Genomic DNA, 72,089 nt, shown 5'->3' with positions numbered 1-72,089 from the left:
TGGCTGAATTAACTGTTTCGCTGCCAGACAAGGCTCAGTTGAAAACCAGGTGTAGCAGTGGAAAGGTGTTGGGACTCTGCTGTTGGGACAGCTTTATGTAGGCCCTAACCATTTGTGGGCACCGTTTGTCACCGTTATAGTGCAATTAATGTATTGTTTAGTGTTGTGTTGTGGCTTTGCTGGCATGCATTCCACATTTTATTTGATTTTTGCCCCACCAAGATTTGCATGCTAAAATCGCCACTGATTATAAGGGATGCTTAATAGCCAATATGAAGATCATGCGTGGTTATTATTATTAATTTTTTTCTCAACTCAGGGTGATGAGGTCTCTCAAAAACCCCAGATCACTTTCCATGACAAGCAATACAGACAAGTTGTCACACCCTGACCTTAGTATTCTTTGTTTTCTTTGTTATTTTGGTTAGGTCAGGGTGTGACATGGGTGATGTATGTGTTTTTGGCTTGTCTAGGGGTTTTGTATGTTTATGGGGGTGTTTTTCTATCTAGGTGTTTTTGTACGTCTATGGTTGCCTAGATTGGTTCTCAATTAGAGGCAGCTGTCTATCGTTGTCTCTGATTGGGAACCATATTTAGGCAACCATATTCTGTGGGTATTTGGTGTTCCAGTTACGGGACTGTTTCGTCTTCGTTTGTCGGTTTGTTGTTTGTGTTCGGTGTTTAAGTATTCCCATTAATTATCATCACGCTGCATCTTGGTCCTCCTCTCTTTCACCCGAAGACAATCGTTACACAAGTCGATCATTTCAATGTAAGAAATATGTGTAGCCTACACTCTTAGAAAAAAAATGGTTGTTTCTATCCAGAACTGTATTTTATATATATATATATATATATATATATATATGTGTATGTGAGGTTATAACGAATATGCAATTTTCTATACTTTTCTGATTTTCATAAGGCATACACTAATACAAATCACTCTTCTTCTAGGCTGACGACCAGATTGTCTTCATTTCGCAAACTCTGAACGCTATAGAGAAATTGTACAGAAGTGGTAAATATGATTCCACCGCTCGCTGGCAAGTTTATGAATGACCTCTATCGCCAGACCTCGGAGCTGGACCAATGCGTAAGTCTATGTGATTTGTGATTTTTCTCTTAACATTATTGCAAAAAGGAAAAAATTATACTATCATTTTAGATTGTCATATAATGTGATTTAAACAAATCATAATATAAATGTATGACTTATATTTTGTTCCGACAGTCTAGGTTTATAGCCTTTACCTATCAAAGTATGTCAAAGGAGTTAAAAACTTCTAGCTCCTACTTGAGACGCAGACGTCTCAAGTAGGCACCTGGAAATGCAAATGCGCTACGCTAAATGCTAAATGTACTCGTTAAAACTCAAACGTTCATTAAAATACACATGCAGGGTATTGAATTAAAGCTACACTCGTTGTGAATCTAGCCAACAAGTCAGATTTTTAAAATGCTTTTCGGCGAAAGCATGAGAAGCTATTATCTGATAGCATGCAACACCCCAAAATGCCTGAAGGCGACGTAAACAAAAGAATTAGCGTAGCCGGCGCTACACAAAAACGCAGAAATAAAATATAAAACATTCATTACCTTTGATATTCTTTGTTGGCACTCCTATATGTCCCATAAACATCACAAATTGGTCTTTTTCCCGATTAAATCCGTCCATGAATGCCCAAAATATCCATTTGTATAGCCTGTCTGCATCACGAAAAAAGCTCTCTTCCAACACGCAATGTCATGTTTAAAAATTATATAAGTTGCCTATATTCTTTGACAAAACACTTCAACCTACTTTTATAACCCAACTTTAGGTATTTGTAAACGTTAATAAGCGATCAAATTGATCACTGGGCGATCTGTATTCAATAGCAGCTACACAAGAAAACAGTGTCCATTTTTCAATCTTCCAAAATCGATTGAGGTAGGCTGGATGGAATCACGGATCTATTGGTAATGTCTCAAAGGATTTTTGTCAATGAAAATGACGTTTTTGGCGACATCGTGTGGAAGCTGAATGAATCGCATCCGTCTCCATATTAAATTTGGTTTCCTTTAAATAATCCATGAAAGGGGCGCATGGATACTTTTTTCAGATTTCAGTGACCAGTTTTTCTTGCGCTTTTCGATGAAACACACGCTCTGTTATAGTCACAGCCGTGATTTAACCAGTTTTAGAAACTTCAGAGTGTTTTCTATCCACACATACTAATCATATGCATATACTATATTCCTGGCATGAGTAGCAGGACGCTGAAATGTTGCGCGATTTTTAACAGAATGTTCGAAAAAGGAGGGGGTAGGATAAATTAATAGAAATACGAGCCTTCACTTCAAATTCTTAAAGAATTACTTGAAACGCGAGGTAGGTTGGTCAATTTGTCTTACCAAGAGAATACATGAACCAAATCGGGATATATTCACTTGTGATGATACAACGTGTGTATATTCAAAAATTTCAACATGTGCATTTCATTCATGCAGGAATATAGCGCAAGCGGCTGGGAAGCCATAAGAACATTGGTGCTGGCACACATGCGAAGACTGGCCACAACAAGAATAACTATCCAATGAGCCGTGTGTGTAGAGATTATTTATTTATTTACACTTAATTTATTTGTTTTTGAACGTATTTATTTATTGTGTAGTAGGCTAATGTATTCACAACCCTGCAAAGTAAAACCCTTTTTACTGAATAATTACTCTGAGATTTTTTTTTTAGGCTATACACAATGAAACAACGTTTTCGTGCATTTCTTTTTGTATTGAAGGCCATTGCATACTGTATTTGTTTTTGCGACCTGAAATTAATTAATTAAAATAGCCAGTTAAGAACAAATTCTTATTTACAATGACGGCCTACACCGGCCAAACCCAGGCGACCCTGGGCCAATTGTGCGCCGCCCTATGCTTATAGGGACTATCATTTGTTTTTTTAACAGGACAATAACCCATAACACACCTCCAGGCTGTGTGCTATTTGACCAAGGAGAGTGATGGAGTGCTGCATCAGATGATCTGGCCACCTCAATCACCTGACCTCAACCCAATTGAGATGCTTTGGGATGAGTTGGACCGCAGAGTGAAGGAAAAGCAGCCAACAAGTGCTCAGCATAAAATATATTTGGATTTGTTGAACACTTTTTTTTGGTTACTACATGTTTCCATGTGGTATTTCATAGTTTTGATATCTTCATTATTTATTCTACAATGTAGAAAAAATAAAGAAAAACCTTGAATGAGTAGGTGTGTCCAAACTTTTCACTGGTACTGTACAAAAATACATCCGCAAAACCCACTTGATATTTATCAAATCTTTCAAATAATGTTCTACTTGTTCAAGCTATAGGGGCATTAAACTAAAGAGTGGAAACTTATATTCCACTCATGCTTCCACTAGTGCTCTGAAAAACCCCCAGTTATGTTGGCAGGGGCAGACTGAGACATCAAATCAGCCCTGGTGTTTCTAACACACCGGCCCCAATTAGCCAGATAATGATCACTATACTAAAAAATACCGTTTTAAAACAGGCCCATTAGGCAAAAAATGGCATTTCATTTAGCAGATTTTTTTAGCAGTCAACCCCTGGATATTGGTAACACCTACTTTTAAAAACCCGCTTTACCTTAAACTTACCAGGCCTATTGCAACCATCGGTGGTAACCAGATTATTGACGTCTGATCTTTCGTTCAACCTTCAATGATGATAGAAGGCATGTGCATGCTTGAACAAATAAAGTGTTCCGAGTCCAACAAAATGGAATATAAATATTCCGTCAAAAGTTTGGAATGACACAATTTAATTTATACAACATCTAAAGACCTGCGTTACTATACTGAGAGCTTGGCCATGTGTTATCCATGCCCCCATACTGCAGAATGAGCCTGAAGAGGTTTATCGCTGGTGGGGTAAGTTTCTCAAAACCAAGTTAAATCTTTCTATAACATCCCATTTACATAAAAATAGAGATTTGGTTAAAAAAAAATGAACTTGTCCATTAACATGCAGGTGACTATAATTTCCTGTTAGTAGCCTTTTAAGAAATCCATTGTTAACGCCCAGCTACATGGTAGCCCTTTCTTGAAGTCAAATACCAAAAGCACCCTATTTGGGCTCATGGGTAGAATGCTATTAATGTAAAGTGTCTGTGTGTAGCTGGTGAGATGAGCCATCCGACCGATGCCAGGATGATCAGAGGGTGACGTGTGGGCCCAATAGATCAGACGGTCGCAGACAGCAGACGGAACAAAAAGATGCCCAGCTGGACACTGGGGGGAGGGGGCTCTGTGCGTAACGCCCGCTCGATGTCCGCGTCCAGCTCCCACACCACCGGTGCCACCAGGCAAGAGGCCGGAAGTATGGGAGTGTGATCCATGGACCGCTCCTCTGTGTCATACATCCGGGACAGTGCGTCTGCCTTAGCGTTCTGGGAACCTGGTCTGTAGGACAGAGTAAAAACAAAACGGGTAAAGAACATGGCCCACCTTGCCTGGCGAGGGTTCAGTCTCCTCGCCGCCCAGATGCATTGGCCCACTCCAGGGCTTTGCCTGAGAGGCAGGAGACGAGGGCAGACACGCTCTCATGTCCCGAAGGAGCCGGGTGGACGGTCGCCAGGTAGAGTTCGAGCTGGAGTAGGAACCCCTGGCATCCGGCAGCCGTCCCATCATTCTCCCTCGGGAGCGCGAGCCGAATCCCGCTGGGACCGGGTGAAGGAGGGGTGGACAGAGGGGCCTGCTGTAGTGGGGCTGGTGGAGGCGTGGGACGACCTCCTCCTCTCTCCCAACGATCCATTGTCTGCCGCACACGATCATGGCGGTGCCCAGACGTTGCAACATGGTTGCGTGCTGCTGTATGCGCTCCTCTACCGCCAGAGGGAGGGCATCTGCTTCTGCTGACTCCATTCGCAGGTGAGTAATTCTGTAAAGTGTCTGTGTGTAGCTGGTGAGATGAGTCAGGCGCAGGACAGCAGATATGAGTAATGAAAGCAATTTTACTCAAATATATCACAATACATGTCTTATAAATACAAGGCCACAAATTCGGACCGCAATACAATAAACAATTACTCACAAACAAACATGGGGAACAGAGGGTTAAATAAGGAACACGTAATTGGGGGATTGAAACCAGATGTGAAAGACAAAGACAAAACAAATGGAAAATGAAAAGTGGATCGGCGATGGCTAGAAGGCCGGTGACGTGGACCGCCGAACGCCGCCCGAACAAGGAGAGGGACCGACTTTGGCGGAAGTCGTGACAATTAATGTTTCATCTTTTCATAATTCATGTTTATTGTTTTCGTGACAGATATCCTCTGTTTTCTATGTCAAACTGTTTTGTAATTTTTCAGTCTTCTGTGATGTATATAAAGTGTAACATTGCGATACAAACTTAAAATGTAATACATTTCAAATCTATATCTGACATGGTAGAGGTGTCTTGTTTTTTTAAGCCCATAGCAATGCATGTGAAGTGTATACTTTTGTTACAAAGTAGATTTGTTTAAAAGACAACCGAGAATCCATCTGTGACCCTGATTCCGCCGACTGTTGTAAAAGGTTAAGTTCTGCCCTTTGGTTGCAATTGACCCACATGCTTTCCATGGTAAGCATGTCATTATGTGGTTATGATGGACTGTGACTGCTACTTACATCAAAGTAAACCTGGGTCAAATACAAATGTCATACAGTACTTTGACATTTGAGCTGTGCTTCGTTTGCGTAACTGTTTAGGCATATTACTAATATTGGTGATTTTCTGGTAACAGAAGTCACAGAAAGTGGTGCTTATTGAAACATTTCTGAAAGACACCACAATATAATCATTACTCCATGTAAATTTTGTTAATGGCCATCTTACCATGTTGTTACAGTAACTTTTTACTTGAAGGGGGTATACATAAGACATTTATAACACCTGAAGGAATCAGTTATAACACTTAATCAGTTATGAATATTGCAGTATGGGGAAGAGAGAGTAGATGAGGGTAACACTAATGTAAAACATTGGTATTGTTTATTTGTTACATTATAAAAGACAAGTTGATATACTTAACATGTAATGTCAATTTCTTTATTTGAAACAAAAAAGTCAGTTGATTTTTGATGAGGAAAACAGAGTGACAATTGTTCATGATGGTTTGCATTCACCCTGGGGTCTCTATTGCTGAGTTACAAACCATCTTTACTATCTTATGGCACAGGCAATGCTGGCCTACAGGGAGATTCAATCGATCAACCAGGTAGTTTGGGACACTTCTACACCACATACCCCTCTCTGAGTGGTATTGAATAAAGAGAATGGATCATGACGATTCAAAAATTAAAACCAATACACCACAATTTTGTTGTATTAGCACTTTTTTTTTACTGCACACAATGTAAAAATGTCTGCACATTTGTGAATCCTTGCATTGGGTAACAGGATTTAGATAGCCCATCTCTATATGCTCTACTGACTATCTTGCATTATTCAAGTGTGCAACATTATGTGCGATATGTTTTGGTTGAAAAGCTCCTGTATACTTTGAATATCTTGCTTACTTTTATGTACTACTATATACACTATTGTATTAATGGTATGTTATTATCTGCACACACATGCAGAGTGAATGTGGCTTTGGCCACATTGACACCCAATGCAATTAAAAAAGATCTGCCAACATATGCAGCCCGTAACTTTTTTACTTGACACAACTACGCAGGATTGCCATTTTTCAAAGCTAATCGTGTCCTTGCATTTATCCCAAAGCCACTCCTGCGTTGCCTTGTCTGTGTGCTTTAGCGTCGTTGTCCTGTTGGAAGGTGAACCTTCGCCCCCAGTCTGAAGTCCTGAGCGCTCTGGAGTAGGTTTTCATCAAAGATCTCTCTGTACTTTGCTCCGTATATCTTTCCCTCGATCCTTGACTAGTCTCCTAGTCCCTGCTGCTGAGAAACATCCCAACAGCATGATGCTGCCACCACCATGCTTCACCGTAAGGGCTTGGTTTTTGCTCTGATATGCACCGTCTGTCAAAGTTTCTGTTATTTTATTGTAGTTTCCTTAGGTTACCGCAGGAGGGCACCCTAATCCTGTTTTCTAGTTTCCAGGTTACCCTGATTATTACTTATTGGATTCACCTGTGTTAAATTACCTTCTCGTTTCACCTGGTTGCCTTGTTATTTAGGTGCCTCAGTTGGCCTGTATTTTTTGCCTAGGTCTCATTTTCTTAAAACTGATTTGTTGGTTAAGGGCTTGTAAGTAAGCATTTCACTGTAATATCTACACCTGTTGTATTCGACGCATGTGACAAATACAATTGTATTTGATTTGGCCGGTGTAGGTAAATGTCTGCAAAAAAAGCATAATTAAATTGTTGCCAGAAGCACAGTTACAGTCACCAACGATATGGATAACCTGAAAATAGCCTTACCAGCTCTGCTAGGGTGAGTAAAATGGTCAGAGTGAGGTGTTCTCTCATTTGTGTCTGCAAATAGCTAACAATCTAGCCAACTTTAGCCAGTTCGCTTGGGTTCTTGACTGCCGTTGTGAGGTCAGAAAACTCGGATCAAACCCTACTGCTCGGCCCCAGCATCCAGTGTGTGCTCTGATACTCCGAGAGCGAAACGCTCAAACGGACAATCTGGCAATAGCTCTGAATATACGAATGCTCAGAGCGCAATTTGAGCGCACTCTGGCACTCCGAGCTCACTGGCACTCCAGATTGAATTTACGAACATACCAGTAGCTGGTTAATTCGCTCTGTGATCGAAAGAACCCGAGTTTTCATCAGGATATTCGCGACTGTGTTTATTTGTCTGCTTTAAGCCTATGATTTTGAACTTAATTGACATTGGAAGTTATAGGTCTACTGCTGCATTGGCCTATAAATTCTGACAACCCAAAGATTCCTAGATGCCCTTCCAGATTCCTTCCACCTACACCTAACATCGTTGTTGCCAACATGGATAATATCCCTATACTCGCCAGTTTTAGCCTTATCCAGCCCGATCTAAATATTAGCCTTTACGTCAGTAGCCTTGCCCAATAGTAAACCGTGTTTGACCGCAGGATGATTTTTTAAAGTCTAATACTGCGAGAAATGGAGTTGCCAATGACTAGGGTTTTCAATTTGTCACTGCTAATGTGGGAGGCTTCAACGCCCAGACCCCGTAACGGGTGGAGGAGGAGAGACCAGAGCAGGCTCTGCCTCGTGCCTAAATGGGGAAAAAACGGTTGAAAAGTTTCTGGCTGAATGAGCGACTCAGGTTGAGCCTTCCAACAGCATTTCCTTCCAGAGGCCATGAGAAAATTGTTGGGACTGTGCAAGGGGATTTATACTACTATCTGTGCTTATTGATGGCACATATGCTGTTTCATCCTTTCCTACACTTAAATTACCCATGCCTAATGATTGTCTGAAGCTGGGCTTGTAAGGCATAGTTTTCCTGTATATTATGAGTACAGCGACTGCAATTAGATGGCTTAATGTTACTACTTAGCTTCAGCTGGTGAAGGTGCTGCAGAACCATGTCCAGATAAAGCATCTGGGAGGAAAAAGTTGAATGAAAATAGTTGAACGACTGGAAAATAAAAATATAAAACAGTTATTAAAAATGTTAAAGTAAAAACTGTAACATTTGGCAGGTAGCAAAGTAGCATCAAACCGCACAGCAGCACTGAAACAAGTCCGGAAGTTGTGACCAGAAATGGGACATAAGTATTCAGACCCTTTAGTCAGTACTTTGTTGAAGCACCTTTGGCAGCGATTACAGCCTAGAGTCTTATTGGGTATGATGCTACAAGCTTGGCACACCTGTATTTGGGGAGTTTCTCCCATTCTTCCCTGTAGATCCTCTCAAGCTCTGTGTGGTTGGATGGGGAGTGTTGCTGCACAGCTATTTTCAGATCTCTCCAAAGATGTTCGATTGGGTTCAAGTCTATGTTCTGGCTGGGCCACTCAAGGACATTCAGACTTGTCACAAAGCCACTTCTGCATTGTCTTGGCTGTGTGCTTAGGGTCGTTCTGTTGGAAGGTAAACCTTCACCGCAGTCTGAGGTCCTGAGTGCTCTGGAGCAGGTTTTTTATTAAGGATCGCTCTGTACTTTGCTCCGTTAAACTTTGACTCGATCCTGACTAGTCTCCCAGTCTCTGCTGCTGAATAACATCCCCACAGCATGATGCTGCCACCACCATGCTTCACCGTAGGGATGGTGCCAGGTTTCCTCCAGATGTGACGCTTGGCATTCAGGCCAAAGAGTTCAATCTTGGTTTCATCAGACCAGAGAATCTTGTTTCTCATGGTCTGAGAGACTTTAGGTGCCTTTTGGCAAACTCCAAGCGGGCTGTCATGTGCCTTTTACTGAGGAGTGTCTTCCATCTGACCACTCTACCATAAAGGCTTAATTGGTGGAATGCTGCAGAGATGGTTGTCCTTCTGGAAAGTTATCCGATCTCCACAGAGGAACTCTAGATCTCTGTCAAAGTGACAATTAGGTTCTTGGTCACCTCCCTCGACACAATCCTGTCTTGGAGCTCCACAGACAATTCCTTCGACCTCATGGCTTGGTTTTTGCTTTAACATACACTGTCAACTGTGGAACCTGTCGTTGCAATATTCCGTCAATAATATTTCTAAAATGCCGGAGCTTGTGAGTTAAAATAGATTTTATTACAAAGTAACAAAAGCCAAGCTGGTTCATGAAGCAACTGATCTTTCCAGTCTCGGCACTCTCCTTTTATACAGTTTTACCCTTACATAACATACATAGTCACTCCACTTTATGTAAATAATTAATACCCTTTAGCCTTGGCCACCATTATCTTTCAGTCTCGCTTCTGACTTGTTTACGCTTTCTTATTGGCACAGACATTAGGGCATAGATTATATTGGTGGCGTGACCATAACAATGACACAAAAATAAACAGAAATGCACACTCTAAATGCAGGTGTATGTCTAATGGTGATTAACCGTCATAACTGATTAACTAATGTTCCTGTCCAAAAGCCTTCACAAATCCAAGCCTATGGTGCCTATAAATGATTAAGAGGTTAACCAATGTTCCTCTCCAAAGGCCTTCACAAGACCAAGGCTGACCCAGAATGACACGGCTTGTGTTGATCCAGCTTTGCACTATCACATGGATTCTGCTTACATTCAGCTTACATATGGTTAACCCTATATTGATTCTGCTTACTACTTCTAAGACAACAGTGTAGGTTCTGGAACATTCCCAATAGATCGTATATAGACAGGTGTGTGCCTTTCCAAATCATGTCCAAACAATTAAATTTACCACAGTTGGACTCCAATCAAGTTGTAGAAACATCTCAAAGATGATCAATGGAAACAAGATGCATCTGAGCTCAATTTCGTATCTCATAGCAAAGGGTTTGAATACTTATGTAAAAAAGGTATTTCAGTATTTTATTTGTAATAAATTTGCTGAAATTGATAACCTGTTTTCGCTTTGTCGTTATGTGGTATTGTGTGTAGATTGATGAGGGGGGAAAGTCAAGGGGTCTGAATACTTTCCGAAGGCACCATAATTAATATTAGGATTTTTCTTAACAAAAACCAATGTAATTCAATGTCCCCAAGTTAGCGCACTCTACATTTCATGCCCAAATAATCTCAAATGAAGTCGTTCGAATTTTGAGTCTGTATTCAACTTTAAAAGAATCCTCAATACACCTTACAAGAAATTAGCTTTAAACCAGAATTTTCTTCCCTGAGGTGGACCTTCTGACTCATCTGGGAAGGGGTGGACCAATGATTTCAGGACCTTGACTTCGGGATACTGACTTCAGGACACTGACTTGAATGAAGTAAATCATGTTCCACATTTAAATAATACAACAAGCATGGAATTCAAAGGAACAAATACCCCCTGTCATTTTACAAGATAAAACTCAGTAACAGTAGAGTGCATTTCCGCATCTATACCGCGAGCCGGGCGATGTAGCTGACTTGTCAAAGTGGCTATCGGAGGGTCTAATCAGCCCCTACACCCTCCATAATTTCACTCCCTCAGCTTTGGGACACTTGTGCACAGGGGCGCAACTCTGGTTTAGAAGTGGGGGGGATATAACTTGGCAGGGGGTCTGGGGTCTTCGCATTTTCTGGGACGTCTTGAACTCATTGTGTAGAAATTCAGGCAATCTAATATGACCCATGGCCCTTATAGCCCTGTGTATTTGGAAATACAAAGAGGAAGCAAAAATGCACACCGTCATCAAGCTAGGTAAGAGACCATTATTGAATATGTTTATTTGATTGATAAGACTGAACTAGATCAATGATAATTCAATAATCAATATTGTGTTACACCTTTAACCAACAGCGTAAACAAATGAACTCTTACAAATAAAGTACAAAGACTTAACTTTTGATTGTCGTTATTAAGACATCTTGTATATCAAATTTCAGCCAGACCGCCAAGCTAGTCCGAGCTGCCTGCACCACCACCAGTCTAGTCAATAACTCAACTCTCTCCCCAACACAACTTCCTTCCCATCTTTTTTCTTCCTTCCCATGTCTCAATGGTTTGGAAATCAACAGTTCAATAAAAACACACATAAACCTCCTACACATTAACACACAGAAACAGTACATTCTCCATGTACTGCAGAATTCTTTTGACTTGCATACACTGTGGCTGGGTCACCCCATCCTGCCCCTAGGGGTCCACGGCCCTGCAGCGCCCCAACACACCCCACTCAGCTTTAGGAAACGTTCATTATTGATTTCAGGTCTGTTAGGCTAAGGCCAGAGTGACAACCAACAGTACGGCAGACCCCCAGGGCCAGGACTGAGCAGCCCAGCAGCTAAGAATTGCCTAAATGGGTATCTCCCCTGACGTGGGCATGCTTTCAACAGACTCCTTTTGTCATACAGTATTTGATTAAAGGAATCCAGACCTTATGAAAGTTGTACAGTGTACCCTTAATCTTGTAATAAATCAAATTTAGTGATACATAACTTGACATTTCTGCCATCCATTGTGACATTGTGGGAGGATAAACAACTTTGAAATTAATAGAAATGCATGTCTTAGCCGCTATAGATGCTAGGTTACAGTTTCGTCTGATAACGGTCTCCAGTATCAACATTTCCAAGAAAACAAAAACAGAAAGAATCTGTAGACATACTCTTTGACAGAATTTAGCCAGCATTCACAAGACCATAACAAACAATTATGTCCCCTTCTGTGTGTTTTACACCTCCAAAAGAATAATGAAGTGCAAGATATTCAGTTTAACTAGCTTATAGTACGTTCTATGGTCTTTAACTGCAGTCATTTATGTCTGAAATTATATGAACAGAAGCAACAGACAGCAGCTGCCTCTGTTCATCTCTCCCGTGCTGGCCTTCACACGCCTGTCTGCGCACTCTGTGTTGTCCGTGTGTTCCTAAATCCAGACTGCTGCTTACCCCGCCCTGCTTCTGCATATGACAAAGAGGCGTGCATGAACGTGGAAATGGAGGGGCGAGGGGAAGGGAGTTATTTGGGAATCACCCAAAGAGAAAGAAAAAAGGAAAGAGCCAAAGGAGGAAGCACAGAGACACAACATCAACCACTCCCTCATTATAGGCTACACAAAATGCATACACACACACACATTTTGCCTGTCCCACCAGTTTAAACGGATATCAAACATTTTACTGGGTCCTAAATCCAGACAAGGATTGATTTACATTACTGGTGATTTATCTACTGTCGTACTTGTGACCAGTATTAATAGGATAAACTAAATCCTTTTGTGACAATATTGGGAGGAACAATGCGCTTTATTAAGCCATATGTTCTGCTTGTTATTGCTGGAATATTCTTGCTTCTGTGGTATGTAAACCATTTTGACATTACTTCCAGTTTATTCCTTTTTCTGTGATTAAATAAGGGGCTTTTGTGAATGATTTTCATATTAGTTTCTAAGAGCTCTGAGCTCTTTAGATATTTCTTGAATGTGAGTATGTTCTAATCTGTTAAGGGTTGGATGGATTTAAGAAATTATATATATTAACTTAATTTTTTTATTTGTGAATGTATTATAATAGTAGCAGTAACTGTAGCCAATGTATTAGGTCATTTCCTCACCCTATACAACAATAATATGATATCATTTTATTGATTTTGTGTTGTATGCACTTATCTAAACTTGGAGGTTTACATAAAACATTTCATGTCATTTTCTAATTTGAGCACTCTTATCACAACGAGACTCGTCATTCATATGAATTCAATGAAAACCAGACGTTCTCATTCTCACTCGTTCAAGACAACGTAGTTCAACTTAATGAAACCAGTTGTAACACCTTTGTAAGTACTGTAGTACACCTTCGTGACACATTTATTCATTATCATTCATAAGTATTTTTCAAAATAAAAGCCCATGATCAATACAGATCTACAATACTTGTAGAGGGAGGGGACAATGTTATGTCTGTGCCGATGAGTAACTTATTCATAAGACATATTCACCATAGTGCTGCTGAGAAAACCCAGTGATGTTGTTAGAGATGTGATGTCTCTTAATTTGAAAAACAATCCAGCAGCAGGAGGATTTGATTCAAAAAAAATTTGTGATATTTTCTAACAGGAAATTTGTTTTGATAGGCTATAGTTTCTTGTTATTAATAAGATTGATATATATCGGTGTATTTGAATGTCGCAGTTGTAGGACCTGCAGTAATAGGACATTTATTCCCTCTGCTGCTTTAGCACATGAGCGAGCGAGAGAGAATGAGAACTGCGGGTTTTCACTGAATTTATATAAATTACAAGTGTAGGATAGTAATATGAACTTGTGGCACACACTTTTAGGTCCTCACCTGGTACAGGTCAGTACCTTTAAGGGTACATGTGGGCAAAATCTAGTATAATGGTACATTTTTCTTCACAACATAGTCAATGTTTAAAACGTAGGTGGAGCAATGTGCTGGCGGGGACTCAATAGCATAATTTGGGGGCATGGTCTAAAACAAGGCTCTTCAACACGGTTCCTGGAACGCTAATGTTTTGTAGATTTTCACTCCAAAGCTAGTATACTGTCGCACGCTGGATTCTAATAATTAGCTTGTTGATAAGCTGAATCAAGTTACAACTGGGGTTGGAGTGAAAACCTACAGGAGGGTAGCCCTCCAGGAACAGGGTCAACAGCTCAGATGCTTATAAAAGGATCTAAGATTCATTGTTCTTTCTCTTTTTTGTTCCTGCTGTGGACTTTTGGGGCATGGCCTTTCAGGCTATGATTTCTCTCGCTTTCTGATCATGCATAGAATAATGCTTTGTTAATGTTAGTTATGCCTTGTGAATCCATTTATTTTTATGAAGTAATTCAATATGGATGTATCCAAATAAATGTCACTTGAAAACAGCTTATGCAAATGCAGCTACTTTGTTGTTATTCTGGCTGCACTTTGACGTTAATGAAAGTTAGCGGTAGTTGGCTAGCTAGCAAGCAAGGGAAAAGAACATTGCCAGCTACTATAGTAATTAAACATTTAGAACGAACAACCATAGATACAGAACAAAAAGACTGAATGGCTGGGTCGCGTCTCTCGCAAACGAACCGATAGAATGAATGACCAGCCGGCTTGGGTAGCAATCCTAGATTTGTGTCGGGACTATATCTTATGGCAGGATGAAATATTATGAATAAATTAATCAAAAAACGTTTTTAATGAAAATATGTCAATCATTATTTGAATACTGAATGTTGGTAACCCACGGTAACAACACCGTGCCAATATATCCTCAACACGGACTTCTTAGGCATTATCACTTAATTAATGAGTATATACCAAATAATTTAAGTTCATTTTAGTATACTGCAAACTAACGGTATCCTTTCAGTTGAGCGTACTAGCGCTACACCTGTCTACCGGATGTTGATGCTGTTGCTATGCAACTTCTTGCTAACTAGCTAGACATCTTATGACTTTGGGTGTGTTTGTAAATTCAATCTAGAGTACCAGAGTGAGCTCGCAGTGTGTTCGTAAATTCAGAGCGTTGTCAGATTGTCCGTTTGTAAATTCGGAGTGTCCAGAACTCACACTGGAGACTCTGTCTGAGGAGTATGGTTGATCCGAGCGTTCTGACCTCACAACAGCAGTCATGCACTCAAGCTAACTGGCTAACATTGTATAGCTTGCTAGCTACTCCCGGACACAAATGAGAGAACACCTCACTCTGACCATTTTACTCACCCTAGTAGAGCTGGTTAGGCTGTTTTCATGTTATCCAGAGCATTGGTGACTATAACTGTGCTGCTGGCAACAATTGAATTATGCTTTTTTGCCAATGTTTACTGACCCCGGACATATTCAACGGGTGTTGAGCATTCGTAAATTAAAGTTATTCTGGGCTCTGGCACTCAGATGAGAGTGCTCTGAAATCGGAGTAGATAGTCAGTGTATTTACGAACGTACCCGAATTAACAGTGTTCATTGAACGCACAACAACTATGCCGCTAAGCTAAGAATGGTGTGAATAATCAAGTCAAACATTGGCTAGTTAGTTAGATAGCATATAGTTAATATACTGGCAAATTCGCATATCGGTACATACTGCTGTAAGGATAAGGAATGTTATGCAGTTCGTAAGGATAGATTAGCTAACAAATTGTCAGCCAACGTAACTTATTTGAAAAGTGAATTTGTATCTGTTCTCAACTGACTTCGACTGCAAATCTGAAAAGGTCGTAAAGTCACGGCCATTTTCTGAAGAATTTCATTATGGGCGCTAAAAGAACCCAAATCGTGTCCAATGCATGTATACTTCGTATTTTGGCTAACAGAGGTAGTAGAGTTTGTCATAGCACTCACACGTACATGTATGTGCACAAATATAAACAGTATATATGCATATTCTGTATATATTTACACTCTAAACAGATATTCAAGGGGGAAATATTGTATTTCCTTCTCAAAACATTGTATTTTCATCCAGATTTCAGGATGAACAGTAACAGACAAAACAAATATAGTAGAAGATAAACAAATAGGCTTGTCCTAGTCCTCCTCCTCCAACTTGTCCTCTTCCTCGTCCGATTCCCCCTCTTACTCTCACTCCTAACTCTCTCTCTCCAAAATTGGCCTCCATTGTTGTCCAAACCAAGAAAGCCAACCTGAAGCCTATTTATAGTGCGCAAGCTTTGATTTCTAAGTGTAGAAAATAGCCATGTGAGCATTGGGTGTAAGTAATCGGTAAATGTGTGTGGCATTTGGAATGACAGAGTTTTCCAAACGGAACACAAGACCTGTTTAGTTTTGAATGATGTGTATAATGTAGAGAACTGTGTTTAGTAGTGTTTTGCAAAAAGTGTGTTTTACAATTGCAAACTGAGTGTAAGCAGATAATGTGCTTGCAGTTTTGCAGACTTGGTCTGAAGATTAGGTACATGAGTTAATGGTTTCACTGAGTGTGCCTCAAGTATCACTATTAGTGTGTAAGCGTATGTAAAAATAAAATAAATAAATGTTACTACCAGTTACAGACCATTATGTTACTGTGCATTTTACAATAACTGGTTGTCAGTACATATGGTTGTCAGTTAGGTAATGTCAAGTTCACTGCAGCTTCTCTTGCTGGAGTTTAGATAGTTTAAAACCATCTCGTTGTAAACAGGCCATGCAAGCCATACAGATCCTATCTGATATCACACTTACAGTAAGGAAAAATCTGGCTAGGGACTGGGCGGTGGGAGATTCAATAAATCAACTAAGTAGCTTGTGACACAGTTGATTTTATATAATCTCCCACCCTTGTGACACTTATGTTTATACACCACATCAAAACAAATCAACATCTATATGCACTGGATACAGCATAAACATAACTTGAAATGATTGAAGCAACTGTTTGCATCAGCTTTTTGAGCATTTCCAACATTAGGTATTTTTTATGTATAATATACTTTGCTTTTAGGGTTTCATTAACAATATATTAAGTGCAAACTACTTACAGCATCTCAAATTGGTTAGATTTAATTTGATAATTTGGATCACAATTTATTTTGGATAATTTACTCAATGAGTTGTTTGATGCAGCAACACCTACATGGGAGTATGCATAAAAGTAACAAACTTCAGAGGACCTTTGAAACTTCACTTTTATTGCTGACTTTTTAATTTGAATTGCAATCTGTTTCTGCAAGAGAAAACAACTGGCAAAAATAATTACGTTTCAGTGGCAAAGTCAACAAAGGGGAAATTATCACTTTTCAACCTCATTTGTCATCTAGCAGCTCCCCAAAAATCAACATATGTAAAAACATCATGTGTTATGAAAAAAAGTTACATAGTTTTAATGAAACTGAAATCTGATGTTGTAGTAATGTTCATCATGTGATTTTAAGCAAACATGAGCAGGCAAATTTAGGCCCGATACCTACCCATCAAAAAAAAAACATCCAAGAGGGCATAGCAGTCAGGCGTCTTGTGTTCGTCTAGTCGTGTATGTATATCTTTTTATGTCTTCGCGTACATTTTTCTTAACCTCAACATACTCTCCTGGAACCCGCCTCACCCAATGTAGTATGGATCTGCTATTTTCTTTACCTTAGAACCGGAATGCCCAAAAGAAGCTAACCAGCTAACAGCTAGCTAGTAGTCAGCTAGCCACTGCTGGCGGTCATCAGCTAAACTTTAGCCCGGACAACTCCTGTCAGTCTCCACAGCGCGATTCAACCCAGAGCATATCAGATGACTTCTTCTCCATATCTCCGGATTCCTACCGCAAGATCGGAACCTTTTCACCTGGATTATCGTAGCTAGCTAGCTGCTATCGAAGTGGCTACTCCTGGCTAACGTCTCTGTCCCGACGCAAGCAACAATTAGCCTGGAGCCAATCTATGCTAGCCCCATCTCCCAGCAAGATGATGTCCATCACCCACTCCTTGGGCTACAATACCTATTTTGCCAATTGGCCTGGACCCCTTTTACTGCTGATACGGAGCCCCGCCGATTCATCATGACTGGACTACCGACGTAATCCCTCCAAGGGGTTTTTAAAACAAGCTCCTCCGTCGCGATGTCCTCAATGCCCATCTGCTAGCCGCGGCCTGCTGTCCAGCTGTCTAGAGCATATTGGACTGTTAGCTGAAGAGGTCCATCAGCCAATATCTTGGGATACTATACCTGGACCCTTTTACTACAGGGAGCCTTGCTGTTCCATCACGACTGGTCTGCCGACGTAACCGCAAGAGGGGGCTACAACAGACTTGGCCAAGTCAACTTTGATTTGATGCCCTCAATCTCACAAAAATTATCAATGAACCTACCAGGTACAACCCCAAATCTGTAAACAAGGGCACCCTCATAGACATCATCCTAATGAACCAGCCCTACGAATACACCTCTGCTGTCTTTAACCAGGATCTCAGCGATCACTGTCTCATTGCCTGCGTCCGTAATGGGTCTGTGGTCAAACGACCACCCCTCATCACTGTCAAACGCTCCCTAAAACACTTCAGCGAGCAGGCCTTTCTAATCCACCTGGCCCGGGTATCCTGGAAGGATATTCACCTAATTCCGTCAGTAGAGAACGCCTGGTTGTTCTTTAAAAGTGCTTTCCTCACCATTTTAAATAAGCATGCCCCATTCAAAAAAAATTTAGAACCAGGAACAGATATAGCCCTTGGTTCACTCCAGACCTGACTGTACTTGACCAGCACAAAAGCATCCTGTGGCGTACTATATTAGCATCGAATAGCCCCAGCGATATGCAACTTTTCAGGGAAGTTAGGAACCAATATACACAGGCAGTTTGAAAAAGCTAGCATTTGCATTCCTAACAGAAATTTGCATCCTGTAGCACAAACTCCAAAATGTTCTGGGACACTAAAGTCCATGGAGAAAAAGAGCACCTCTTCCCAGCTGCCCACTGCACTGAGGCTAGGAAACACTGTCACCATCGATGATTGAGCATTTTAATAAGCATTTTTCAACGGCTGGCCTTGCTTTCCGCCTGGCTACCCCTACCACGGTCAACAGCCCTGCATCCCCCACAGCAACTTGCCCAAGCCTTTCTTCTTCACCCAAATCCAGATAGTTGATGTTCTGAAAGAGTTGCAAAATCTGGACCTCTACAAATCAGCCAGGCTAGACAATCTGGACCCTATCTAAAATTATCAGCTGAAATTGTTGCAACCCCTATTACTAGCCTGTTCAACCTCTCTTTCATATCGGCTGAGATCCCCAATGATTGGAAAGCTGCCGCAGTCATCCCTCTCTTCAAAGCGCTACAGACATATCTATCTTACCCTGCCTTTCTAAGGTCTTCGAAAGCAAAGTTAACAAACAGATCACCGACCATTTCGAATCCCACCATACCTTCTCCGCTATGCAATCTGGTTTCCGAGCTGGTCATGGGCGCACCTCGGCCATGCTCAAGGTCCTAAACCATATCATAACCGCCATCGATAAGAGACAATACTGTGCAACTGTATTTATCGACCTGGCCAAGGCATTCGACTCTGTCAATCACCACATTCTTATTGGCAGACTCAACACCCTTGGATTCTCAAACGACTGCCTCGCCTGATTCACCAACTACTTCTCAGACAGAGTTCAGTGTGTCAAATCGGAGGGCCTGTTGTCTCGACTTCTGGCAGTCTCTATGGGAGTGCCACGGTTCAATTCTCAGGCCGACTCTTTTCTCTGTATACATCAATGATGTCGCTCTTGCTGCTGGTGATTCTCTGATCCACCTCTATGCAGACATCACCATTCTCTATACATCTGGCCCTTCTTTGGACACTGTGTTAACAAACCTCCAGACGAGCATCAATGCCATACAACTCTCCTTCCGTGGCCTCCAACTGCTCTTAAATATGCAGGTAAAGCTAAATGCATGCTCTTCAACTGATCGCTGCCTGCACCTGCCAGCCCAGCAGCATCACTACTCTGGATGGTTCTGACTTAGAATATGTGGACAACTACAACTACCTAGGTTTCTGGTTAGACTGTAAACTCTCCTTCCATACTCACATTAAGCATCTCCAATCCAAAATTAAATCTAGAATCAGCTTCCTATTTCACAACAAAGCATCCTTCACTCATGCTGCCAAACATACCCTCGTAAAACTGACTATCCTGCCGATCCTTGACTTTGGCGATGTCATTTACAAAAGAGCCTCCAACACTCTACTTAGACTGCATCCAATTTGCTATCACAGTGCCATCCGTTTTGTCACCAAGCCCCATACACTACCCACCACTGTGACCTGTATGCTCTCGTTTGCTGGCCCTCGCTTCATATTTGTCTACAAACCCACTGGCTCCAGGTCATCTAAGTCTTTGCTAGGTAAAGCCATGCCATATCTCATCTCACTGGTCACCATAGCAGCACCCACCCGTAGCACGCGCTCCAGCAGGTATATTCCACTGGTCACACCTCAAAGCTATTTCGTCATTTGGCCGCCTCTCCTTCCAGTTCTCTGTTGCCAATATCACTGTAGCTGGAGACTAATTTCTCCCTCACTAACTTTAAGCACCAGCTGTCAGTGCAGCTCACAGATCACTGCACATGTACATAGCCCGTCTGTAAACAGCCCATCCAACTACCTCATCCCCATACTGTTATTTTTTTGCTCCTTTGCACCCCAGTATCTGCTTGCACATCTTTCACTCCAGTGTGTAATTGCTAAATTGTAATTATTTCGCCACTATGGCCTATTTATTGCCTTCCCTTATCTTACCTCATTTGCACACACTGTATATATATATATATATATACTTTTTCTATTGTGTTATTGACTGTTTGTTTATTCCATGTGTAACTCTGTTGTTTGTTGCACTGCTTTGCTTTTTCTTGGCCAGGTCGCAGTTGTCAATGAGAACGTGTTCTTAACTAGCCTACCTGGTTAAATAAAGGTGAAATAAATGTAAAAAAAGATCACCCAAACTAGACACTGCACTTGTGGAGAACTGAGAAGATTGGACAGCTGTTATCAATCTGATAATTACACCTTTCCTCCCTAGGTTGTAGTTACACCATTTTGTGTATACCAACCAGATCCTCTCAGATCTTCACAAGTGCTTAGGGTTTAGGGAACGATTTGGGATGGGGCCTTTGAAGCCTTTCCTGCCCATTTGGTTCAAGAACCTCAAGAAGAACAGTCATGGCGTGTACTGGTTTAGCTTCTCCATGAAGGTAGACTGAAAGCATATCAATCAATTAAATTAATTTATAAATCCCTTTTACATCAGCTGATATCACAAAGTGTGATAAAGAAACCCAGCCTAAAACCCCAAATAGCAGGTAATGCAGATATAGAACCATGGTAGCTAGGAAAAACTTGCTACAAAGGCAGGAACCTAGGAAGAAACCTAGAGAGGAAACGGGCTCTGAGGGGTGGCCAGTCCTCTTCTGGCTGTGCCGGGTTGAGATTAGAACAGTACATGGCCAAGATGTTCAAACGTTCATAGATGACCAGCAGGGTCAAATAATAATAATCACGTGGTTGTAGAGGGTAAAACAGGTCAGCACCTCAGGAGTAAATGTCAGTTGGCTTTTAATAGCAGAGTATTCAGAGTTAGAGACAGCCGGTGCGGTAGAGAGAGTCGAAAACAGCAGGTCCCGGACCATGTAGCACATCCGGTGAACAGGTCAGGTTTCCATAGCCACAGTCATAACATTTTAAACTGGAGCATCTGCACGATCAGGTGGACTGGGGACAGCAAAGTCCTCAGGCCAGGTAGTCCTGAGGCAAGGTCCCAGGACTCAGGTCCTCCGGGAGGGAGAGAGAATTAGAGGGAACATACTTAAATTCACACAAGATATGAGATAAGACAGGAGAAATACTCCACATATAACAGACTGACCCTAGCCTCAAGACACTAACTATTGCAGCATAAATTCTGGAGGCTGAGACAGGAGGGGTCAGGAGACACTGTGACCCTGTCCGACGATACCCCCGGGCAGGGCCAACCAGGCAGCATATAACCCCACCCACTTTGCCAAAGCGCAGTGTCCCCACACCACTAGTGGGATATGTTCAAAGATGGTTCTGATCCTTCAAAGAATTTACCCAAATTGCCAAATGATATATACAGTTGAAGTCAGAAGTTTACATACACCTTAGCCAAATATATTTAAACTCAGTTTTTCACAATTCCTGACATTTAATCCTAGTAAATATTACCTGTTTTAGGTCAGTTAGGATCGCCATTTTATTTTAAGATTGTGAAATGTCAGAATAATAGCAGAGAAATCATTGTTTTTTAATTTATTTTATCACATTCCCAGTGGGTCAGATGTTTATATTTACCCAATTAGAATGTGGAAGCATTGCCTTTAAATGGTTTAACTTAAGTCAAATGTTTTGGGTAGCCTTCTACAAGCTTCCCACAATAAGTTGTGTGAATTTTGGCCCATTCCTCCTGACTGAGCTGGTGTAACTGAGTCAGGTTTGTAGGCCTCCTTGCTCGCAGACGCTTTTTCAGTTCTGCCCCTCAAATTTTCAATGGGATTCAGGTCAGGGCTTTGTGATGGCCACACCTTGACTTTGTTGTCCTTAAACCATTTTTCCACAACTTTAGAAGTATGCTTGGGGTTATTGTCCATTTGGAAGACCCTTTTGCGACCAAGCTTTAAACTTCCTTACTGATGTCTTGATGTTGCTTCAATATATCCACATAATTTTCCTACCTCGTGATGCCATCTATTTTGTGAAGTGCACCAGTCCCTCCGGCAGAAAAGCACCCCACAACATGATGCTGCCCCCTTTTTCCTCCAAACATAACAATGGTCATTATCGCCAAACAGTTCTATTTTTGATTCATTAGACCAGAGGACATTTCTCCAAAAAGTACGATCCTTGTCCCCATGTTCAGTTGCAAACCGTAGTCTGGTTTTTTTATGGCGGTTTTGGAACAGTGGCCTCTTCCTTGCTGAGCGGCCTTTCAGGTTATGTTGATATCGGACTTGTTTTTACTGTGGATATAGATACTTTGTATCTGTTTCCTCCAGCATCTTCACAATGTCCTTTGCTGTTCTGGGATGGATTTGCACTTTTCACACAAGTACAATCATCTCTAGGAGACAGAATGCGTCTCCTTCCTGAGCGGTGTGACGGCTGCGTGATCCCATGGTGTTTATACTTGAGTACTATTGTTTGTACAGATGAACGTGGTACCTTCAGGCATTTGGAAAATGCTCCCAAGGATGAACCAGACTTGTGGAGGTCGACAATTTTTAATCTGAGGTCTTGGCTGATTTCATTTTCCCATGATGTCAGGCAAAGAGGCACTGAGATTGAAGGAAGACCTTGAAATACATCCACAGGTACACCGCCAATTGACACAAATGGTGTCAATTAGCCTATCAGAAGCTTCTAAAGCCATGACATAATTTTCTGGAATTTTCCAAGCTGTTTAAAGGCACAGTCAACTTACTGTATATAAACTTCTGACCCACTGGAATTGTGATACAGTGAATTAAGGGAAATGTGTCTGTAAAATAATTATTGGAAAAATTGCTAGTGTCATGCACAAAGTAGATGTCCTAACCTACTTGCCAAAACTATAGTTTGTTAACAAGACATTTGTGGAGTGGTTGAAGAACAAGTTTTAATGACTCCAACCTAAGTGTATGTAAACTTCCTACTTCAACTGTAAATCACGAATAAGAGGTTATAGTGGTGAGATTTGAAAAGATTAAAAGAAATACCACAGATATTGTTAAGCAGAAAAATGAGGCACCACAATTACCCTTCTGCAGGAAAACTCCTCTTAGCAAAACTCAAATGTATTTTAGTTAGAGTAAACTTTGCATTAAACATACAACTTTGTAATAAGCATTGAACACTTTTCTGCTGTCCAAAACATTTGAAAGGTTCAAGTAGTGTTTTTTCAAAACAATGCACACTGGCTTAACTGAGAAATATCAGCAAACGGCAAACATCTGACTAAAGTCTTAGGTCACCTAGGCAAAAGCACATTCAACATTTTACACTTGCCATTTAGGCCAGGGTTTCCCATAAAATCATCCTCTCCATCTTAAATGTATATTTCAGTTCTTTGGGATTGGTTAGTTTATGTTGTGGAAAGAACAGCTGATTTCCCCAGTAACATGGGACTCTTTACAACATGATTCAACTTTGTTGCTCCTTGTTTTAGCAAGTTGTTGCAGCAAAAAGGTATCATGAAATATACTCACCCGGTCAACGGCTTATTAAATCAAAAATAGAACACACTGATTTGACTACAGAAATATCAGCAAAAGTTAACAGAACAGCATACTGATACAGTCTCTGATTTGAGTCGGCGGTTGCTTTGGTGAAAGCTGCACCTTCAATGTTACATCCTTGCCATTTAGGCCAGAGTTTTCCAACCACCAGAGTTAACTACTGGGCCTTGGCTTAACAAGTAAAATAAAAAATCCCCTAGCACGTGGGGTTGGGTAGATGGTTTTGGGAACCCCCGATTTAGGCAAGTAACTTCAAATAAAATGTTATAAGTCACATGCGCAAAATACAGTGAAATGCTTACTTACGAGCCCCTAACCAACGGTGCAGTTTAAAAAAACAGATAAGAATAAGAGATAAAATTAACAAGTAATTAAAGAACAGCAGTAAAAAAAAAGACAATATATACAGGGGGGTGCCGGTACAATGTGTCAATATGCAGGGATGTTGGGGTGTCAATGTGCAGTGCGGGACACCGGTTAGTTGAGGTAGTATGTACATGTAGGTAGAGTTATTAATAAAGTGAAAATGCATAGATGACAATAGAGTGGCAGTGGTGAGGTGATTGGAGGAGGGGGGGGGGGTCAATGCAAATAGTCTGGGTAGCCATTTGACTCGATGTTCAGGAGTTTTATGGCCTGGGGGTAGAAGCTGTTTTAGAAGCCTCTTGGACCAAGACTTGATGCTCCGGTACCGCTTGCCGTGCAGTAGCAGAGGGAACAGACTAGGGTGGCTGGAGTCTGACAATTTTTAGGGCCTTCCTCTGACACGGCCTGGTATAGAGGTCCTTGATGGCAGGAAGCTTGGCCCCAGTGATGTACTGGGCCGTACGCACTACCCTATGTAGTGCCTTGCGGTCGGAGGCCGACCAGTTACCATACCAGGCAGTGATGCAACCTGTCAGGATGCTCTCGATTGTGCAGCTGTAGAACCTTTTGAGGATCTGAGGACCCCTGCCAAATCTTTTCAGTCTCCTGAGGGGGAATATGCCCGCTTCACGACTGTCTGGTGTGCTTTGACCATGTTAGTTTGTTGGTGATGTGGACACCAAGGAACTTGATGCTCTCAACTTGTTCCACTGCAGCCCCGTCGATGAGAATGGGGGCATGCTCGTTCCTCTTTTTCCTATAGTCCACAATCATCTCCTTTTGTCTTTATCACGTTGAGGGAGCGGTTGTTTTCCTGGCACCACACGGCCAGATCTCTGACCTCCTCCCCATAGGCTGTCTCATTGCTGTCGGTGATCAGGCCTCCCACTGTTGTCATCTGCACATTTAATGAGGGTTTAGGAATTGTGCCTGGCCATGCAGTCATGAGTGAACAGGGAGTACAGGAGGGGACTGAGCACACACCCCTGAGGGGACCCCGTGTTGAGGATCAGCGTGGTGGATGTGTTGTTACCTACCCTTACCACCTGGGAGTGGCCTGCCAGGAAGTCTAGGATCCAGTTGCAGAGGGAGCTGTTTAGTCCCAGGGGCCTTAGCTTAGTGATGAGCTTTGAGGGCACTATGGTGTTGAACGCTGAGCTGTAGTCAATGAATAGCATTCTCACATAGGTGTTCCTTTTGTCCAGGTGGTAAATGGCAGTGTGGAGTGCAATAGAGTACATCATTTATGGATCTGTTGGGTTATGCAAATTGGAGTGGGTCTAGGGTTTCTGGGATGGTGGTATTGTTATGAGCCATGTATGCAAATTGGAGTGGGTCTAGGGTTACTGGGATGATGTTGTTGATGTGAGCCATGGCCAGCCTTTCAAAGTGCTTCATGGCTACAGACGTGAGTGCTACTGGTCGGTAGTCATTTAGGCACATTACCAAATCAAATCAAATCCAATTTTATTTGTCACATACACATGGTTAGCAGATGTTAATGCGAGTGTAGCGAAATGCTTGTGCTTCTAGTTCCGACAATGCAGTAATAACAAGTAATCTAACTAACAATTCCAAAACTACTGTCTTGTACACAGTGTAAGGGGATAAAGAATATGTACATAAGGATATATGAATGAGTAATGGTACAGAGCAGCATAGGCAAGATACAGTAGATGGTATCGAGTACAGTATGTACAAATGAGATGAGTATGTAAACAAAGTGGCATAGTTTAAAGTGGCTAGTGATACATGTATTACATAAGGATACAGTCTATGATATAGAGTACAGTATATACGTATGCATATGAGATGAATAATGTAGGGTAAGTAACATTATATAAGGTAGCATTGTTTAAAGTGGCTAGTGATATATTTACATCATTTCCCATCAATTCCCATTATTAAAGTGGCTGGAGTTGAGTCAGTGTCAGTGTGTTGGCAGCAGCCACTCAGTGTTAGTGGTGGCTGTTTAACAGTCTGATGGCCTTGAGATAGAAGCTGTTTTTCAGTCTCTCGGTCCCAGCTTTGATGCACCTGTAGTGACCTCGCCTTCTGGATGATAGCGGGGTGAACAGGCAGTGGCTCGGGTGGTTGATGTCCTTGATGATCTTTATGGCCTTCCTGTGACATCGGGTGGTGTAGGTGTCCTGGAGGGCAGGTAGTTTGCCCCCGGTGATGCGTTGTGCAGACCTCACTACCCTCTGGAGAGCCTTACGGTTGAGGGCGGTGCAGTTGCCATACCAGGTGGTGATACAGCCCGCCAGGATGCTCTCGATTGTGCATCTGTAGAAGTTTGTGAGTGCTTTTGGTGACAAGCCAAATTTCTTCAGCCTCCTGAGGTTGAAGAGGCGCTGCTGCGCCTTCTTCACGATGCTGTCTGTGTGAGTGGACCAATTCAGTTTGTCTGTGATGTGTATGCCGAGGAACTTAAAACTTACTACCCTCTCCACCACTGTTCCATCGATGTGGATAGGGGGGTGTTCCCTCTGCTGTTTCCTGAAGTCCACAATCATCTCCTTAGTTTTGTTGACGTTGAGTGTGAGGTTATTTTCCTGACACCACACTCCGAGGGCCCTCACCTCCTCCCTGTCGGCCGTCTCGTCATTGTTGGTAATCAAGCCTACCACTGTTGTGTCGTCCGCAAACTTGATGATTGAGTTGGAGGCGTGCGTGGCCACGCAGTCGTGGGTGAACAGGGAGTACAGGAGAGGGCTCAGAACGCACCCTTGTGGGGCCCCAGTGTTGAGGATCAGCGGGGAGGAGATGTTGTTGCCTACCCTCACCACCTGGGGGCGGCCCGTCAGGAAGTCCAGTACCCAGTTGCACAGGGCAGGGTCGAGACCCAGGGTCTCGAGCTTGATGACGAGCTTGGAGGGTACTATGGTGTTGAATGCCGAGCTGTAGTCGATGAACAGCATTCTCACATAGGTATTCCTCTTGTCCAGATGGGTTAGGGCAGTGTGCAGTGTGGTTGAGATTGCATCGTCTGTGGACCTATTTGGGCGGTAAGCAAATTGGAGTGGGTCTAGGGTGTCAGGTAGGGTGGAGGTTATATGGTCCTTGACTAGTCTCTCAAAGCACTTCATGATGACGGATGTGAGTGCTACAGGGCGGTAGTCGTTTAGCTCAGTTACCTTAGCTTTCTTGGGAACAGGAACAATGGTGGCCCTCTTGAAGCATGTGGGAACAGCAGACTGGTATAGGGATTGATTGAATATGTCCGTAAACACACCGGCCAGCTGGTCTGCGCATGCTCTGAGGGCGCGGCTGGGGATGCCGTCTGGGCCTGCAGCCTTGCGAGGGTTAACACGTTTAAATGTCTTACTCACCTCGGCTGCAGTGAAGGAGAGACCGCATGTTTTCGTTGCAGGCTGTGTCAGTGGCACTGTATTGTCCTCAAAGCGGGCAAAAAAGTTATTTAGTCTGCCTGGGAGCAAGACATCCTGGTCCGTGACTGGGCTGGATTTCTTCCTGTAGTCCGTGATTGACTGTAGACCCTGCCACATGCCTCTTGTGTCTGAGCCGTTGAATTGACATTCTACTTTGTCTCTGTACTGGCGCTTAGCTTGTTTGATAGCCTTGCGGAGGGAATAGCTGCACTGTTTGTATTCGGTCATGTTACCAGACACCTTGCCCTGATTAAAAGCAGTGGTCCGCGCTTTCAGTTTCACACGAATGCTGCCATCAATCCACGGTTTCTGGTTAGGGAATGTTTTAATCGTTGCTATGGGAACGACATCTTCAACGCACGTTCTAATGAAGTCGCACACCGAATCGGCGTATTCGTCAATGTTGTTATCTGACGCAATACGAAACATCTCCCAGTCCACGTGATGGAAGCAGTCTTGGAGTGTGGAGTCAGCTTGGTCGGACCAGCGTTGGACAGACCTCAGCGTGGGAGCCTCTTGTTTTAGTTTCTGTCTGTAGGCAGGGATCAACAAAATGGAGTCGTGGTCAGCTTTTCCGAAAGGGGGGCGGGGCAGGGCCTTATATGCGTCGCGGAAGTTAGAGTAACAATGATCCAAGGTCTTTCCACCCCTGGTTGCGCAATCGATATGCTGATAAAATTTAGGGAGTCTTGTTTTCAGATTAGCCTTGTTAAAATCCCCAGCTACAATGAATGCAGCCTCCGGATAAATCGTTTCCAGTTTGCAGAGAGTTAAATAAAGTTCGTTCAGAGCCATCGATGTGTCTACCTTAGTGTTCTTGGGCACTGGCACTACAGTGGTCTGCTTAAAAAAACATGTTGGTATTACAGACTCGGACAGGTGGAAAATGTCAGTGAAGACACTTGCCAGTTGGTCAGTGCATGCTCGCAGTACACGTCCTGGTAATCTGTATGTCCCTGCGGCCTTGTGAATGTTGACCTGTCTAAAGGTCTTACTCACATTGGCTGCGGAGAGCGTGATCACAGTCTTCCGGTACAGCTGGTGCTCTGATGCATGTTTCAGTGTTTTGCCACAAAGTGAGCATAGAAGTAGTTTAGCTCTTCTGGTAAGCTTGTCACTGGGCAGCTCTCGGCTGTGCTTCCCCTTGTAGTCTGTAATGGTTTGCAATCCCTGCCACATCCGACGAGCATCAGAGATGGTGTAGTACGACTCGATATTAGTCCTGTATTGATTATTTGCATTTTTGATGGTTCATCAGAGGGTATAGTGGGATTTCTAGTAAACTTCCAGTTTAGAGTCCCGCTCCTTGAAAGCAGCATCTCTATCCTTTAGCTCAGTGCGAATGCTGCCTGTAATCTTCTGGTTGGAGATAAAAATATATGTCAATTTAATGAGGCAAAAACTTTTTTTCCATGCAGGTTTCACCGATCAAATAGCCTAACCTTCATGTCTCCCAATCAACAAAAATGTGCTGTTAACAAACAACATGTCCTGAAAACAGGACAGGTCAAAGTAAAATGGACAATCACAACTGTTGTTCAGGAGTTTTACCCCATTGTCACAATCACTGGTTTCAAGTTTGTATCTATCAATTACTGACAAGCTGATCTTGGCAAAAAATAAAATACTTCTTAATTTCCCGCTGTGTAAACACATTGTAAATAGGCTCACGATAACTAATGATAAAGTCGGGTAGCTGATGTTCAAAGCTTAAATAGCCAAATTGATATGTCACAGGAATCAGGTCTAATAAATCCAATGCAACTGCTGTTGATGATTTACTTACAGGAGAGTGAGACCAAATCATGGACGCTGGACAGAGTGGATTTCAGTTGTAACAAAAAGGCAGTTTATTGAGTCAAAAGATATCTTGTCCTGCAGTTTTAACGTGCACGGACCTGATTCATATAACTCAAAATGGAGTTAGCTGAAAAAGGGGCCTAAACAAAGGTTACAACAGTTTTTATACATAGAATAATGTAGGTGGAGTCTTGTCGTGGTGGTCTTCTGACTGGTCCCGACGGGTTGGAGGCGGACCTGCTCCAGCCAGAGCAGGAGCCCCAATGGTGCACAGCAGAGCCTTCTGCTCTGGGCACCCGACCAGTAGAGGGGGGATGAAGTGTGTGTGTTTATGCAATGGAATGTCTGTATGTCCTGGGGTCGTGAGATAAGAGGAACTGAAACTGCCAGTTTATGGCTGGGGGTAGGGTGCTTCCTGTTCGAACAGGGGTGCGTGCAATGACTTGAGTCAAGCGGATAAGTTTGGCGCTGTATAATATATGAGCTATGTGTATGAATATATGTATATATGACACTGCCTGTTTTACAAATAGTGGGCCTACCACGTGGATTGGCATTCAAAAAAATCCATTGTGGGCTGACATGGTAAACTACAACCCAGTAAGCACGAGCCAACGTCTTTTGGACTACTTTTTCAGAATCCATGCTTCAAGATATATTTGATCATGTGGACTGGGATATGTTCCAGGTTACCTCTAAGAATAACATTGACGTATACACCGTCACAGTGACTGAATTCATCAGGAAGTGTATAGGGGATGTTGTTCCCTCTGTGACTATTCCTACCCAAATCAAAAACTGTGGACAGATAACAGCATTCGCGCAAAACTGAAAGCGCAAACCACCGCTTTTAACCATGGCAAGGTGACTGGGAATATGGTTGAATGCAAACAGTGCAGTTAAGTCAATCAAACAGGCAAAATGTCAGTTCAGAGACAAAACGGGGTCGCAATTCAACGGCTCTGACATGAGACGCATGTGGCAGGGACTCCAGACAATCACGGATTATAAAGGGAAAACCAGTCACGTCGCATACACTGACGTCTTGCTCCCGGACAAGGTAAACTTCGTCTTATTATACATGGCCAACACACAGTTAAATGTCAGTCACCAAAAAAGTTCAATATTTTGCCACTGAGTCCCAGACCGTGCCGACTACTGCCAAAAGGCAAACTGCCATATTACTCCACCCATTCATGTTTAAACAAGAATGGGTACAAACAGGTTCTTAGTTTGGGTTAAGTGGAATAATATGGAATTCCCACACATGTATGAACGCCACAATTATTTTCCCTCCTCCACAATAGTCAGCGCAAACTGAATGACTGAGGCTTTCTTTTCAGCCTCATCAAAAACGAAAACAAAAGCTAACACAATGATTTAACAGGTTATTGTTGCAGGGTTGAGGGAAGCACTAACTAAACAGTCATTGAACTTCTCAAGATTTAAATCAAACTATTCAATATAATAACTAGGTATCTTTGTACACTTCTACACCACATACCCCTCTCTGAGTGGTATTGAATAAAGACAATGGCTCTCTGAAGCTACATGCAATGAATATCAGTACAGCATTTGTTGTATTATCAAAAAAATGTAACCCTTTAAAAATGTCTGCACACTCGTGAATCATTGCATTTTTCAAGTGTGCAATATGGTTGAATTGGTAATTTCCTGTATACTTTAAATATCTTGCCTACCTGTATATACTACTACATACTATGGGATTAACAGTATGTTAATAGCTGAACACACACAGGCAGCATGAATGTGGCTTTGGCCACACCACATCCAAGGTAATGTAAGGATAGTGTAAAGCCTAATTTACACCCTACACAATAAGATACGCAAATGTATGCAGCCCGGTAATGTGTAACTCCACTCAACTATGCAGTGTTGCCATTTTGCTGTCCTTACGTGGTGTACTTGTGTAAGGGTATAAATTACGTTTAAAACAAAAGTTGAAAATCTGATGTCTAAGTAACATTTTGTTAGTGTAAAAAGACCATAAATGTTTTCATGACAGACTTGAACTGATTCCCTCTTGCTTCCCCAAAGGTATGTTTACTTCAGCTTCTTCTCTGAAAGACTCAACAGGTAAGATCAAGTTCTGTTAATATATTACAGCCTAATGTCGCTATAGTGTGAAATGAAAGTCACAGTATTGTCTGATTCTTACTAACATGGTGAGGTTTGAGGCTTGGATTATATTGAGGGAAATTATTTTATGGTTTTATTGTTTCCAACAGAGAAATGACAATTGATGAGGACCAGCAGGTTAGTTGAGAAACTGAGAAATTCCCCCCACAAGTCATGGTACTTTTTACTTTTAAAAGGTAACATGATAGTTTTAAAGTTATGATGTTAGGATTTTAGTAGTTTTGTTCTGTCTCAAGATCATCCATAAAATTGTGGTAAACAGCACCACACTCAGGCAGAAAACGGAACTTTATATTCTCAGCCAGGCCCATCTTTTCAAAGAAAACACCATTTAATTATCTCTATTTGAGCAAAATAATTTGTTTTGTTGCGATCACAAGAAAATGCTAACAATTTGGGTAAAGAGCGCCACAGTCAGGCAGAAAAATCTGAATGTTCTATCATAGTAGTTTCCCTGACAGATTTGGCTGCCAGGGCATTCAGAGTTTCATAACATGAGGGGTGTGTGGGTCCAAGAGGGCCTTTTCTAAAATAATTTCCTGCAATTCTACATTATTTTCCATGACTGGAGACATTATAATTATATGTTTTATATTACCCAAATGATCAAAATGATAAGCTACTTTGTCATTTACATACTGAGATCAATAAAGCGAATTAAGCATTAACTTAAATGCAACCAATAGCATAGGCCAATGAAAATAGTGGATACACAGATTTTAGGCCTATAATATGAGGAGGACATTATAACCCACCAACCTTCCAGTGTCACTTACCAATTCAAACAGATTTTATAATATGAGGAGGACATTATAACCCACCAACCTTCCAGTGTCACTTACCAATTCAAACAGATTTTTACCGTCATGATATTTTGAAATGTTGCCCAAATACCTTCTAGCTGCTGCCTGCTGTTCATTGACAGCCGCAACTCGACAATCAGTTGTTTTGTGTTTTCCGCACTGGCTGCTACTTAGAAATGCTATAACAGTTAATAGATTACATTCACTGATATAAACCTGTCTTTGTCACACCCTCATCTGTTTCAACTGTCCTTGTGATTGTCTCCACCCCCTCCAGGTGTCTCTTATTTTCCCTGGTGTATATATTCCTGTGTTTCCTGTCTCTCTGTGACAGTTCATCTTGTATGTTTTTCAAGTCAACCAGTGTGTTTTCCTGTACTCCTGCTTCTATTCTCTTTTTGCTAGTCCTCACGGTCTTGACCCTTGACTGTTTTCTGGACTCCGTACCCTCCTGCCTGACTATTCTGCCTGCCCTGACCTCGTGCCTGCCTGCCACTGTACCTCCTGGACTCTGAACTGGTTTTGACCTTTTGCCTTTCCACGACCATTCTCTTGCCTACCCCTTTTGGATTGTTTAATAAATATCAAAGACTCAAACCATCTGCCTCCCGTGTCTACATCTGGGTCTCGCCTTGTGCCCTTATTGTCTTCAAAATAATTGCATAGTTTTCACTGACCCACGGACCAAATAAATCTCTGTGTGGAAAGGCGTCCCGTGGTCTGATTTGTCAATTAACTTTTTCTCGTATTAAAACCAGTGGTGTAAAGTACTTAAGTAAAAATACTTTAAAGTACTACTTATTTTTTGGGGTATCTGTACTTGACAATATATATTTTTGACAACTTTAATACACTCCTAAAGAAAACAATGTACTTTTTACTCCATACATTTTCCCTGACACCTATAAGTATTCGTACAAATTTGTATGCTTAACAGGCCAGGGAAATTGTCAAATTCATGCACTTAGCAAGAGAACATCCCTGGTCATCCCCACTGCCTTTGGTCTGGAGGACTCACTAAACACCTGCTCATGGAATGTAATTTCAATATCTTGGGCATTAAAGTTATATTAGCTGACGTACTGTAAGTGTCTAACACATCAGTGTGGGGAGCTTTGATATATTAGGAGGCCACACCTGACATTAGTGTCTGACACATCAGTGTGGGGAGGTGTAGCCTAATACACCACAGCTTGTTTCAAGGTTGTTTAATTGCCAGTATCATAGAAGTATTGAGATCACAACATGGCTCTGGTCAGTACAACACAGTCAGGCAAGACCTTTGTTCTATTTCTCTAGATGTACTGATGTGGTGTCAGTGACCCCGTGGTTGGCACCCATCGTCTGGGAAGGCACCTTTGACGCTGTGCTAATCGACAACATCTACAAGCCCATGAACCTCACCGTAGCAACCACTGTGTTTGCCGTTGGAAAGTGAGTACAACTTTTGACGAATATTCAAAAGGGAAGTTGAACTATCAATACTTTTTCAACTATAAGGAAATAAGTACCTGATGTAACATGGCAGGTAATAAAATGTAATGACGCTGTCATGATTCAGTGAGGTACAGGAGGCTGCCTTAATTGGGAATAATGGCGCACGGGAGTAGTTGATGTTGAGGGTTTAACTGCCTTGCTCAAGGACAGAACAGCAGATGTTTCCGGCTTGGTTCAGGGATTTGAACCAGTGACCTTTCGGTTACTGGCCCAACAATCTTAACCTCTAGGCTACCTGCCACCCCATCAGTTAGAGGTGTGCTGACATCAAAATCTCAGTTGCGACCTACTGCTGTGTCCTTAAGCAAGGCACTTATTAATCCTTATGATATGTATGCCTTTAAATACTGACAGATACGTCAGGTTTCTCCAAGATTTTCTGGAGACAGCAGAGAAGCACTTCATGGTCGGCTTCCACGTGCGCTACTACGTTTTCACTGATCGTCCCCATGATGTTCCTTCAGTGAACCTGTCTCAGGGGAGACATCTGAGTGTGATCCAGGTCCCGGGTTCAAACCGCTGGCAGGAGATATCAGCCCGCAGGATGGAGATCATCCAGACCACCATCGAACGTCAGATCAGAGGGGAGGCCGACTACATCTTCTGTCTGGACGTAGACAGCAAGTTCCACGCTCACTGGGGGTCCGAGTCTCTTGGAAGGCTGGTTGCTGTGATACACCCAGGCTACTACGAGCAGACCCGTGACCGCTTCCCGTACGAACGGCGTCCAGCCTCGACGGCCTACATCCCCATGGATGAGGGAGACTACTACTATGGCGGGGCTATGATCGGAGGGTTCGTGGAGGATGTGTACACACTAGCAAAGGTATGTCGGACCCGGTTTGAGGAGGATGCGGGGAATTCCATCGAGGCTGCCTGGCAGGAGGAGAGCCACCTCAACAGGTACCTGCTCGACAACAAGCCCAGCAAGGTGTTGTCTCCAGAGTACCTGTGGCAGGACATCAAGGCCAAAACCAAAGAGGTCAAAGTAATTCGCTTCTCAGGGGTCATTAAAAACTATGCTGATGTTCGTCCCAATGTATAAAAATAGGTAGTGGCTATTAGACCGGCAGAAGAAAAACTTAAGTTAGTCGTAGCGGTAAAATTAATTGAGTTTAGGTTAAGGAATAAGGGTTAAGTTTAACTTTAGGTATAGTTTGACTGAGGTTAATGTTTGGGTTACGGTTAGGGAAAGGCATAATAACAGTAATTTTGGGGGTGCTTATAAATTTGTCACCTGTGGGTGTTTCTTGTACAAATGTGTAATGGAAATGTGTTTCTTGCATATCACAACTTCTGAGAGTGGGGTCACGGGCCAGGGTCACCATTGTTCGTTTTAACTTATTTCATTCTGTATTCTATCTATTTTGCATGTTGATTACTGTGAGGGAACAAAGAAATATGCAAAAAATGTAACAATGGTTATAATAATAATAGTATTATGTTATTTTCTTGAAATAAATGTTTTACCATATTCCATTATGTTTGTTGTGTCACTACTTCTTATTTAACCAAGGTCCAAAGTGATGTTTTGATTTAAAGCTTTATACTTTAGTGGGATTCACACAAATGATAAATAGTGCTTCTTTCTGGTGGACGGTTAGGGTACATGAAATACAGGGAAATGAAATGTATTCAATAGCCAAACTAAAAACAACAGCTTTAGTGAACTAATCATCTGGCAACCACAGCACAGTGTCAGTAGAAACGGGAAGGACAGAGAACACATACTTGGATGAGCTAAGGAGCAACACCGGACTGGAGGAGGAGGATATATCTGCAATGTAGGACTGGTACCTCTGGAGGACCCATTTATCCACCCATAATGTTCAAATTCATATGGTGAGGACAGTGTATGTGTGTGTGTATATATATATATATATATATTAATAATCGAAGATAGGATGAGCTGAATTAATCACACATGAATAAAAAGTTATTGGAATGATTCATATTAGACAGATGTAGGACATTGTGACATGAGTCACACTTATCCCAACAGGTTCCTTTTTAAAAGTCAAAATGGAGGATGTACTTCAATGTGTAAAAACATCTGCCAACGTCAGGGCAATTGGCTAAATCCTTCATGTCAATGAGTCCACAGAGAAGTGGATGGGGGACGAGGTTCCAGAATAGCCTGACCAATCACATTGTATTGGGTTACGTGTGCTGCCCGGAAACCAAACAGAACTGAAACCAGGTGTGTATCTGCCCTATTTGACCAAAAGCATACAGTTTTGTACTATTTAACCAGGTGAATGAAGAGAGATGACCTAGCCAACAGATGAGTTCATCATTACATATTGCTTATACATGCAATAGGCATGTAATAATAATGTTGAGTGAGCTAGCCTAGCAAGCAAGAATTTAACTGCACCTTTTATACATGCTGTTCACTGTGTGTGACAAATACAATTTGTTTTGATTTTATCTCCCAATGTATTCAACTTGTATTTTAACGCACGTAGTTGAGAATGGCTTTCAAGTGATTAATGCAGCAATTTAGGAATTCTAAGCATCCATATCTTCTCTTGTCTAGCTCTAACTACTGTAGCGTATGTCCACATACATGAATTTTAAGCTTCCATCCACTCTGTTGTCCTCACAACAGCACCTAAGGATTGCCCCCTGCTGGCCTGTCGACATCACTTCAAGCAGAACAGAACATTTCTTTGATCATGGGGTTGTCTCAATCAGATTACACTCTTACTGAAATGTGACAGGCTAAAATCTTAGAGAATAGCGAGTATTGTAGATTATAATGCAGCGTTAGACAGTTCTTATTTTTGGGCCTAAAGCCAATAAAGTAAGGTTTAGTTTCTTGTCATGATGTACAACATTGGCAGCTAAACGCTGAATTGCATTGTTCAGTTCATTTAAATAAATAAACAAATAATTACATAAACAAATAGTGTGAAATCGTGATATATTCATAAAAATGCATACAATTTTCAAAATCATATGAGAATTCACAACAATTGATTTGACCATGTTTAAAGGTGACGTTATGTTCTACGTATATATGACGAAATGCAGTCATACGTAAAAAAAACAGTTGATTTCGAAAGTGAAAGGGGTTTAGGATTTTTATTCACCGACGTCATCATCCCCCGCGACAGAGGCTGTCCCACTTTCATGGCTTGAAGGGTTAATAATTGTCGAACAATTCGAAAATGTTTTGCATTTTAGCTAACCCTAAACCTTTTCCTAAACTTAACCTAATTATCCTAACTTGCTACGTTATTTTTTATATTTTTTATTTCACCTTTATTTAACCAGGTAGGCTAGTTGAGAACAAGTTGTCATTTACAACTGCGACCTGGCAAAGATAAAGCATAGCAGTGTGACACAAACAACAACAACAGAGTTACACATGGAGTAAAACAAACATACAGTCAATAATACAATAGAAAAAGTCTATACAGTTTGTGCAAATGAGGTAGGATAAGGGAGGTAAGGCAATAAATAGGCCATAATTATGAAATAATTACAATAAAGCAATTAAACACTGGAGTGATAGATGTGCAGAAGATGAGTGTGCAAGTAGAGATACTGGGGTGCAAAGGAGCAAAATAAATCATAAATAACAGTATGGGGATGAGGTAATTGGATGGGCTATTTACAGATGCTATTTGCAGTGATCTGTGAGCTGCTCTGATAGCTGGTGCTTAAAGTTAGTGAGGGAGATATGAGTCTTCAGCTTCAGTGATTTTTGCAGTTTGTTCCAGTCATTGGCAGCAGAGAACTGTAAGGAAAGGCGGCCAATTGAGGAATTGGCTTTGGGGGTGACCAGTGAGTTTACAGTCTAACCAGACACATAGGTATTTGTGGTTGTCCACATATTCTAAGTCAGAACCGTTCAGAGTAGTGATGCTGGACAGGCGGGCAGGTGTGGGCAGCGATCGGTTGAAGAGCATGCATTTAGTTTTACTTGCATTTAAGAGCAGTTGGTGGCCACAGAAGGAGAGTTGTATGGCATTGAAGCTCGTCTGGAGGTTAGTTAACACAGTGTCCAAAGAAGGGCCAGAAGTATAAAGAATGGTGTCGTCTGCGTAGAGGTGGATCAGGGAATCACCAGCAGCAAGAGCGACATCATTGATGTATTCAGATAAGAGAGTCGGCCCAAGAATTGAATCCTATGGCACCCCCATAGAGACTGCCAGAGGTCAAGACAACAGGCCCTCCGATTTGACACACTGAACTCTGTCTGAGAAGTAGTTGGTGATCCAGGCGAGGCAGTCATTTGAGAAACCAAGGCTGATGAGTCTGCCGATAAGGATGTGGTGATTGACAGAGTCGAATGCCTTGGCCAGGTCGAGGAATACAGCTGCACAGTATTGTCTTTTATTGATGGTGGTTATGATATCATTTAGGACCTTGAGCATGGCTGAGGTACACCCATGACCAACTTGGAAACCAGATTGCATAGCGGAGACAGTACGGTGGGATTCGAAATGTTCAGTGATCTGTTAACCTGGCTTTCGAAGACCTTAGAAGGGTAGGATATATATAGGTCTGTAGCAGTTTGGGTCTAGAGTGTCTCCCCCTTTGAAGAGGAAGATGTCCGCGGAAGATTTCCAATCTTTGGGGATCTCAGACGACATGAAAGAGGTTGAACAGGCTAGTAATAGGGGTTGCAATAATTTCAAAATATAATTTTAGAAAGAGAGGGTCCAGATTGTCTATCCCAGCTTATTTGTAGGAGTCCAGATTTTGCAGCTCGTTCAGAACATCAGCTATCTAGATTTGGGTAAAGGAGAAATGGGGGAGGCTTCTGCACATTGATGTGGGGGGTGCAGGGCTGTTGACCGGGGTAGGGGTAGCCAGGTGGAAAGCATGGCCCGCCATAGAAAAATGCCTATTGATATTCTCAATTATCGTGGATATATTGGCGGTGACGGTGTTTCCTAGCCTCAGTGCAGTGGGCAGTTGGGAGGAGGTGCTATTATTCTCCATGGACTTTACAGTGTCCCATAACTTTTTGGAGTTTATACTAAAGGCAGCAAATTAATGTTTGAAAAAGCTAGCCTTTGCTTTCCTAATTGCCTGTGTATATTGGTTCCTAACTTCCCTGAAAAGTTTCATGCCACGGGGGCTATTCGATGCTAATGCAGTACGCCGCAGGATGTTTTTGTGCTGGTCAAGGGCAGTCAGGTCTGGAGTTAACCAAGGGCTATATCTGTTCCTGGTTCTAAATTTTTTGAATGGGGAATGCTTATTTAAGATGGCGAGGAAAGCACTTTTAAAGAATAACCAGGCATACTCTACTGACGGAATGAGGTCAATATCCTTCCAGGAACCCCTGGCCAGGGCGATTAGAAAGGCCTGTTCGCTGAAGTGTTTTACAGTGATGAGAGGTGGTTGTTTTACCGCAGACCCATTACGGACGCAGGCAATGAGGCAGTGATTGCTGAGATCCTGATTGAAGACAGCAGAGGTGTATTTGGAAGGCAGGTGTGTTAGGATGATATCTATGAGGGTGCCCGTGTTCACAGATTTGGGGTTGAACCTGGTAGGTTCATTGATAATTTGTGTGAGGTTGAGGGCATCAAGCTTAGATTGTAGGATGGCCAGGGTGTTAAGCATGTCCCAGTTTAGGTCACCTAACAGCACAAGCTCTGAAGTTAGATGGGGGGAAATCAATTCACATATGGTGTCAAGGGCACCGCTGAGGGCAGAAGGCGGTCTGTAGCACGCGGCAACAGTGAGAGACTTGTTTCTGGAAAGGTGGATTTTTAAAAAGCAGAAGCTCAAATTGTATGGGCACAGACCTGGATAGTAAGACAGAACTCTGCAGGCTATCTCTGCAGTAGATTGCAACTCTGCCCCCTTTTGGCAGTTCTATCTTGTCAGAAAATGTTATAGTTAGAGAAAAATGTCAAGGTTTTGGGTGACCTTCTTAAGCCTGAATTCAGACATGGCTAGGACATCGGGGTTGGCATAGTGTGCTAAAGCATTGAGTAAAACAAACTTAGGGAGGAGGCTTCTAATGTTAAAATGCATGAAACCAAGGCTTTTACGGTTACAGAAGTCAACGACCGAGAGTGCCTGGCGAATGGGAGTGGAGCTAGGCACTGCAGGGCCTGGATAAACCTCTACATCACCAGAGGAGCAGAGGAGGGGTAGAATAAGGGTATGGCTAAAGGCAATAAGAACTGGTCATCTAGTACGTTTGGAACAGAGAGTAAAAGGACCAGGTTTCTGGGCACGCTAGAATAGATTCAAGGCATAATGTACAGACAAGGGTATGGTAGGATGTGAATACAGTGGAGGTAAATCTATGCATTGAGTGACGATGTTGATAACATATAATAATAATAACAATAACATTGTATCTAGCTGTTAATAAGAAATCAGATCCACAAGAAATCGTTTGAATTACCTTTTTATATTCCAATGTCAATTTGCTTACCAACAAATAATGAAATGCCATGTAGTACATTAGGATAACTGCAGTGGAGCAGCTGTGTGGAGTCCAACTATTATCATCATGTTATTTTTTTTAACAGAGTAGCTATACAATTAGTTAGATAAATAGATAGGCTACTGTATTAAAAATACATTGCTTGAAGAGCCATGTGTACCTGTCATTATATTATTCTCTGTTTTGATGATGTATTGGTTCAAATAAGTATTTACATTGCCTATCATCTGAGCAACGTTCTTGCTCTCACCTGCACACAGTAGACAACATTTCAACAACATTTCGTCAACAGCTATGCAAGGTGAAGGAACGGAATTTGCAATGTTTCGGTTTCCCTGCTTGAAATATCATTACATATTACCTCAGCCATGACATTTCAACGAGGGAGACTAGAAAGGTAGAGCATGTAGTGTTAAGGGATTTATCAACTGACTGGCAACTCTTAACGTGTACTTTGTGGTACATCTTATGTATATAATAGTTCTTTAACCGGTTGTGTATGCTAAATGCAGTACACCGAAAAGAGAAAATATATTATCTTTCTCAAACTCACCAGACCCTCAATGAGCTTGCCCAGGTAGGGCAATTTCTTTAACCTGTTAAAAATGGACAATATATGCAGAGACATATTAGAAATATGGCTCTGAATACAGGCTGTAGTATTGTATACTGTGAGATCACAAGTTACATTGCATTTGGAAAGTATTCAGACCCCTTGACTTTCTCCACAATTTGTTACATTACAGCCTTATTCTAAAATGGATTTAATTGTTTACTTTCCCCCCTCATCAATCTACACACAATACCCCTTAATGATAAAGCAAAAACAGGTTTTTAGAAATGTTTTGAAATGTATAAAAAAATTAACTGATATCACATTTACATAAGTGTTCAGACGCTTTACTCAGTACTTTGTTGAAGCACATCTGGAAGCAATTACAGACTCAAGTCTTTTGAGGTATGACGCGTCAAGCTTGTTCCTCCCATTCTTCTCTGCAGAACCTCTCAAGTTCTTTTAGGTTGGATGGGGATCGTCGCTGCACAGATATTTTCAGGTCTCTCTAGAGATGTTCGATCGGGTTCAAGTCCAGGCTCTGGCTGGGACACTCAAGGACATTCAGAGACTTGTTCCGAAGCCACTCCTGCATTGTCTTGGCTGTGTGCTTACGGTTGTTGTCCTGTGGGAAGGTGAAACTTTGCCATAGTTTGAGGCCCTAAGCGCTCTGGAGCAGGTTTTCATCAAGGACCTCTCTGCGCTGTTCATCTATCCCTCGATCCTGACTAGTCTCCCAGTCCCTGCCGCAGAACAACATCCCCACAGCATGATGCTGCCACCACAATGCTTCACTGCAGGTATGGTGCAAGGTTTCCTCCAGACGTGACACTTGGCATTTAGGCCAAAGAGTTCAATCTTGGTTTCATCAGACCAGAGAGTCTTGTTTCTCATGGTCTGAGAGTCTTTAGGTGCCTTTTGGCAAACTCCAAGTGGGCTGTCATGAGCCTTTAACTGAGGAGTGGCTTCCGTCTTGCCACTCTACAAGAATGTGCTGATTGGAGTGCTGCAGAGATGGTTGTCCTCTGGAAGGTTCTCCCATTTCCACAGAGGAACTTTAGATCTCTGTCAGAGCGACCATTGAGTTCTTGGTCACCTCCCTGCCCAAGGCCCTTTTCAAATCAAAATCAAATCAAAGTTTATTTGTCACGTGCGCCGAATACAACAGGTGTAAACCTTACAGTGAAATGCTTACTTACAGGCTCTAACCAATGGTGCCAAAAAAAAGGTATTTGCGTGTGTGTGTGTGTGTGTGTGTGTAAGTACAAAAATAAAACAACAGTAGAAAGACATTTGAAAAAAGAGTAGCAAGGCTATATACATACAGTGCCTTGCGAAAGTATTCGGCCCCCTTGAACTTTGCGACCTTTTGCCACATTTCAGGCTTCAAACATAAAGATATAAAACTGTATTTTTTTGTGAAGAATCAACAACAAGTGGGACACCATCATGAAGTGGAATGACATTTATTGGATATTTCAAACTTTTTTAACAAATCAAAAACTGAAAAATTGGGCGTGCAAAATTATTCAGCCCCTTTACTTTCAGTGCAGCAAACTCTCTCCAGAAGTTCAGTGAGGATCTCTGAATGATCCAATGTTGACCTAAATGACTAATGATGATAAATACAATCCACCTGTGTGTAATCAAGTCTCCGTATAAATGCACCTGCACTGTGATAGTCTCAGAGGTCCGTTAAAAGCGAAGAGAGCATCATGAAGAACAAGGAACACACCAGGCAGGTCCGAGATACTGTTGTGAAGAAGTTTAAAGCCAGATTTGGATACAAAAATATTTCCCAAGCTTTAAACATCCCAAGGAGCACTGTGCAAGCGATAATATTGAAATGGAAGGAGTATCAGACCACTGCAAATCTACCAAGACCTGGCCGTCCCTCTAAACTTTCAGCTCATACAAGGAGAAGACTGATCAGAGATGCAGCCAAGAGGCCCATGATCACTCTGGATGAACTGCAGAGATCTACAGCTGAGGTGGGAGACTCTGTCCATAGGACAACAATCAGTCGTATATTGCACAAATCTGGCCTTTATGGAAGAGTGGCAAGAAGAAAGCCATTTCTTAAAGATATCCATAAAAAGTGTTGTTTAAAGTTCGCCACAAGACACCTGGGAGACACACCAAACATGTGGAAGAAGGTGCTCTGGTCAGATGAAACCAAAATTGAACTTTTTGGCAACAATGCAAAACGTTATGTTTGGCGTAAAAGCAACACAGCTGAACACACCATCCCCACTGTCAAACATGGTGGTGGCAGCATCATGGTTTGGGCCTGCTTTTCTTCAGCAGGGACAGGGAAGATGGTTAAAATTGATGGGAAGATGCATGGAGCCAAATACAGGACCATTCTGGAAGAAAACCTGATGGAGTCTGCCAAAGACCTGAGACTGGGACGGAGATTTGTCTTCCAACAAGACAATGATCCAAAACATAAAGCAAAATCTACAATGGAATGGTTCAAAAATAAACATATCCAGGTGTTAGAATGGCCAAGTCAAAGTCCAGACCTGAATCCAATCGAGAATCTGTGGAAAGAACTGAAAACTGCTGTTCACAAATGCTCTCCATCCAACCTCACTGAGCTCGAGCTGTTTTGCAAGGAGGAATGGGAAAAAATGTCAGTCTCTCGATGTGCAAAACTGATAGAGACTTACCCCAAGCGACTTACAGCTGTAATCGCAGCAAAAGGTGGCGCTACAAAGTATTAACTTAAGGGGGTTGAATCATTTTGCACGCCCAATTTTTCAGTTTTTGATTTGTTAAAAACGTTTGAAATATCCAATAAATGTCATTCAAGTTCAAGGGGGCCGAATACTTTCGCAAGGCACTGTACATGTAGGTATCGTTAAAGTGACTGTGCATATATGATGAACAGAGAGTAGCAGAAGCGTAAAAAGAGGGGTTGGCGGGTGGTGGGACACAATGCAGATAGCCCGGTTAGCCAATGTGCGGGAGCACTGGTTGGTCGGGCCAATTGAGGTAGTATGTACATGAATGTATAGTTAAAGTGACTAAGCATATAAGATAAACAGAGAGTAGCATCAGCGTAAAGGGGGGGGGGGGGGCAGACAATGCAAATAGTCCGGGCAACCATTGGTTACCTGTTCAGGAGTCTTATGGCTTGGGGGTAAAAACTGTTGAGAAGCCTTTTTGTCCTGGACTTGGAACTCCGGTACTGCTTGCCATGCGGTAGTAGAGAGAACAGTCTATGACTGGGGTGGCTGTGGTCTTTGACAGTTTTTAGGGCCTTCCTCTGTCAACGCCTGGTGTAGAGGTCCTGGATGGCAGGCAGCTTTGCCCCAGTGATGTACTGGACCGTACGCACTACCCTTGGAAGTGCCTTGCGGTCGGAGGCCGAGCAATTGCCGTACCAGGCAGTGATGCAAACAGTCAGGATGCTCTCTATGTTGCAGATGTAGAACCTTTTGAGGATCTCAGGACCCATGCGAAACCTTATTAGTTTCCTGAGGGAGAATAGGCTTTGTCGTGCCCTCTTCACGACTGTCTTGGTGTGTTTGGACCAATCTAGTTTGTTGTTGATGTGGACACCAAGGAATTTGAAGCTCTCAACCTGCTCCACTACAGCCCCGTCGATGGTAATGAGGACGTGCTCGGTGCTACTTTTCCTGTAGTCCACAATCATCTCCTTAGTCTTGGTTACATTGAGGGATAGGTTATTATTCTGGCACCACCAGGCCAGGTCTCTGACCTCCTCCCTATAGGCTCTCTTCGTTGTCGGTGATCAGGCCTACCACTGTTGTGTCGTCAGCAAACTTAATGATGGTGTTGGAGTCGTGCCTGGCCATGCAGTCCTGGGTGAACAGGGAGTACAGGAGGGGACTGAGCACGCACCCCTTGGGAGCTCCATTGTTGAGGATCAGCGTGGCAGATGTGTTGCTACCTACCCTCATCACCTGGGGGCGGGCTGTCAGGAAGTCCAGGATCCAGTTGCAGAGGGAGGTGTTTAGTCCCAGGATCCTTAGCTTAGTGATGAGCTTTGAGGGTACTATGGTGTTGAACGCTGAGCTGTAGCCAATGAACAGCATTAGGTGTTAGGTAGGTGTTCCTTTTGTCCAGGTGGGAAAGGGCAGTGTGGAGTGCGATAGAGATTGCATCATCTGTGCATCTGTTTGGGCGGTATGCAGATTGGAGTGGGTCTAGGGTTTCTGGGATAATGGTGTTGATGTGAGCCATTACCAGCCTTTCAAAGCACTTCATGGCTATGGACGTGAGTGCTACGAGTCTGTAGTCATTTAGGCAGGTTGCCTTTGTGTTCTTGGGCACAGGGACTATGGTGGTCTGCTTGAAGCATGTTGGTAGTACAGACTCAATCAGGGACATTTTCCCCCAATTGCTCAGTTTGGCTGGGCGGCCAACTCTAGGAAGAGTCTTGGTGGTTCCAGAATTCTTCCATTTAAGAATGATAGAGATGCCACTGTGGAGGTCCTGGGCTGGCATGGTTACATGTGGTCTGTGGTTGTGAGACAGTCAAATTCTTTAAAACGACATTTGTAGAGAAATTAACATTACATTCTCTGGCAACAGCTCTTGTGTACATTCCTGCAGTCTGCATGCCACTTGCACACTCCCTCAAAACTTGAGACATCTGTGGCATTGTGTTGTTTGCCAAACTGTACATTGGAGTGGCATTTTTTTGTCCCCAGCACAAGTTGCACCTGTGTAATGATCATGTTGTTTAATCCGCTTCTTGATATTCCACACCTGTCAAGTGGATGGATTATCTTGGCAAAGGAGAAATGCTCACTAACAGGGATGTAAACAAATTGTGCACAAAAGTTGAGAAAAAAATGAATTTATGGAACATTTATGGGATCTTTTATTTCAGCTTATGAAACATGGGACCAACACTGTACATGATGTTTATATTTTCATTCAGTATACAGTGGGGCAAAACAGTATTTAGTCAGCCACCAATTGTGCAAGTTTTCCCACTTAAAAAGATGAGAGAGGCCTGTAATTTTCATCATAGGTACACATCATCTATGACAGACAAAATTAGAAAACAAAATCCAGAAAATCACATTGTAGGATTTTTTATGAATTTATTTGCAAATTATGGTGGAAATTAAGTATTTGGTCAATAACAAAAGTTTATCTCAATACTTTGTTATATACCCTTTGTTGGCAATGACAGAGGTCAAACGTTTTCTGTAAGTCTTCACAAGGTTTTCACACACTGTTGCTGGTATTTTGGCCCATTCCTCCATGCAGATCTCCTCTAGAGCAGTGAAGTTTTGGGGCTGTTGCTGGGCAGCACAGACTTTCAACTCCCTCCAAAGATTTTCTATGGGGTTGAGATCTGGAGACTGGCTAGGCCACTCCAGGACCTTGAAATGCTTCTTACGAAGCCACTCCTTCGTTGCCCGGGCGGTGTGTTTGGGATCATTGTCATGCTGAAAGACCCAGCCACATTTCATCTTCAATGCCCTTGCTGATGGAAGGAGGTTTTCACTCAAAATCTCACGATACATGGCCCCATTCATTCTTTCCTTTACACGGATCAGTCGTCCTGGTCCCTTTGCAGAAAACCAGCCCCAAAGGATGATGTTTCCACCCCCATGCTTCACAGTAGGTATGGTGTTCTTTGGATGCAACTCAGTATTCTTTGTCCTCCAAACACGACGAGTTGAGTTTTTACCAAAAAGTTATATTTTTGTTTCATCAGACCATATGACATTCTCCCAATCTTCTTCTGGATCATCCAAATGCTCTTTAGAAAACTTTAGAGGGGCCTGGACATGTACTGGCTTAAGCAGGGGGACACGTCTGGCACTGCAGGATTTGAGTCCCTGGCGGCGTAGTGTGTTACTGATGGTAGGCTTTTTTTCTTTGGTCGCAGCTCTCTGCAGGTCATTCACTAGGTCCCTCCGTGTGGTTCTGGGATTTTGGCTCACTGTTGATGAAAATTACAGGCCTCTCTCATCTTTTTAAGTGTGAGAACTTGCACAATTGCTGGCTGACTAAATACTATTTTGCCCCACTGTATGTTCATTTGGGGACAGGTGGAAACACACATGAAACATTTATGGACATTTAGCTAGCGTGCTGTTGCTAGCTAATTTGTCCTGGGAGATAGAGCCCCAGAGTGGAGGTGTCATAATACCCATAAAACCTAGCGGTCAAACAGGGAAATGGTTCCAATCATTTTTCTACCATTCATTTTCCCCATAGGGGATTTTAGAAACACTTCAAATAAGGGCTGTGTTTCGTGTAGGCCTACTCTGGCATGAGTTTTTGATAACAATCTAAGCTTGATGCTCGCAATCTCACACAAATTATCAATGAACCTACCAGGTACAACCCCAAAGCCGTAAACACGGGCACCTTCATAGATACAGTGCCTTGCGAAAGTATTCGGCCCCCATGAACTTTGCGACCTTTTGCCACATTTCAGGCTTCAAACATAGATATAAAACTGTATTTTTTTGTGAAGAATCAACAACAAGTGGGACACAATCATGAAGTGGAACGACATTTATTGGATATTTCAAACTTTTTTAACAAATCAAAAACTGAAAAATTGGGCGTGCAAAATTATTCAGCCCCCTTTAAGTTAATACTTTGTAGCGCCACCTTTTGCTGCGATTACAGCTGTAAGTCGCTCTGGGTAAGTCTCTATCAGTTTTGCACATCGAGAGACTGACATTTTTTCCCATTCCTCCTTGCAAAACAGCTCGAGCTCAGTGAGGTTGGATGGAGAGCATTTGTGAACAGCAGTTTTCAGTTCTTTCCACAGATTCTCGATTGGATTCAGGTCTGGACTTTGACTTGGCCATTCTAACACCTGGATATGTTTATTTTTGAACCATTCCATTGTAGATTTTGCTTTATGTTTTGGATCATTGTCTTGTTGGAAGACAAATCTCCGTCCCAGTCTCAGGTCTTTTGCAGACTCCATCAGGTTTTCTTCCAGAATGGTCCTGTATTTGGCTCCATCCATCTTCCCATCAATTTTAACCATCTTCCCTGTCCCTGCTGAAGAAAAGCAGGCCCAAACCATGATGCTGCCACCACCATGTTTGACAGTGGGGATGGTGTGTTCAGCTGTGTTGCTTTTACGCCAAACATAACGTTTTGCATTGTTGCCAAAAAGTTCAATTTTGGTTTCATCTGACCAGAGCACCTTCTTCCACATGTTTGGTGTGTCTCCCAGGTGGCTTGTGGCAAACTTTAAACAACACTTTTTATGGATATCTTTAAGAAATGGCTTTCTTCTTGCCACTCTTCCATAAAGGACAGATTTGTGCAATATACGACTGATTGTTGTTCTATGGACAGAGTCTCCCACCTCAGCTGTAGATCTCTGCAGTTCATCCAGAGTGATCATGGGCCTCCTGGCTGCATCTCTGATCATTCTTCTCCTTGTATGAGCTGAAAGTTTAGAGGGACGGCCAGGTCTTGGTAGATTTGCAGTGGTCTGATACTCCTTCCATTTCAATATTATCGCTTGCACAGTGCTCCTTGGGATGTTTAAAGCTTGGGAAATCTTTTTGTATCCAAATCCGGCTTTAAACTTCTTCACAACAGTATCTCGGACCTGCCTGGTGTGTTCCTTGTTCTTCATGATGCTCTCTGCGCTTTTAACGGACCTCTGAGACTATCACAGTGCAGGTGCATTTATACGGAGACTTGATTACACACAGGTGGATTGTATTTATCATCATTAGTCATTTAGGTCAACATTGGATCATTCATCGATCCTCGCTGAACTTCTGGAGAGAGTTTGCTGCACTGAAAGTAAAGGGGCTGAATAATTTTGCACGCCCAATATTTCAGTTTTTGATTTGTTAAAAAAGTTTGAAATATCCAATAAATGTCGTTCCACTTCATGATTATGTCCCACTTGTTGTTGATTCTTCACAAAAAAATACAGTTTTATATCTTTATGTTTGAAGCCTGAAATGTGGCAAAAGGTCGCAAAGTTCAAGGGGGCCGAATACTTTCGCAAGGCACTGTATCATGCTAACCAACTTTCCCTCTAAATACACCTCTGCTGTTTTCAACCAAGATCTCAGCGATCACTGCCTCATTTTCTGCATCCGTAATGGGCCAGCGGTCAAACGACCTCCACTCATCACTATCAAACGCTCCCTGAAACACATCAGCGAGCAGGCCTTTCTAATCGACCTGGCCCGGATATCCTGGAAGGATATTGACCTCATCCCGTCAGTAGAGGATGCCTGGTTATTTTAAAAAATATGCATTAAATATGCTTGCCCCATTCAAGAAATTTAGAACCAGGAACAGATATAGCCCTTGGTTCTCTCCAGATCTGACTGCCCTTGACCAACACAAAAACATCCTGTGGCGTTCTGCATTAGCATCGAACAGCCCCCGTGAAATGCAACTTTTCAGGGAAGTTAGAAACCAATATACACAGGCAGTTAGAAAAGCCAAGGTTAGCTTTTTCAAGCAGAAAATTGCTTCCTGCAACACAAACTGAAAAAAGTTCTGGGACATTGTAAAGTCCTTGGAGAATAAGAGCACCTCCTCCCAGCTGCCCACTGCACTGAGGATAGGAAACTGTCACCACTGATAAATCCACCATAATTTAGAATTTCAATAAGCATTTTTCTATGGCCGGCCATGCTTTCCACCTGGCCACCCGTACCCCGGTCAACAACACTGCACCAAAAAATCTGTCCCCCCACAAATCAGACGGGCTAGACAATCTGGACCCTCTCTTTCTAAAATGATCTGCCAAAATGGTTGCAACCCCTATTACTAGCCTGTTCAACCTCTCTTTTGTGTCGTCTGAGATTCCCAAAGATTGGAAAGCAGCTGCGGCCATCAGCAGCTGCGGGATACTGTTGACCCAAACTGCTACAGACCGATATCTATCCTACCCTGCCTTTCTAAGGTCTCCGAAAGTCAAGTTAACAAACAGATCACCGACCATTTCGAATCCCACCGTACCTTCTCCACTATGCAATCTGGTTTCAGAGCTGGTCATGGGTGTACCTCAGCCACACTCAAGGTCCTAAACGATATCTTAACCGCCATCGATCAGAAACAATACTGTGCAGCCGTATTCATTGACCTGGCCAAGGCTTTCGACACAGTCAATCACCACATCCTCATCAGCAGACTCAACAGCCTTGGTTTCTCAATTGACTGCCTTGCCTGGTTCACCAACTACTTCTCCGACACAGTTCAGTGTGTCGAATCTGAGTGCCTGTTGTCCGGGCCTCTGGCAGTTTCTATGGGGGTGCCACAGGGTTGAATTCTTGGGCTGACTCTCTTCTCTGTATATATTAATGATGTCGCTCTTGCTTATCGTGAGTCTCTGATCCACCTCTATGCAGACGACACCATTCTGTATACTTCTGGCCCTTCTTTGGACACTGTGTTAACAACCCTCCAGACAAGCTTCAATGCCATACAACTCTCCTTCCGTGGCCTCCAACTGCTCTTAAATACAAGTAAAACTAAATGCATAATCTTCAACCGATGGCTGCCTGCACCTGCCCGCCCGTCCAGCATCACTACTTTGGACGGTTCTGACTTAGAATATGTGGACAACTACAAATACCTAGGTGTCTTGTTAGACTGTTAACTCTTCTTCCAGACTCACATCAAACATCTCCAATCCAAAGTTGAATCTAGAATTGGCTTCCTATTTCGCAACAAAGCATCCTGCACTCATGCTGCCAAACACACCCTTGTAAAACTGACCATCCTACCAATCCTCGACTTCATCGATGTCATTTACAAGATAGCCTCCAATACCATGCTCAATAAATTGGAAGCAGTCTATCACAACGCCATCCGTTTTGTCACCAAAGCCCCATATACTACCCACCACTGCGACCTGTACACTCTTGTTGGCTGGTCCTCGCTTCATACTCGTCACCAAACCCACTGGCTCCAGGTCATCTACAAGACCCTGCTAGGTAAAGCCCTGCCTTATCTCTGCTTGCTGGTCACCATAGCAGCACCCACCCATAGCACGTGTTCCAGCAGGTATATCTCTCTGGTCACCCCCAAAGCCAATTCCTCATTTGGCCACTTCTCCTTCCAGTTCTCTGCTGCCAATGACTGGAATGAACTACAAAAAATCTCTGAAACTGGAAACACTTATCTCCCTCACTAGCTTTAAGCACCAGCTGTCAGAGCAGCTTACAGATCACTGCACCTGTACTTAGCCCATCTATAAATAGCCCAAACAACTACCTCTTCCCCTACTGTATTTATTTATTTATTTAGCTCCTTTGCACCCCATTATTCCTACTTTGCACACTCATCTACTGTCAAATCTACCATTCCAGTGTTTTAATTGCTATATTGTAATTTACTTCGCCACCATGGCCTATTTATTGCCTTTACCTCCCTTATCTCACCTCATTTGCTCACATTGTATATGTACTTATTGTCTACTGTATTACTGACTGTATGTTTGTTTTACTCCATGTTTAACTCTGTGTTAGATGTGTCGAACTGCTTTGCTTTATCTTGGCCAGGTCGCAGTTGTAAATGAGAACTTGTTCTCAACTTGCCTACCTGGTTAAATAAAGGTGAAATAAATAAAAATAAAATTTACCATGTAAATCTTTCTCAGATATGGGGACTTTTTGGTAGTTTCAGTTTTTGTGTTTGCAGCCCTGTTCCACATCTTTATATGGATTTATTCATTGATGCAAATACACCTAGTGTATATTTGCAAATTAAGCACATACAATTGTCTTTATTTTATTACAAAGCGTTTAATTATTGACACACACATCCCGTCACAACATCCGCTGAATTGCAGAGCGCCAAATTCAAATAAATTACTAAAAATATTTAATTTTCATGAAATCACAAGTGCAATATAGCAAAACACACTTTTAGCTTGTTGTTAATCCACCTGGCGTGTCAGATTTCAATAAATATTTTCGGCGAAAGCTATCCAAGCGTTTATGTAAGAACATCTCTCTCAGTAGACAAAATATTACAAACAGCTAGCACCCAAGTAGATTGGTCACGAAATTGGTCACGAAAGAAAAGCAATAAATTAAAACGCCTTTACCTTTGATGATCTTCAGATGTTTGCACTCACGATACTCCCAGTTACACAATAAATGTTCGTTTTGTTCCATAAAGATCATTTTTATATCCAAAATACCTCCATTTGTTTGGCACGTTATGTTCAGAAATCCACAGGCTTGAGCGGTCACGAGATCGCAGACGATAATTCCAAATAGTATCCGTAAAGTGCATAGAAAGATGTCAAATATGTAATCGATTATGTGTCAACCGGAATCTAGCTTCTTCCGTAGGCGAAAGAGAGGCTGTTGTGCATGAAAAACTCTGCTGGCACCCAGTCATCCACTGACGCGATGGGCTCTTTCTCGCTCATTTTTCAAAATAAAATCCTGAAGCTATGTCTAAAGACTGTTCACAGCTTGAGGAAGCCATAGGAAAAGGAATCTGGTTGATATCCCTTTAAATGGAGGCAAGGCATCCAATGGAACAGAGAGCTTTCAGGAAAAACAACACTTCTTTGTTGGATTATCTTCAGGTTTTTGCCTGCAATATCAGTTCTGTTATACTCACAGACAGTATTTAGACAGTTTTGTAAACTTTAGAGTGTTTTCTATCCTAATCTGACAATTATATGCATATTCTAGTTTCTGGGCCTGAGAAATAGGCAGTTTCAAATGGGTACGTTTTTAGCCAAAAACGAAAATCCTGCCCCCTACACTCAAGAATTAATAAAAAAGACCAAGAAAAATGCAAGAATCAAGAACAAGAGTAAAAAAATTGAATTATTTTGAAATGATTACTATAATTCAGTCAATATCTGATGGAAAATAAAAAAATATCTAATAGTTTGGAGTATCTTCATCCATTGTACAGGTGTAACTTTTATTAGAATAGTTTTTACAAACTTTTGCACACCTTTTAAAAACCATACCGCCAGGGGATGAGCTCCTTGAGTGGCACCATCAATTCCCATAAGACACGCTGAAATAGTTGCCATATACATCTTCGGGGTGGAGAATAAACGGCCCTGCTCGAAAAAAAAACCTGTATGAACATTAAAATGTCCCCCAGAGGAACAATTCCTTTATTTTGGCACCAAAGCCCATAGCCCACCACGTAAATCTATCCTCTCGTGGAGCATCATATGTTTCAGCAAACGCACGAAATTTGCTGAAATGCATTATGTACATATGTGCACGAATTGAATGTGTGATTTGTTTGAAGCCTCACATGATTGTGTTGTCAGTTTATACCTTTCAAGGGCCAAGCCCACAGATTCCAAATTTCTGGCTGCGGCAAATGACCTACGCAAATGATCTACGTAAATGATCTACGCAAACCACTTTTATTGTACATAAGAATGGTAGTTTGGGCCAATGTGGAGCCACAATGACCAATGACCAGTCCTCCTGAAGCACTATCTTCAGTGTGGGCTGAATCACGACCATAGGGGGGAAACGCGTAGAGGAGGGTCCGATGACACTGGTGCTCGCCCTTACAGTACACAGCTATGCAAAGTTTTCACATTCTGCTGCCTTAAATTTTTTGAAACGTGACTCCAAAATGACACACATTAAATATATGATTTACTATTCATATCTATTTGGCACAAAATAATCTGAAACACAACCAAAACAAATAGCAAATGCATCCAACAACGTTGTAGAGTCACAAGCTTGATGTAGTCATTACGTGCTATGAATATGGGACCAAACCATTTGTACTACTGTAATAACCACATGTGAATTTATCCTAATACTTTTCTTTCCCTAAAATGGAGGGGGGCCCTATGTATGAAAGTGCCGTAATTTCTAAACAATTTAACGGATATGGATGGTAATTGTGGTTTGTGTACCAAAGTATTATGAATAACTAAGTATTGTCAAAGTATTATGAATAACTATACGAATCAACAATGTTTTACAGTGGTATGATAATGTCTTAAAGTGCGGGAAAGTATGGCTGGAATTCAGCAATTCAGAGTATTGTAAAGGATTTTATTGTTTTTCATTGAAGATGATGTGTAATTGTCAGGAGGAATATTTTTATTTTGACATCTTTTTATATTATTTAGGATGACATTTCAACGAAAAAGTCGTTGGTTGCATCACACCACACAATTTTACAAAATTGCTAGCACAATTTAACCCAATATAAAGCGTGTTTGTCTTTTTATTTAAATATTATAGTGTACATGGCAATTATTTGCAACACTGATAAATAACATAAATATATATAGGTTACAGTGGCATACTTAATATATTAAACAAAGTTACATTTTAATGCAGATTTGAACTAAAAGTAACGCTACTCTCACACGTGTTTCTTGGCATTTCTGATTGCTTGTGAAATGATGCTCCCCATTTCAGCTCTCACGACCTCCCATGAGCACGCGCTGAAACGCTGAAAGAAAAAAATGAAATAATATTTATTTTAGGTGAAAATAATACATGATACACCATAGGTATAGGCTAGGCCCACTCCACCCCGCTCAATAGTTTAGACTTGAAACACAGCTGACAACAAATGCAACCTAGATGTTTTACCTCATGTAAAAGAAAGTCTTCCAGCTCTTTGAAGTAGTTCTCAATTGGAAGGTTTAGATGCACACTCATGTCTCTCACCTGAAATAGTAAACAACAAACAACATTAGTAGAAATATCCACGCGATTACATAAAAAAAAAAGAATAACAATAATAATAATAATAGTGTAAAAAGCTACAGTAAACAAAAAATAAACATCACCAAGAACGTACACATTCCGAATAGGTCATATTTTGTCGAGCAAGAAGGTCTTGAAGGTCCCTGAGTTTGACGGAATTCCATTTCACAAGAGTTAGGTTTTGTTGGAAGAGCTCGCTGGCTAGTTGAAACGCAAGTCTCAGTGTCCAAACCTTTTCCCCCTCCTGTAATCAGAATAACACCCCGTGTAACCATGCGATTGAACTTGACTAACACAAACACTATAGCCACTCATGATCTCCTGAGCATCACCTCTATTGGAAGCGTTGGACGTTGGACCCTTAACCTTTCAGCTTCTGGGATACAGCCTCTTGGTAACCTCTCCTATACCACACACAAAATACACCATATCTCAATAAAACAACTGAATATATGAATGAATCAAGCTCCAATAATATATTTTTAAATTAGAATAAATAACGTGTGATCTCACAGTATATATGCTACAGCCTGTGTTCAGAGCCATATTTCTAAATATGGTCAATTTGTAACAGGTTACGGAAATTAACCTACCTCGGCAAGATCATTGAGGGTCTGGTGAGTTTGAGAAAGATAATATTTTTGCACTTTTGGAGCACTGCATTTAGCATACACAGCCGGGTAAAAAACAATTATACACAGAAGATGTACCACAAAGGACACGTTAAGAGTTGCCATGTGTGCAGTCAGTTGATAAATCCCTGAACACTACTTCTAAACGTTGGGCTACGTGCCCTAACTTTATAGTGTCCCTCACTGAAATATCATAGATGAGGTAATATGTAATTTCCTATGGCTATACACAAAAGGAAATGTCAAACAGGGAAACTGAAAGAGCATTGAAAATTCCATCTCCTCACCTTGCAAGGCTGTTTCGTTCCTGTCTCCTGTATGCAGGTGTGCGCAAGAATGTTGCTCAAAGCATGGGTTATGCAAATACTTATTTGTACCAATACATCATCAAAACAGAGAATAATATAATGATAGGTACACAGTGATCTTCACGCAATGCATTTTAAATACAGTAGCCTATGCATTATACTGTAGACATGATAGCCTACAGTATAATCATTTAAATGCATACTTTTTACATCCCCTCTCCCAAGGGATGGAACGTGTAACTAATTGTATAGCTACTATGTTACAGAAAGAAGAACATGATTATAATAGTGTGACTCCACACAGCTGCTCCACTGCAGTTATAGAAATGTACAACATGTAGCCTACATGCCATTTCATTATTTAGTTGTAAAACAAATTGACATTGGAATATAAAAAGGTAGTTTAAAAGATGTATTGTGGACCTTATTTATTTGCAGCTAGATACTAAGCAATTAGTAACGAAGCAGGTTGGGAGAAGTAGATTAAGTTTAGGAAAAGGGTTCAGGGTTGCAAAAAATGCTAATAAATAAATAACAACCTTTGTCGCGGGGGATGATGCCATCGGTGAATTCAAACCATAAATCGCTTTCACTTTCGAAAACAGCAGTTTTTACATACCCCTGCATTGCGTCATCTATCCCAGTAGGTAGAACCTTTTAAGATGGTTAGCTCAATTGTCATGAATTCTATTTGTAGCCATCTTCTCATATGGTTTTGAACACAACCTTTATATATTTTTATGAATATATCACATGATTTCACATGGTTGATTTGTTTAGGTAATTATTTGGTTATTTATTTAAATGAACAGTACAATGCCAAGCATGTACACCATGACAATAAACTAAACCTTACTATAAATACGAGTCATACCTACTGGATATTTATTGGCTATAGGCCCCAAAATGTAGAACGGTCTAAAACTGCCTTATAATCTACAATACTCACTATCTCCTAAGAAATTCGCCTGTCATATTTAAGTAAGAGTGTAATCTGATTGAGACAACCCCATATAAAACACGGTTGACATTTTCTGATCTGATTGAAGTGATGTTAACAGGACAGCAGGGGACATTCTTCCCCCTTAGGCGCTGTTACGAGGACAACATTTTTAGAGAGGATGGATGCTTAAAATTCATGTTTGGGGACATATACGGTAGCAGTTAATGCTAGACAAGAGAAGATATGGATGCTTAGAATTCTTAAATTGCTGTATTAATCACTTGAATGCCATTCTCAACTGTGTGCTTTAAAATATAAGTTGAATACATTGGGAGATTAAATCAAAGCAAATAAAATCAAATTAAATTGAATTTGTCACATGCACAGTTTACAGGATGTATAAAAAGTGCAGTGAAATTCTTGCTTGCTAGGCTAGCTCACTCAATATTATTATTACATGCTTATTGCCTGTATAAGCAACATGTAACGATGAACTCCTCTGTTGTCTACGTCATCTCTGCTCATTCACTTGGTTAAAAGTACAATATAGTCTTATTTTGGTCAAATATGGCAGATACACACCTGGTTTCAGTTCTGTTTGCTTTCAGAGCAGTACACGTAACCTAATACAATGTGATTGGTCAGGCTATTCTGAAACCCCTTCCCACATCCAATTTTCTATGGACTCACTGCAATGAAGAGTTTACCCTTTCGCCATGACATTGGCAGGATGTTTTTACACAATGAAGTGCATCCTCCATATTGCCTTTTAAAAATGAAACTGACTCATGTCGCAATGCCCTACATCTATCGAATATGAATCATTCAAACGTATTATTCATGACTGTGATTAATAAAGCTCATAATTTCTTCTACAACATGTTATATATATATATATATATATATATATATATATATATATATATATACAGTCCTCACCATATGGATTTGTATTTGGATGTCTTGGGTCAACGGGATAAAATGTGTATCCTCCAGAGCGGCCGGTCTTCCAGAGCGTCCTATCCTCCGTTGCATACGTAGGCAGGTTCACTAAAGTTGTTGTTTTTAGTTATTCTCAGTGGCGATTGTAGAATGTAAATCTTTGTGGGGCAAAAACAATAACAATAATGTATTAGATGCATGCCAGCAAAGCCACTACACAACACATTAATTACACTATAAAGGTGACAAATGTTGCCCATAAACTGTTAGGGCCTACATAAAGCTGTTCCAAAAGCAGAGCTTTCTTTTCAGCACAAAGGAGTGAATCCTTACCACCCTACACCTGGCTATCAAAGGAACGTTGACCGGCAGCGAATCAGTTAATTCAGCTTATTTTACTGCCTTTTAAAAGAACATAGCTGATATGGCGGACTTGCTTAAACAAATGTGGTTTCAACTGACAATTGAGATGTACATATATGGCATAAGGGGATAAGAAGCAGATAAGAGGCAATCTGTACTTTCAATTAAGACATGAATGAGCAAGCTAGGACAGACATAGTCAATATAACTATTTGTTTAACACTTTTGAAATGTACAGCGACAAAATTCAGAATATGGGCCATTCTTACAGTGTTCTCCCTGTACACCAAGTCAGAAACGTAGGATAAATATTACAATATTCAATGTTTGCATTTCTCTAAAAAAGGTTATAGGCTTCAAGTGCACGACTAAATCCGAACAGTAGGTGGAATTAAGAAGGGTAAATAGACCAGATTATTAGGGTGGCACAGCGGTCTTTTATATCTCCCTGGCATATTTCATAATTTATGCAGCAGCATACAATACATTTTTGGGCTCACCTTGTTGTGCTGTGCTCACTTGAACAGGAAGGTGGCACAACGGTCTTTCATGGGAAAATTTTGTCATCAAACTTTGTCATCAAAGTCTGGCTTTCTCTGGACTTATGGTGCTTTCAAGACAACTGTGAACTCGAGAGGAAAAAAATGGTTGAATCATGATGACATCAGTGATCTTTAGGTCGTAGCTCTAGAAAGAGTCCCGAGTTCCGAATGTACTATTCCGAGTTGGATGAAAGTTCAAAACATATTGTCCCAGCCGTAGCCGAGTTTCCAGTTGTCTTGAACTCACTAATGTCAGAGTTAACAGATGTTTTGAGTGCAGCACAAATCATGCTTCATTTACAGCATGGCCAATGTTGAATGTTTATCATTTTCAACTAGGAAAAGAGACCCTTAATTTTAGACTTGGGATCACACAGCCACTCCACTGAATAGCAGGCTAATGATTGCTTTGCAATGCTTGCAGTTAGCCACTTGCAGTTAGCCACTGATTCAACCTTTAAGTCTTTACTGAAGACTCATCTCTTCAGTGGGTCATATTATTGAGTGTAGTCTGGCCCAGGAGTGGGAAGGTGAACGGAAAGGCTCTGGAGCAACGAACCACCCTTGCTGTCTCTGCCTGGCCGGTTCCCCTCTTTCCACTGGGATTCTCTGCCTCTTACCCTATTACAGGGGCTGAGTCACTGGCTTACTGGGGCTCTCTCATGTCGTCCCTGGAAGGGGTGCGTCACCTGAGTGGGTTGATTCACTGATGTGGTCATCCTGTCTGGGTTGGCGCCCCCCCTTGGGTTGTGCCATGGCGGAGATCTTTGTGGGCTATACTCAGCCTTATCTCAGGATGGTAGGTTGGTGGTTGAAGATATCCCTCTAGTGGTGTGGGGGCTGTGCTTTGGCAAAGTGGGTGGGGTTATATCCTTCCTGTTTGGCCCTGTCCGGGGGTGTCCTCGGATGGGGCCACAGTGTCTCCTGACCCCTCCTGTCTCAGCCTCCAGTATTTATGCTGCAGTAGTTTATGTGTCGGGGGGCTAGGGTCAGTTTGTTATATCTGGAGTACTTCTCCTGTCCTATTCGGTGTCCTGTGTGAATCTAAGTGTGCATTCTCTAATTCTCTCCTTCTCTCTTTCTTTCTCTCTCTCGGAGGACCTGAGCCCTAGGACCATGCTCCAGGACTACCTGACATGATGACTCCTTGCTGTCCCCAGTCCACCTGGCCGTACTGCTGCTCCAGTTTCAACTGTTCAGCCTTATTATTATTCGATCATGCTGGTCATTTATGAACATTTGAACATCTTGGCCATGTTCTGTTATAATCTCCACCCGGCACAGCCAGAAGAGGACTGGCCACCCCACATAGCCTGGTTCCTCTCTAGGTTTATTCCTAGGTTTTGGCCTTTCTAGGGAGTTTTTCCTAGCCACCGTGCTTCTACACCTGCATTGCTTGCTGTTTGGGGTTTTAGGCTGGGTTTCTGTACAGCACTTTGAGAAATCAGCTGATGTACGAAGGGCTATATAAATACATTTGATTTGAATTTGATTCCAAACTACTCATTGTTGAATTTGCGATTTCCAACTTGCTGTGTAATGTTTATGTCCATTGGCCGATGTTTTATCTATAATTTCACTCCATTATTTATCTTCATATGACAAGGATTGAAAAGGATTTACCAGTAGATTGTTGACTTGATTCATGCTGATGACTGCTAGCTAAGATTTTGAATGTATGATGTTGACATCATCAGTCCCATCAAAGCTAATGTAGATATGTGATTTGATATCATTTTGTCCGTGGCCAATGATATTGAGCCTTCTTGGATGGGCAGTTTAATGTCACTCTATGGCAGCACCCAAGGGGCTTGGATTTTCAAGCTCTACCGCAACACTCTGTAATTTCTGCTGGCATGCCCCACCATCACAGAAAACACGGAGCTAGGCTGAAACACCTGCATTTTGGAGCTGCCTTACTCAAGAAAACAAAAAGGAGACCATGTTTGTATGCGGCTTTATTAACTCATTGATATATACGTATATTGTTTTGTTTTTTTACATTGTTTGCAATCTGATATGGGACACGTAAATGCCAAAATAACATGCAAAACAGGAAAGCCTAAATTCGGATAAAAATAGGGGCTCATCACAGGTGGGGCTCTGCCCTGAAAGATGGCTCGCCACTGGTACCATATATAAAAGTTATGTTCCAAACCATGTGAGAAGATGGCTACAAAACATAATTCACAACAATTGAGCTAATCATCTAAATAGGTGACGTGTTGCGTTCTACCTACCTAGGTGCCTAGGTGACGAAATACAGTGGTATGTAAAATAGTTTTTTTTTTCGAAAGTGAAAGCGTTTTATGGTTTTGTATTCACTGATGTCATCGTCCCCGGGACAGAGGCTCATGCCTAGAAGGGTTCCTAATTGTCAAATTGGACTTAACCTAATTTTCCGAACCTACTACGTTTCGCTACACTCGCAATAGCATCTGCTAACCATGTGTATGTGACCAATACTTTTTCATATTTTTTTATTTAATAACAAAATCAGGTCCACAAGAAATTGTTTCCATTACTTTTTTATATTCCAATGTCAATGTGTTTTACAACAAAATAATTAAATGCCATGTAGGCTACATGTCGTACATTTCAATAACTGCCGTGGAGCAGCTGTGTCGAGTCCAACTGTAAGAGTAGCCATACAATTAGTAACACGTTCCATCCCTTGGGAATCGGAATGTAAACAGTATACATTTAAATGCTTATACTGTAGGCTATCATGCCTACTTAATAAAGGTACAATTGAAACAAAAACATATAACCTTAGGGAATTAGGGAATTACATATTACCTCATCCATGGCATTTCAATGAGGGAGACTATACAGGTGGGGCACGTAGCCCAACCTTTAGAAGTAGTGTTCAGGGATTTATCAACTGACTGGACCCATGGGAACTCTTAACGTGTCCTTTATGTACATGTGTGTAATTGTTCTTTACCCGGGTGTGTATAATCAATGCAGTGACCAAAACGAGCAAATGTATTATCTTTCTCAAACTTGCCAAACCCTCAATGATCTTGCCAGGGTTGGTCAACTTATTTAACCTGTAACAAATTGACAATATAGGCAGAGACATATTTAGAAATATGACTCTGAACACAGGCTGCAGCATATATACTGTGAGATCACAAGTTATTTATTCTAGTTAAAAAAATACATTGTTGGAGCTTGATTTATTCATATATTCAGTTATTTTATAGAGATGTGGGTTATTTTGTGTGTGGTATAGGAGAGGAGACCAAGAGGCTGTTTCCAAGAGGCGGAAATGATAATGGTCCAACGCTTTCAAAAGTCGTGATCCTCAGGAGATCATGAGTGTGTGTCTACAATTTTAGTGTTAGTCGAGTTCAATTGCTTGGTTACACGGGGTGTTATTGTGATTACAAGAAGGGGGGAAGTTTTGGATACTGAGACTTGCGTTTCAACTAGCTGGCGAGCTCTTACAAAAAAAACTGACACTTATGAAATGGAATTATATCAAACTCAGGGACCTCCAATACCTTCTTGCTCGACAAAATTCGGGAATGTGTAAGTTCTTGGTTATGTTTAATTTGTTAACTTGTTACACAGTTATTATTAGTATTAGTATTATTATTTTTCACGTAATCACATATTTAATTTAATGTTATTTGTTTACTATTGAAGGTCAGAGACATGAGTCTGCGTCGAAACATTCCAATTGGTGATATGGTTAAGAACTACTTCAAACAGCTGGACGACTTTCTTTCACATGAGGTAAAGAATCTCATAGTTTGTATTTTTTTTGTCAACTGTGTTTCAAATATTAACTATTGAGAAGGGTTGAGTAGGCCTAGCCTAGCCTGTACCCATGGTGTATTCTATATTATATTCACATAAAACATATTTGTTTCATGTTTTGGGGAGCATCCTGAGGTTATTTTACAAGAAATCAAAGATGACAATAAAACATGTGTGAGAGTAGCGTTACTTTTCGTTCTATTCTGGAACCCCATTTTTGTTGTTGTTGAATATATGATTTCTGCCACTGTAAGCTGTATATGTTTGTTATTTCTCCGTGTGTAAATAATTTCCATGTAGGCTATAATATTGCAATAAAGAGACAAACACGACATTGATTGGTTAAAATTGTGCTAGTGTGATGCAACTTTGAAATTAAACTACTTTTCAATTAAATGTTATCCTAAATGTGATGCTATTCTTCCTGATATTTGCATATCAACATAATATTCAATGAAAAACAATAAACTTCCTGAATTCCAGACATATTTTCCTGCACTTTAAGACATCATCATGTCAATGTAAAACATTGTTGATTGGTATAGTTATTAATAATATCAAGTAAACATGTACTGGATATACTGCAACATAATTGAAATGTCAATTTCTGAATGTTAGTTAAATGGAGCATAGCAATCGTTCTTAAAACCATGATGTTACTGTTCAGTCCCTCTTGGAAAGATAATAGAGGAAGAGGTACCATCAACTCACATACAGTATCTGGATAAATAAATACAATATTTATTTATAATTCCAATAAAAACAAACTAATACTGAATACTTTGACAGATGATCTATGTGATAGACCTATATTTTACGCACGCATAGCTACAGTTTAGGCCCAGATTCAAAATGCACCCGCAATATAGACTCCAATTTAAGCTGTGTTGTCAAGGTCTATACTGCCTGTGCACTGCATAGGCTACAAGTGTCTTATTCTGAAAACCGGGAGCATATAGGAAGGTATACCAAAATATTTCAGACCACCCAAATCCGTTTCTAAAACGAAAAAATGTCATGTTGAGTGTGTAGTTGATAGAACCCATACAAGGTTGAACTTTATCTTTAAACGGGTAGTTGAGGTCCACAAACCACAATTACCCTTTAAGCAAGCGGTTCCAACGCAGTTGGACAGCATAGTTTCTTTGTGTAAATGAAAATGTGTTGCATTTGCAAAGGCAAGATAAAAAGCTATTGTTTTCGAAGTGAAAGTACAAACTCAAACAGTTTTGTTCTATATAGTGATATAGGAGGACGCAATGTTTGAAAATAAATGCATATTTACTTAGGCTATCGTCTGACTAAAATTGATTCACATGTAAATGTTTTTAATCTAAAACATGTTCCTGGTTGATAAGCCAATATTCATAGTAAAATAACAAATAAGTCAGAATTGAACAATTCTTCGAGAGATGCACCTGTCCTTTCCGTGCACTAACTCCAGAACGAAAAATATACTCCGTTATGAAAGCGCCTGTCTACGGGGACTTCCACCTTTTACTTATTGAACACCATGAATAATATTGTTTTACCGACACAGATTTAAGCAAGGCAAATAGTTCGGCAAGGGATCGATCAGGAAGAACACTATATCTTTATCCTTTGGGGGAAATCTTTTTTTTGTCGGAGTTATACAAAGTGGTCTATCTTTTGAAGTGTACCTAATTTTTACACCCCTGTTGATTTCAAACAGATATAATAATTTAATCAGCCTTTCAGCCTATAGCTCAGTGCTTTCTGTGGTGGTGGGGCAGCCAGCAGAAATTATGGAGCGTAGGGGTTGGTAATGTTTTCTAGTTGCGCCATGATGAGGTAATATTCTCTAGTTCGTGATTGGCTCAGTGTTCTGTCACTCATGGGGACACTACATCACTGCAATATCTAAAGGTAGAGCCTGAAAATTCAAGCCCCTTGGGTGCTGCCATAGAGTTACATTAGAAGTCCCCACCCAAGAAGGCTGAGGGTCATTGGCAACAGTTAAAATTACGTAAAATCACAATATATATAGTATTTTTTTAAATGTAACCTTTACTTAACTAGGCAAGTCAGAACTAAGAACAAATTCTTATTTACAATGACGGCCTACACCAGCTAAACCCGGACGACACCGGGCCAATTGTGTGCCAATAAGTTTTGAATGGTCATCCAACTCGGAATTGCAAGTTGGGAACTTGGGGCTCTTTCTACAGCTCCGACCTGAAGATCACTGACGTCATCATGATTCAACCTTGTTTTTTATTCAGAGTTCCCAGTTGTCTTGAAAGCTCCATAAATCCAGAGAATGCCAGACTTTGATGACAACATTTGCCCAAGAAGGACCACAGCTCCACCTTCCTGTTCAAGTGAGCACAGCACAACAAGGTGAGTCCAAAAATGTATTGTATGCTGATTCATAAATTATGTAATATGCCAGGGAGATATGTATACTGTAGCTAAGAAAGTAATACTAAGTGCACGTTGTGTAGTAAGCTGTTAGTAGCTCATGTGCCTCATCCTAATAATTTGGTGCCTTTTCCCCTTCTTAATTTTGTCTTCTGATCTGACTTGGTGGTGGACATGTAGCCTATTGCCTGTTTTAGAGAAATGTAATCATTGAATATTATAAGAACTTTCATTGTCTGCTTATATGCCCCATTTATTTATCCTACGGTTCTGACTTGGTGTACAGGGAGAATACTGTAAGAACGGCCCATGTTCTGAATTCTGTCACTATACATTTCAAAAGTGCTGAACAAAAAGTTATATTGACTATGTCCAACCTATTTTGCTCATTAATGTCTTAATCAAAATTACGGATGGCCTCCTCTCCGCTCGTTGTCCCCTTATGCCATCATTTTTACATCTCAATTGTCAGTAACAACCCCATGTTTTTAAGCAAGTCATCCATATCAGCTATGTTTTTTAAAGGCAGTGAATGAAGCTGAATGAACGGTTTCCCTGCCAAACAAGGCACCACTGATAGCCAGGTGTAGCAGTACCAAGGTGTTGGGACTGCTGTTGGGACTCTGCTGTTGAGACACCTTTATTTTATTTATTTTTACATAACTACGCAAGTCAGTTAAGAACAAATTCTTATTTACAATGACGGCCTACCGGGGAACAGTGGGTTAACTGCCTTGTTCAGGGGCAGAACAATGGATTTTTACCTTGTCAGCTCAGGGATTCAATCCAGCAACTTTTTGGTTACTGGCCCAAAGCTCTAACCACTAGACTACCTGCCACCCCTTTATTTAGGCCCTGCCAGTTTGTTGGCACCGTTTGTCACCATTATAGTGCAATTAATGCAATTAATGCTGTGTTGTTTTGTGTTGTGTAGCGGCTTTGCTGGCATTCATCTAAAAAAAATTGCCCCACCAAGATTTACATACTTAAATCTCAACTGAATACACACAAGTAAATAACTTCAAGGTACAAAATATGCGTAGCCTACACCCTCAGCAAACAGGTTTTGGTTATTTTCCAGAACCTTTTTTTTCTAATAGTGTAGGCTATATAATGAGGTTATTTTGTTTTCATAATGGCTGCTCAGTGAAACGACCTGTCTTGATTTGTCATAGACTCTTGCTAAAAAACTTTAATGAGTAAGCCTTCCTTCATGACCTGGCCTCTGTAAATTGGTATAGAAGACGCTTGGACCTTCTTTAAAAAAAAAATTCAGTGGTATTGTTAACAAACACACCTCAACAAAGCAACTCAGAATTAAAAACAGGTTCAGCCCCTGGTTCGACTGTGATCTGGCAGAGTTACTCTACCTCAAGAATTCCATTTGGCGAAAGGCTCGGCACACGCATACTCAGGCTGACTGACTCTCATTCAGGCAAATGAGAAATAAGTGCACTCAGGCTATCAGGAAGGCCAAAGTTAGTTGCTTTAAGGAGCAGTTCTCTCTCCGTGGGTCTAACCCCAAGAAGTTCTGAAAAACAGTTACAATCCTGGAGAATTAACCCTCTTCCTCACAGCTGCCAAAGTCCCTTATTGTTGATGATGTGGTTGTTACTGTCAAGGAGCACATGGCTGAGCTCTTTAATCACCACTTAATTAAGTCAGGATTCCTATTTGACTCAGCCAAGCCTCATTGCCCGTCCAACATTTCCTTATCTCCCACCCCTTCTTATGCGACTAGCCCCGATGCTCCTCCCTCTTTTCCCCCAGGCCCGCTACAAAGTTTCTTGAAACTTTCACGTTCCTTATAAGGATCGGACCAAGGCTCAGCATTGTATGCGTACATTCTTATTTATTTAAAGAATGACCACTGAACAAAATAACAAACCGTGACGCTATACAAACGAGTGCTGACAGGCAACTACACATAGACAAGATGCCACCAAACACAAAGGGGAAATGGCTGCCTAAATATGATCCCCAATCAGAGACAACGATAAACAGCTGTCTCTGATTGAGAACCATATCAGGCCAACATAGAAATACAAAAACCCCTAGACCTACAACAACCCTAGACATTACAAAAACCATAGACAATACCAAAACTAGCGTACCCACCCTAGTCACACCCTGACCTAACCAAAATATAAAGAAAACGGATATCTAAGGTCAGGGCGTGACAGAAAAACTTTAAGAATTGTACTACTTCATGTATTATACTATTAAAATAGTGACTTAAGCAACTTTGAGTTTGGTATGATCTGCGGTACTAAGCGCGTCGGTTACAGTATCTTAGAAACGGCCGGCCTTCTGGGCTTTTCACGGACAACAGTGTCTCGGACAGGGGTACTCAACTCTTACCCAACGAGGTCCAGAGCCTGCTGGTTTGCTCTTCTACCTGATCATTAATTGCACACACCTGGTGTCACAGGTCTAAAATCAGTCCCTGACAAGAGGGGAAGAATGAAAAATTGCAGTGGAACTGGCTTCGAGGTCCGGAGTTGAGTTTGGAGGGTCTAGGGTTTACCAAGAATGTTGCGACAAAAACAAAAAACATCCAGTCAGCAGTCCTGTTTATGAACACAGCTCGTTGATAAGAGGTTGAAGGAGAATGGCAAGAATTGTGCAAGCTAACATGCGGGCCCCAAACAGGCAAACAATGGTGCAGTATAAAAGTTGTGGGCAGAGCGGCATCTTGGAAATAACAAATCGTTGGTCCTTGTCACGGATGGGCTATTACAGCAGATGACAACACCAGGTTCTACTCCAATCAACTAAAATCAAGAAGAAGCCAGTACAGTGGGCACGCAATCACCAACACTGGACAATTGAGTAGTGGAAAAACATTGATTGGTCCAAAATAATCCTGGTTCCTTTTGCGTCATGCTGATGGCAGTGTCAGGATTTGGCGTAAGCAGCATGAGCGTTTGGCCGCACCCTGCCTGGTGTCAATGGTAAAGGCTGCTGTCAGTGGTGTAATAGTGTGGGGAATGATTTCCTGGCCCTTGATACCGACTGAGCAATCTTTCCATGTCCAAAGATTTTGGGCTGTTCTGCAGGCAAAGGGGGGTCCAACCCCCTCCAACATCCAAATTAGATGTGTGTAATAAACTGGCCGCTGAGTGTATTTTGCATGATAACTACAGTGAGGGGGGAAAAAAAACCTCTAAATGTCCAAAAATATAACACAATATGATAGGCAAGTCCGTTAAGAACAAATTCTTATTTACAATGACGGCCTACACCGGCCAAACCCGGACGACGCTGAGACAATTGTGCGCCGCCCTATTGGACTCCTAATCACGGCCGGTTCTGATACATCCTAATTTAGGTTTAACATTTCACCCGTTTCCTTTTCTGTGCGTTCTATTATGTAGCTTATACTCTAAGTAGTCCTCGGACATTGATTACTTCAGTTTTACACACTCTTCAAGACCATCTTTATTTATTTTTTATTGAAATAAATATAATTGACCACTTTCCATATGTTTGTGTTCTGTCACTACTTCTTATTTAACCAAGGTCCAAGGTGATTTTTACGCTTAATTGGGATTCTCATAAAAATGTTAAATAGTGCTTCCCTCTGGTGGACAGTTATAGTACATGAAATACTGGGAAATTAAATTAAATGTATTCCATAGCCTAACTAAAAACAACAACTTTAGTGAACTTATCATCTGGCAACCACAGCACGGTATCAGCAGAAGGGGAAGGCTAGAGAACACATACTTGGAACAGCTAAGGACCAACACCAGACTGGAGGAGGAGGAGGAGATTGTATCTGCAATAGAGGGCAGACAGCTCTGGAGGACACACCTTTCATCCCATCGACCAAAGATGACCAAATCCATATGGTGAGTACTGTATATATATATATATATATATATATATATATATATATATATATATATATATATATATATATACACTGCTCAAAAAAAAGAAAGGGAACACTAAAATAACACATCCTAGATCTGAATTAATGAAATATTCTTATTAAATACTTTTTTCTTTACATAGTTGAATGTGCTGACAAAAAAATCACACAAAAATTATCAATGGAAATCAAATTTATCAACCCATGGAGGTCTGGGTTTGGAGTCACACTCAAAATTAAAGTGGAAAAACACACTACAGGCTGATCCAACTTTGATGTAATGTCCTTAAAACAAGTCAAAATTAGGCTCAGTAGTGTGTATGGCCTCCACATGCCTGTATGACCTCACTACAACACCTGGGCATGCTCCTGATGAGGTGGCGGATGGTCTCCTGAGGGATCTCCTCCCAGACCTGGACTAAAGCATCCGCCAACTCTTGGACAGTCTGTGGTGCAATGGAGCGAGACATGATGTCCCAGATGTGCTCAATTGGATTCAGGTCTGGGGAACGGGCGGGCCAGTCCATAGCATCAATGCCTTCCTCGTGCAGGAACTGCTGACACACTCCAGCCACATGAGGTCTAGCATTGTCTTGCATTAGGAGGAACCCAGGGCCAACCGCACCAGCATATGGTCTCATAAGGGGTCTGAGAATCTCATCTCGGTACCTAATGGCAGTCAGGCTACCTCTGGCGAGCACATGGAGGGCTGTGCGGCCCCCCAAAGAAATGCCACACCACACCATGACTGACCCGCCGCCAAACCGGTCATGCTGGAGGATGTTGCAGACACCAGAACCTTCTCCACGGCGTCTCCAGACTCTGTCACGTCTGTCACATGTGCTCAGTGTGAACCTGCTTTCATCTGTGAGGAGCACAGGGTGCCAGTGGCGAATTTGCCAATCTTGGTGTTCTCTGGCAAATGCCAAACGTCCTGCACGGTGTTGGGCTGTAAGCACAACCCCCACCTATGGACGTCGGGCCCTCATACCACCCTCATGGAGTCTTTTTCTGACCGTTTGAGCAGACACATGCACATTTGTGGCCTGCTAGAGGTCATTTTGCAGGGCTCTGGCAGTGCTCCTCCTGCTCCTCCTTGCAAAAAGGTGGAGGTAGCGGTCCTGCTGCTAGGTTGTTGCCCTCCTACGGCCTCCTCCACGTCTCCTGATGTATTGGCCTGTCTCCTGGTAGCGCCTCCATGCTCTGGACACTACGCTGACAGACAGACACAGCAAACCTTCTTGCCACAGCTCGCATTGAATCAAATCAAATCAAATTTTATTTGTCACATACACATGGTTAGCAGATGTTAATGCGAGTGTAGCGAAATGCTTGTGCTACTAGTTCCGACAATGCAGTAATAACCAACGAGTAATCTAGCTAACAATTCCAAAACTACTACCTTATACACACAAGTGTAAAAGGATAAAGAATATGTACATAAAGATATATGAATGAGTGATGGTACAGAACGGCATAGGCAAGATGCAGTAGATGGTATCGAGTACAGTATATACATATGAGATGAGACTGTAAACAAAGTGGCATAGTTTAAAGTGGCTAGTGATACATGTATTACATAAAGATGCAGTAGATGATATAGAGTACAGTATATACGTAGACATATGAGATGAATAATGTAGGGTATGTAAACATTATATTAAGTAGCATTGTTTAAAGTGGCTAGTGATATATTTTACATCATTTCCCATTATTAAAGTGGCTGGAGTTGAGTCAGTGTGTTGGCAGCAGCCACTCAATGTTAGTGGTGGCTGTTTAACAGTCTGATGGCCTTGAGATAGAAGCTGTTTTTCAGTCTCTCGGTCCCAGCTTTGATGCACCTGTACTGACCTCGCCTTCTGGATGATAGCGGGGTGAACAGGCAGTGGCTCGGGTGCTTGTTGTCCTTGATGATCTTTATGGCCTTCCTGTGACATCGGGTGGTGTAGGTGTCCTGGAGGGCAGGTAGTTTGCCCCTGGTGATGCGTTGTGCAGACCTCACTACCCTCTGGAGAGCCTTACGATTGTGGGCGGAGCAGTTGCCGTACCAGGCGGTGATACAGCCCGACAGGATGCTCTCGATTGTGCATCTGTAGAAGTTTGTGAGTGCTTTTGGTGACAAGCCAAATTTCTTCAGGCTCCTGAGGTTGAAGAGGCGCTGCTGTGCCTTCTTCACGATGCTGTCTGTGTGGGTGGACCAATTCAGTTTGTCTGTGATGTGTACGCCGAGGAACTTAAAACTTACTACCCTCTCCACTGCTGTTCCATCGATGTGGATAGGGGGGTGTTCCCTCTGCTGTTTCCTGAAGTCCACAATCATCTCCTTAGTTTTGTTGATGTTGAGTGTGAGGTTATTTTCCTGGTCTCCAAACCCCTGCCACTGTAAAACATCACCACGGCATGATGCTGCTACCACCATGCATCACCGTAAGGATGGTGCCAGGTTTTCTCCAGACGTGACGCTTGGCATTCAGGCTAAAGAGTTCAATCTTGGTTTCATCAGACCAAAGAATCTTGCTTCTCATGGTCTGAGAGTCCTTTAGGTGCCTTTTGGAAAACTCCAAGCAGGCCGTCATGTGTCTTTAACTGAGGAGTGGCTTCCGTCTGGCCACTCTACCATAAAGGCATGATTTGTGGAGTTCTGCAGAGATTGTTGTCCTTCTGGAAGGTTCTCCCATTTCCACAGAGGAACACTGGAGCTCTGTCAGAGTGATCATCGTGTTCTTGGTCACCTGCCTGACCAAGGCCCTTCTTCCCTGATTGCTCAGTTTGCCTGGGCGGCCAGCTCTAGAAAGAGTCTTGGTGGTTACAAACTTCTTCCATTTAAAACTTCTTGCTCCTACTTGAGACGCAGATGTCTCAAGTAGACACCTGGAAATGCAAATGCACTACGCTAAATGCTAAATGTACTCGTTAAAACTCAAACGTTCATCAAAATTCACATGCAGGGTATTGAATTAAAGCTACACTCGTTGTGAACCTAGCCAACAAGTCAGATTTTTAAAATGCTTTTCGGCGAAAGCATGAGAAGCTATTATCTGATAGCATGCAACACCCCAAAATGCCTGAATGCGATGTAAACAAAGATATAGCTTAGCCGGCGATACACAAAACGCAGAAATAAAATATAAAACATTCATTACCTTTGATGAGCTTCTTTCTTGGCACTCCTATATGCCCCATAAACATCACTATTGGGTCTTTTTTTCGTTTAAATCGGTCCATATATACCCAAAATAGCTTTCTATGGAAGCTGTGTCATTCAGAAAAAAACGTTGTTTTTAAACGCTGCGTCATTTTTTAAAATTAAAAAAGTTGACGATAAACTTTCACAAAACACTTCGAAATACTTTTGTAATCCAACTTTAGGTATTAGTAAACGTTTATAATCTATCAAAATGATTACAGGGCGATGTATATTCAATAGCTCCTCGTTTTCAAATCAATGGCTGCCAATGTGCACATTGAAAACATCCTGGTGGAGACC

At 41.7% G+C, this 72,089-nt stretch overlaps 1 protein-coding gene across 1 annotated transcript; it reads left to right on the top strand.

The window, feature by feature from the left end:
• The first annotated feature begins 31,505 nt into the window (after positions 1-31,505).
• On the top strand, positions 31,506-35,579 carry LOC139422514 (globoside alpha-1,3-N-acetylgalactosaminyltransferase 1-like). Its single transcript, XM_071173671.1, has 5 exons — positions 31,506-31,537; positions 31,800-31,838; positions 31,991-32,018; positions 33,924-34,138; positions 34,556-35,579. Exons 1-5 carry the CDS (start codon positions 31,506-31,508, stop codon positions 35,244-35,246), a joined length of 1,005 nt encoding a protein of 334 aa, XP_071029772.1. The 3' UTR covers positions 35,247-35,579.
• The last annotated feature ends 36,510 nt before the right edge of the window (positions 35,580-72,089 follow it).

This window comes from Oncorhynchus clarkii, chromosome 12, assembly GCF_045791955.1.
Source record: "Oncorhynchus clarkii lewisi isolate Uvic-CL-2024 chromosome 12, UVic_Ocla_1.0, whole genome shotgun sequence".
NCBI lineage: Eukaryota > Metazoa > Chordata > Actinopteri > Salmoniformes > Salmonidae > Oncorhynchus > Oncorhynchus clarkii.
The sequence above is the reverse complement of the archived record's forward strand: the minus strand, read 5'-3'. Positions and strand labels throughout refer to the sequence as shown.

Coding starts and splice junctions, on each gene's coding strand:
- LOC139422514 (XM_071173671.1), top strand. CDS start 31,506: ATGAATGTGGCTTTGGCCACACCACATCCAAG. Junction 31,538..31,799: donor TTGGCCACACCACATCCAAG/GTAATGTAAGGA, acceptor GCTTCCCCAAAG/GTATGTTTACTTCAGCTTCT. Junction 31,839..31,990: donor TTCTCTGAAAGACTCAACAG/GTAAGATCAAGT, acceptor TGTTTCCAACAG/AGAAATGACAATTGATGAGG.